This window comes from Macrobrachium rosenbergii, chromosome 20 (genome assembly GCF_040412425.1).
Source record: "Macrobrachium rosenbergii isolate ZJJX-2024 chromosome 20, ASM4041242v1, whole genome shotgun sequence".
In the NCBI taxonomy this organism is placed as follows: domain Eukaryota; kingdom Metazoa; phylum Arthropoda; class Malacostraca; order Decapoda; family Palaemonidae; genus Macrobrachium; species Macrobrachium rosenbergii.
In genome coordinates, this window is record NC_089760.1 from 4,984,099 (window position 1) to 5,054,810 (window position 70,712).

Below are 70,712 nucleotides of genomic sequence, written 5' to 3' on the forward strand. Positions count from 1 at the left end.
ATAAATTCTTTCAATACAACAATACTGATTAAACGTGGAGACAACCCTAGACATCCCTTCTGGATTAGGGGCTACAATTGCTCTTTAAAATGAGGCATTGTTACAGCTATATAATAGAGTGCCATGAGAGCGCTATGGCTCTAGTGGCTACCTGACCTACACTCCCTACTCCTTTTCCTCCTTGCTTTCCTTCGCACTTTGGGCTTAGGTCTCCTGGCTGGAACCTGGGCACATGGCTCCAGAGGAGGTTGAGAAGACCCTGGTGCCAGGTCTGAGCCTGCCACACCACTACCCTCTGAATTTAGACCTGGAGTGACAATGGATGTACTGTTATCTGGTGAAACAGGCACTGAGTCAGCCACTGTCTCAGCTGCTGCATCAACCTGTTCTGCTAGCCTTTGTTGTATGGCCGCGACATTGGTGTCCAGCTTCAACAGGACTTCTTGTGTGGATTCGTCCACCAGAGGCGTGTCTACTGGGGACTGGGTTGAAGCAGAAGAGGTGGGAGTAGGTGCGAGAGGCTCGCAGGTGACAATGACCAACTCAGACATGGGTTGCGAGGCCGTGCCTGGGGACGAGCTTCCGTTGAGGTCAAGGGAATCCAGTAGAGACCCTACGGAACCTCGGGCTGGCTCTCGGCCGGACACTGGTAGTGGTGCCAGACTGGTAGACGAGAGGGGGCTGGACTGGAATCTCTGAAAGGGAGATAGACAGCGTGCTCTGGCACTAACTCTAATGCAGACTCAGGCACAAGATTTGAAAGGGGGACGTCAGTGGCCTCGGTACTTAGAGTGCCGGGCACCCATGGTTGTATACTTTGAAAAGACCCAGAATCTGACTCTGTGGGGGACTCAACGACCAAACTGTGTATAAAACACAGAAATGTTTATCTTGCCCATGGTCACAGTGGTAACAGGAGCAGAGATGTGGTTCAGTGAGAACAGACTGATTAATAAAATTTGCAGCGTAGCAGTGGCACACGAATGAGCTGTGTGGAACACACACAAAATAAAAAAAATATAAAATTAGTACAATAAGCACATTGATAAGTACAGGCTACGAATGGGTTTGTAAAGTTCCTAATTGGATATATATATATATATATATATATATATATATATATATATATATATATATATATATATATATATATATATATGACTGGGAAATTCCAGTAAAATACTGCCTAGTACAATAAATGGGTTTGCTTATCCAGCAGAATTTCACTTATCCAAAGTGTAGTGGAAATCAACACGTCGTGGGGACAATAGCAATAATTACATTTGAGTGTCTAAATGCGTAGCGGAAACTCAACACTTACAGGGACTGATTTTTTATAAAAGGACGTGATTCCAAAAATTAATATCTGACATGTAAAATTAAGGTTGCTAATGACCTGTGTGGCTAAATTGGTAGCGCCCTGGCCTTTCAATTGAGAGACTGGAGTTTGATCCTGATGTGAGTGAGAAATTTATATATATAATATATGTATAACTGAATCACGAAAATATGGAACGTGATGAATATATAAATAAAAATAAAATCCACGAAGGAAACGGAAACACTGGAGTGCTGCGAGGCCTTTCGACGCTATGTCCTTTACTTAGCAGTCTGCTAAGTAAAGGACATAGCGTCGAAAGGCCTCGCAGCACTCCAAGACTGCTAAGTAAAGGACATAGCGTCGAAAGGCCTCGCAGCACGCCAGTGTTTCCGTTTCCTTCGTGGATTTTATCTTTATTTATATATAATATATATGTACTGTATATTGCAAGGATTCTATTTGCGTGTTTACGCCAGTTGTGTTATTTACTCTGTAAGGTTGTTTGGTTTTAAATTGGCTTTTGTTACTATTAAGACTCTTTCACTTTTATCATTATTTATATATTGTTTAGTTTGTGTTTTGCTGTCGTGTTGTATACGCGTTACCTAATAAAGGGATGCAATACTCGCATTTCATTCAAATATACCCTTGCGTTTGTATGAGTGTGGGTATGACGTGTTCGTGCAGTCGTGAATCCCTTGGCACTTTTTTTTTAAGCCTTATCTTCCAAAGTATAATACAGAGCTCATTACTCAAAATGAAAATATCTGCATCTCTATTGCTGCAGGTTCCCCTAGACTGTCCAAAAATCTTCTGTCGAAGGACCCGATGATCAATGAGGACTCGGTGAAAGACTGGATTAGGAATGGGGAAAGAGACGCGGTGCAGACTGCTGACGAAACTATCATGCGTGAGGCCGAAGCTGACATTAAGACCAGGAGAAGCAAACTTTCCCAACCGTCGCCTTTCGGGGATAGGCAGGTCCAGGGCATGACCCTTAACGTAGATGGAAGAGGGAAGAACTACAGCGTCGCGGGTCACTTCGACGTTCAAAATGACCCTATGTCTACATTCTCCGTCTGTTTCTGGATGAAACCATTTTGCTATGCAGAATATATAATCGTTCTCTCGTTTGATAACTTCTTCATACAGCGTGAGTAATACTCTTTCTTACGCAAAAACACAGACTTAAATGTAAGTCAACCCATCTATTGTGTATACTATGTGTATGAAATTGTTTTAGGTAATTTGTTTGTATTACATACACTCTTTTACACTAAACCCCTCACTCTTCTTTCAACATATTCTAGCACGTGCCTTGCTTTCATAATAGATAATTTTAATCACCCTCCGCCGATTACCATTCATCCTCAGCACCCTCCGCATTGAATCCCTGTCATAAGATAGAGATTTCATTGCTCAATAAGAAAATATCTGTTATAAGATTGTGTAGGTCCATGCATGCCACAAACAGCTTTTCCTGTTACTCTCTAGCTTTTTTCGCAGCAGTTACATAACAAACAGTTGGTGTACAGACAAACATTCCTCTGTGTCCAAACCTACTCTTCCCCTGTTCATTCTCCAGTCAACTGTCATACTTTCCTGAAGTACTACCGTATATCTTTCATGATATACTAAGTAATATTATGGCCCCCTATAATTTTTAATGCCACCTCTATCATCTTTACCCTTACTCAATGGAACAATGATTATTCCTCTCATCAATTCCTTTGAAACCCTCCCCTCCTCCACTGGTCTGCCACACATTAATGCTGTCACTACTGTATCTGTTGTATCCTAAGCCAGGCTGAAGAAAATCTGTGTTCTTTTTTTACTTATCAACATTTCCTGTACAGCTCTTATCTATCAGTATCACCTGGATAGCTTTTTACTTCGTCAGAACCATTTTTCTTGAAATTTTATATCAGGGAAATCTTCAGAAACACTATTTTCCGCATCATGTAGAAATCCAGACTACGACTCTTAGTCTTCCAAACGAGAAAATCTCGAGGATATCCATAACACTTCATGAAACGACAGATGTCCTGTTCAGCAGTCAGCCCAGTAAGCGCCGCAACTGCACTGGTCATTCGTATGGATTCTTACCAACATCAGTACTACTTGCAGACTCTTCATGTTCTATTAATTTCTCTTACAAAGAATCAAGATCAGAAACTGCCTGTCTAAAATCAGTTTTTGTATCCTGAAGACGTTTCTGCACATGGAATATAAATAATAAAAGATTTTCCAAAAATGTAAAAATACAGGAAAATCAAATGTACTGTATGTATGCGCTGCAAAGTACCATTCGTGCTACCATTGTCACTTAGTTGCTCTAACAGTCCAATAATTCATCCAGTTTTTCGTGTAAGGCTTTTACTGCCTCCTCTCCAGCATTCCGTCGTTCCTGATTCACGCTTAGTAGAAATCTGAAACTGCTGCCGCAGCTGCAGGTAATCCCTTGGGAGTGTTGAATGAGCAAAGCAAATTATGAATGGCTCCAAGCACACCAAAATATGGTCATTATTGTTGTTTTCAGACTTGCAACATGGAGACATGCCGAGCTCGAACTAAGGTTATCGCAGTCTATAAATACTGATTTCGGATTTTTCTAGATACTCGAAAAGTAACAGAGTCACCAAGCAGTCATTAGAGCCAGCATAGTAACTCACAGATAAATAGAAAACTCGGGATTGTCGCTGTAATATAGAAGTAAATTTGGAAAATAACGTCACTGGCAGTCCAACCACCTGCAGGCGCGCAGCACATTAAATTTGTCGTTAACAGTCTTTTAACTGAACTTTGGTTGGAGTTGGTGAGGACGAATAAGATGATCTCACACCAGATTGACTCGCCGCTCCCAACGCCTTCCTCTTGCTACGCCTCTGCATTTCCTTGAGAGAGTTTTTATTTTGTCAGAAATCAGCATGAGAATATAAAGTAAATTCACGTGGTCGTATATCTATTTTTGGCAACACTTACAAATACCTTGCATACTTCATAGATGAGGAATAATAATTAAAAAATGACGAATAGTTATGCGCTATCAGTTTAATTGCTTTAACATTGATTAGTAGTTTCATAAATTAAATTTGAACAAATGTCTGTTGCTATAATATTCAAGTTAAAGCAGTTATGAAAGGGCGTCGAAAATCTTATGGTTTCGGTTGCATGTCTGAATGCCTGCCATTTCCTCATTTCGTCCTGGCTATTCAATATAAGATAAGAATACATTAAAATAAGAGTGTGTCCGCCTAATCCTGTGACACTCGGCCGTGCATCTGAAGAGACCAGTACCTTGTAGTTTTTCATAGGCTAAATTATACAGGTCACTAGTCCTGAAAAAAAAACTGTCAAGTGCATTCTTCTTTTATTAGGCCTTTAGTAATCTGCAGCTATAATTTTCTGCTCATTTTCAATTTTTATACTTGTTTCCAGACCGATTATACTTTACTTTATGTTCTTTTTTATTCAATTTTCAGTGGATGAAGGTCACCTGGTGGCGGTGTTGTCGGGAATGTATTCTCCTTTTAATACAATACCAGAGTTGCAATCGTGGTCTCACTTTTGCGTTTCTGTTAAGAACTCAGAACTCGAGATGTATCACGATGGACAGCCTGTCGATTCTCTCGCTTGTACAACTTTTAGTGATATATCGTACTCTCCTTTGCTTAAATATGTGACCATCGGGTACAATTACAGTGGAAGTGCTTACTGCGGTTACTTGGCTGGTGTAACGCTCTTCCAGGGAGCACTGACTTTGGAGCAAGCGCAGTCTATTCGTTTAGGACAAGAGCCCGACGGAACCTTGCAATCATTTGACGTCATCATTAGTAAAGTCACTTCTGATGATGACGCAGATCTCATATCTTCCTTTCCGTACTCGGACCTAATGAAACCAAAACACAATTACTCCATTCTCACGTTTGAAGAACAGCTGAATTTCCTGCAGTCATTCGATGGATGTGTTGGTTATGGGGGAACTCTGCCAGTCTTAGAGAATGGGGAACACAGAGTGATAATTGCAGATTATTTGCTTGAGCATAATGTTAAGGAAGATTGGTGGGTTTTGATAACTAATAACAGGAGTCGTAAAGAATTTGACAACTTGTGTCCTGCAATGTACACTGAAACCGCTACCATTAGTTTGTTCTTATGGGGCTGCCGTAAGCGTGTTTCTAAATTGAAATGCGTAATACCCAAAGGACTTTTCCTTAAACTGAACGGCGACGATGTAACAGATGACAACCTGTTCGCTATTCTGCAAGACAATGACCTCAGTCAGATCTCCTTAGAATCGACAAAGGGGATGAAAGGTTCCTGGAATAACCAGGTTTTTCAGATCCAGAACGAAGATAAGGAGGTCAAGTTTGAGCTCACGCCTGAAAATGGTCTCATAATCGGTCGGCAAGAGTGGTTAAAGAAAGCAGTAGGGGCAAAGGTTAATCTCAGTCTCTCTACCTGTGAGCCTGAGGAGTTTTCTTGCAACAGTGGACAATGCATACCTATTGAGAAACGTTGTGATGCGCACGAAGGAGATTGCACCGATTTCACGGACGAGGATTCCAGCTGCGTCTTCTTTTATGGGCCTCCAAAAACTTACAACATCTTCCAGTCCCCATTGGATCCAAGGGTGGCTTTGAGATTTCTTTATATATTGGGCCAGGTAAGAGGAGACAAATGACTGAACTGTAAACATCTTATACCAGTCCCCATTGGATCCAAAAGACTCAGTCATTGTTTAGCATCTTAGATAATAAACTTTGGTCATTTGAGATTTTTTCGATTTTCATGATCAGATAAAATATAAAGGGAAGATTGATGGAAAATGACATCAATGGTGGTTATAGAAAGGTGAAAATATAGAACTGCCAGGTAGATGAAATGCCAGTGAGGAGAAAATGATTTTTAAATGACAGTTGAACTGTAAAAGATCATGTGGTAGTATGAAGCAATATAAAGAAGTCAAGAGTAAAGTGGATAAAGAAAGTGTAATGTACTGCGAAAATTTAGAAATAATCCTGAGCAAATACTTTGAGGGAAGAATGTATTTTTTAGGGAAGAAAATACAGAGATAGGTCAATGAACGAATGAATCTTGCAATATCAGATGGTAATGGAGATGGAGAGACAAATCTTTTTATATTTTGGCGTGATAGAAAGACTAATGATGCTGGGGTATCATGGACCAGACGACGATGTGAGAATTGCAACTGGGAATCTGAAGAGTGGAAAAGAACAAGGAGCTAATGTGATTCCAAGTGAGATGTTATGTTACACTGTGACAGAGAGGTTGACCAAGATGTGAAAGGTACATCTAAATGAAAGGTGAAAGGAATAACTGTTCCTTTATGATGTATATTGACATGTATGATTCTGGTTCTGCTTCGTAACTGAAAAGCAAAATGACCACTGGGTGGCATAGTCACCCATCATAAATATCCCACCACTTTATTACTGGCGTTATAAAGTAAATCTACAAAATGGTTTTCATATGTAGTATTGCAATGGACTTGAAATACTGGGAAATTTCAAAATGTATTCACCAGCTGATTCCATAACTGAAATTCTAAGTAAACTCAATCAGAATTGAAAAACACCCGTAACTTATAAATGTTCTGAGCAAAACTAATACAGAAACATGGCTATACGATAACAGTTACCATACAGTTACTACTTATTGACCATATTACTGCAGTCATATAGTGAAAGACAGTTGACATCACTTTATTCATCACATGAGTATTATACTAAATAAAAAATGTAATAAAATATTACTGTGTAATTGTATAGGTCATATTACAATTACTAAGAAATTTTTTCATCTATTGTCACCCTATGTAATCATGACTACTTACAATTCACTTTTAAGATTTATGGACTTTTTCTAGGACTTTTAAAGAAAAACCTCTGATGGAGATTTATAGTAATTAAAATTTCTAATCCTAATTATATGAAGGTAAGCGATAACAAATTTATTAATGCATTCATGAACGTAAATAATGGTTTTACAATGGGTCTTCCCCATCCACTTCTCTTCTGCTGAATGTCATTTTCTGTCCTTCCACTCTCTTCTTCTCTAAACTAACATCCCCCTTCCTTCGTTTATCAGGGCAGTTGTCCCTGCAGAGTCCTTGTATTAGTTAACTTCTGAGAAAAGGGTTTGTTGATATTTTCCATAAACTTCTGAGAGGCTGTGAACGTAACCATGAGTTTTGTTTTCTTCTTTCCCCTCTCAGAATACTGGTCACTGCCTCCTTCTCTGGAACGGACTCGGGCTAAACCATATCCCATATGGGGCGACCATTTTCGTCCTTCTAATTACTCTTTGCCAAGTTTCGTCATACCCTCTGAACACCACTGGTGAATCGTGCATCATTATATTGAATATCAGTAATCCTTTATAAATTGTCTAGCTGAAATTCCTTCACGTAACCTTTCCCAGTTCTAGGAATATTGCTTCCTTTACAAACAAATTTATGCTTTATATCTGACTTGGCAGTTTTATTTACATTACATAATATATAGTGCTTATTCGCTGTATAATGGTATCATATGGGTTTTGATGTCATTACAGAGGTTTCTGCTTTCGTGACGGATGATAGGAACTAAACTATACCTTTTTCTTAAAGTTTACTTGACAAAAATATATCATGTCTATTATTTGCTACATGTTCGTATACGCATCTGATACTTACAAATACTTGCCATACTAAACAGAAACATTTCCTTCAAATTTGGAAGCTTTTGTATAAGGATAACGAAAAAGACAAGTGAGTATTTTAGTTTCAAGAATTGTATTCGTATTCATTAGTTCTGCACATGTTGGATCTTTAGCTCAGTGGTCGAGTAACAAAATGATGCCGTCTATTAACAGGTATTCTTTCGCGTCTCACTTCAATGGCGCGACCACCGTCTCCTTTTCTACAATCTGAGGCGTTCTGGGAACACACCAAACCGCCTGCCGACGAGATACCTAGACGTTTTGTGGCATCCGGTTCTTAATGTTATCACTGCCGCCTATGAAGCTAACCAAAAGATGAACAGCTATGACATGGTTGATAACATTCAACTCACTCCTCTGAAGCGTGGGAAATTCACTTACATGGACAGTTACGAAGGTAAGGCAGCTCTTGCGAATGAACGATAAATTCGGAATGGGGAACAGATGAGACTTCTTTTCCCTCTGGTCGTATTTAGTCTTAGTCTCTCCCAGTTATAAACACAAGGAAGTTGCCTAATGCTTTTGACTGAGCTAGCCTCATGCTCAACTATTCTGTTCCCTGTTTATACAGCGCCTATTAACACAGTACAACAAAAGCACCACAAACAACGTTTTATAGTGTAATGCAAGTTTCTGTTTCTGTAAGATGGCGCCAGTGTCTAAAATGTATAGTGCTTTTAAAGGAATGGCTGAAACGCTGCCACATGTAGAATATTACCGCAACACGAACAACACAAAACGAAATAAATAATCTTTCAATAACTGAGACAAAATATATCTAATTATTACTGTGCTTCAGAACAAATGAAAAAAATGTTCCCGGGCCTTTATATTTGTTAATGAAAGATTGAACTATAGTATAAAAATGGAGGAAACTAAGTAAAAAACACAAAGAGAGTTTGTTTGACGATGAGTGATTAATTCAATATGAACCTGAAAATTACATTATCCCATTAATGGCATTTTCTTGCTAATAGGGTAAATGCTAACGGTATTTGCTGGAGAGGATCCCATTCTAATTTACAATGTAGAAGTTGATTAAATACCAGATAAGTGGGTGGCCAGATTACGACAGCCATTACAGTGCCTTCACTTGGGGACGCTTGGAGAGACCAAGGTCTAGAGAATAAGAGACGAAGGTTCTTTTCAGCGTCCCTTCGGCCCCTAGCTGCAACCCCTATCATTCCTTTTACTGCACCTCCGTTCATTTTATCTTTCTTCCATCTTACTTTCCACCCTCTTCTAACAATTGTTTCATAGTGCGACTGCGAGATTTTCCTCCTGTTACACCTTTCAAACCTTTTTACTTTCAACTTCCTGTTCAGTGGTGAATGACCTCATAGGTCCCGGTGCTTGGCCTTTGGCCTAAATTCTGTATCCTATTCTATTTTTCCATTTGTGAAGCACATATGGACTAAGATGTTTTTTGAACATTTTCTTTATCAAATTTTGTTTTGTCCCATATTCAGTATGAGTCAGATTTACCTAAACTAATCAGTTAGTCAGTATTTTTACCGAAAAATATAATACTTTGTGATACGCATTTTTGTCAGAGACCCATGTTGCTCTAAGAGCCTCCCATATCTAGATCAAGAAAAAGAGGAAACATATGGAATAGGAAGTAAGCCGCGGAAGACTGAAAGGGCTTCGCTTACGCTAAGACTTGAATTAAACCGGTATGAGAAAGTCAGGTAAAGGGTTTCATTTGTGCTGTTAAGAGTTACAGAATTAATATAAACAGCAGTTTATAATCATGGAAAAATTCACTTGATAATCTTGATTGCATGGCGCAAGTAGAGAATAAGCAGTATGTGTAAGACTTCCGCTGACTCGCAATACCTGCCCACAAGCAGCTCTCTCACTACTTGTGTCCTGTTTACTTGTTCAACTTCAGTAAAGAGCCTGTGAGACTCTTAAAGAATTGCCATGATTCCACATAAGCGCACATTAAAGATTTGTGTGAACCGGCAGTTGTGTGACGGAAACAAGAGATCTAAGCTCAAGGTGACTTACCACCTGAGATGCTCATGATGAATTAGGGTAAAGTTATACAATAACTTTCACATTAGCTGTAAACCTTAACAAGGAAAAAATTCATCTGTATAAATTTATACATTCCCTTCCTATCCATTTTCCGCTGCTCGAGGGTTCAAAATGCAGTTAATTATATCTGGGGAGTCACCAAACTCTTGCTTTTCCTGCAGTAAAGTGATTGACCTGTCCATGCCCCACTTATAACCTTTGTCTTAAATAGCTTACTGCAAGTCCTCACCACGTTACCCACTCAGTTCCATGAGAACTTGTGCATAGTTATTTGAGCTGTCTGAACCATGCAAATGGTAAAGTTCCCAAAACAAAAAAATGTTTCCGTACTCTGCTGGGAATACATTTTTATACAAAATTTACAAGGGATATTTTGATGCCATCCCGAATCTCTCAGTATGGTCAGCGTAAAATTACCGGCAAGAAACCTAGCGAAGTACATCATTATTTAGAGGCTAAGAGTTCTCTTGAGTACTTACTGCTCCCTTTCAGTCATTCAGTGTCTTAGTGAAAGAGGGGATAAAAAGATTTAATATTGCTCTACTGTTCATAAACAGAAGTGATATTTGCTGACCGTTTTGGTATGTGGTTCTGGAGTTGACTTTCAAATAAAATGTGTTTAATTCATTTTCACCGTCAGTAGCATGTTTGTTTATCATATTTTTTTTATTGTTCTTATGCTTCATAGATCTGTTTGTTCATGACCTTATCGATATATTGACAATAGTTATATCCGTGAATATATCCTGTTGTTTTTTCTGGATTTGGAAGACACGCCAACTCTCTACTGTTAGGCGAGTATGTTCCGCTGTTCCTGGTTCTTGGTTTATCTCAAGTGCCACATTTAGTGGCCCTAAGAAATGGATGGATTATCTTGGCATTATTCTTGGACGATGGGCTGTGCTTAGCGTTGCTACTATGACTTTCTACAGCCTTGGGTTTGAATAACCTTGATACATACGTTGTAAAAAAAAAACAGATCAGTTAACACTTACCTCGAAGCGTTGGTAGCTGGCCTTTCCCTTTTCTCTCTCTCTCTCTCTCTCTCTCTCTCTCTCTCTCTCTCTCTCTCTCTCTCTCTCTCTCTCTCTCTCTCTCTCATGAAACTATTTCCTATATCAAATGTGTGTGTAAATCAAACTTAGTTTACAAAAATCAAATTTATTTTGCAAATATTACAGCATGTCAGGTTAAATGAAAGATATGATAATAACAGATTACTGAACCACTTCCCCAAAAACATTAAAGAGATATAAAATTGTAATAAAGTGTGGAATTAATTCCCATTCCCCACCAAGTCTCTGAAATAGGTTCCACATTATTTTCATGTCTCTGAATGTCCCCCAAACAATCGTGTCTCTTTTGTCACCAGTTCATTTAAATGGCTATATGCCATGACTATTTATGACTCCACGAAACATCTGTAGGGAGAAGAACCAGCTCCCATTAAAATCCAAACTCGCTCAGTTCACATCAACACCACATCACATAGAAATAAAATGTTAAAAGAATGGCAAAGAAATAATCACTGAAAAGTTAATCGCAGTCTGTGTTAAAAACTTACCCTTTCAGCCAAAGGGAATCTGATCCCAAAGTGTTCCAGCAAGTCTTTCTGGCTCGGCTCCTCCAAAGCGAGTGTATCGTCTTTCACGGGAGCCCTAGACAGTTAGCCATTTTCACAGTATACCAACTCACTAACACATCCTTCGATAATCCCAGATTCCAATTCTGTCCGGACAGAAACTTCTAGAAGCTTCGATACAGAATACTGAAGCAAACTTCCGCCCGGGATTTGTCTCCAAGAGACTCAGAGTGACTTCTCGCGCGGACACACGATGCTGCGTTTGCGAATGACTACGGTTGCACATACCATCCACCTGCGAGATCGCTGATCACCGCGAGCATTCATATGTCGGTCACGTACGCGTGTACTCATTAAACATATATATATATATATATATATATATATATATATATATATATATATATATATATATATATATATATATATGTATAGTGTGTATGCGTGTATTAATGTGGCATTTCATAAATGAATAAGTATGAAGAGTAAATATGTATAATATATATATATTTATATATATATATATATATATATATATATATATATATACAGTATACATATATATAATATATATATATACATATATGAGTATATACAGTATATGCGTGTGTATGCATATAATGAGCAGAGGAAAATGATCAAGCTTGTGATTTCAGCTAGATTAACATTTAATTTTATTTTGTAGAGATTATCTTGAGGTATATACATTAAAAATTTGAGTAAAAAGCAAGAGAGGCAAGATACAGAATTCCTCTCTCTCTCTCTCTCTCTCTCTCTCTCTCTCTCTCTCTCTCTCTCTCTCTCTCTCTCTCTCTCTCTCTCTCTCTAAACAAATACAGTAACCAAATAGCGATTTGTGTAGCACGGAGTTTGGCTTCCAGTGTTTCAGAAGAGTTGACAAAGTCATAAAAATGTTCAAACTGAAGAATTTTATTTCTTTCAGCTTTAGAATATGGAGGAGATGATGTCCTAATTAAACTGACGAGGGCCGTAGAAATATCAGTTCAGTGCAATTTCCAGTTCACTACGTTCCCCTTTGACCTTCAGGTAAGTGTTGCGATGTTACAAACTTTCCTTTACCTGCAGCTGAGAAAATTAACGCCATTAAGATTCCAGTTTACATATATATATATATATATATATATATATATATATATATATATATATATATATATATATATATATATATATATGACTGCTGCTACGGTGGTAATTTGGACGTTAATGCATGAGGAAGTGTCAATAGCCGTGATACCAGTGCACCGTGTCCTCAGGCAGAAGAACGCCTTTGGAGGGTTGCACAGCGGGAGGAAATTCCCCTTTCAATGGCAAATGAACCTCTGATGCCAGAAAAAGGAGATGGTTTGAATCTCAGTTGCAAGGCGAATATGATCTAGCAGTAGCACCCGCATGGATGATGAAAAGGGGATGATAAATGAAAATCAGTGGTGAATTTGAGCAAATGCTCTGTGAAGAAGAATAATGTTCTTTGGAACAATAAACAGAACTGGATCTTAGGACAAAAAGATATGGAGAGAAGTTGTCTGAAGAAAATGCAAACGCTGTGCATTTAGAAAAGTGGCTGATTAGAGCGGACAGAAAAGAGGGAAATCGAGGAATCAGGAATAGAATGGGTTTATTTACATTTCAGAATTCTTGAAGGAGTGACTGCTAAGGATCAGAGGTGGGAAATTGAAAGGTTAAAGGAAGACGAGATGTGTACGGTAACTTCTGATGAGGAAAAGGTTCAGACGAATACGCAAGAAAAATATTTGTTTATTTTTAAAAAGTGATGGGTGATGGAGGTTGCTTTGAGAATGACTGTGCCACAGCAATACGTAGTGTAATCTGGAAGAGATATGGCAGGATTTAGTTATGAAAAAGTAAGAACGAAAGCCGAAAGATTGATAGCGGTTAGCATTATGGGTTTACAAAAGGAAGAGATTTGTGTCATAGGAGTCTTTATTCTTACGAAATAGTTACATGAGCGACTGGAAAGCTGAAGGAAAAGTTTTATGTGTCTGATGGAAAGGGTAATTTGTAGGTTTGGTTAAAAGTTCTTGTGATTAGAGTGAAGTGTGTTCAAAACAGAGTGACCATATTGGTTTAAGAGTGAGTATGAGCACAGTTTTGCTGTTTCTGTTTCATAGCTTGATGGAAAGAAGAATGTGAGGAGTCAGAGGAATGACAGGTAATTTAGGTACAAAGTTGTGGGATGGGTAGAGGTATCATAAAAGGATTACGGTGTCATTTATTTTAGTATATGATCCAGTTTTGATTTGGGATGCGAAGAGGACCTACGGAAAATAGCGAAAGTATTTGTAAGCATTGTATGAGAAAACGTGAATGTGGGAAAGAGAAAGGTTATGAAGGTGAACGAAACTGGCAGATAAAGCAATTACTGTCAAAATAGGTGGCAGAGGAATGGGGCAAATTATTTGCATAGATGTTTAGGAATAACTTCATGGATGATGGAATGGCGGGAGAAGAGGTAGATCACAGATAAATAATAAAAGAAAAGTAGTAATATCTATGCGCAAGTTTTGGAAGAAAAATTGACTGTCTCTAAAAACCAACGTTGAAATGTATGAAAGGATTGTTGAACTAACTTCCCTTCACAGAAGTGCAGTGTGGATGTTAAATGTTAATGAAACAAAACAAATTGAGGTTGTTGAGATAAAACGCATATATGAAGAAAGAGGGATTGAAAAGTCAAGAAATATGGTGATTCAAAAATAGAGGTACAAAATGCGGCGGCAGTGAAAAGATGGCTCAGACTGTTGTGGTGGTTGTTCCGAGAGAGAATGGAGGAAGATAAGTCGCTGAAAACGATGCAAAATATGGAAGCGTTTTAATGAATGAAGAAGATTTTAAACACGTACGAGAGATGGAAAGAAGAAGTCCAGGAAACAGAAGAGTGGTGGCGATTCGGCTCAGTTTATGTACAGTCATGCTTTTTACATATCAGGTAATGCTCAGCTTGACTGTCAAAACTCATTCTGATTTTGCAGCTTTGCTTGATACCAGTGGTTTTAAGTGGGCTTGGATATCCAGAAGTGGATAAGCAACAACTCAAGGTCTTCAGTGATCCCCAGCACCTTTCGATATACAACGTGGATCCCATACGATGCCGTACTCAATTGTTGAATGACTCGGTAAGTAGGAAAGGAATGATTTCTGAGCAGTTCTAAACGTATCTTAATATTGCTATTGATAAACCGTGGAATATAGTCATTTCTTTCTAAACTTAGAAGAGGTGAAGTACACAAAGTTTCTTTACAGTTTCATCTTACCAAAACCGTTTGATATTGATATAACAATTCAAGGGATCCACTCAATAATCTTGTACCCAAGCAACCTCAGCTCCTCTCTGAATAAGACTCCTGTAAGTCGCATGATATTTCCCTAACTCTTCATTGTACAATAACAATTTAATTTTTTATAAATTTCTCGGAACTCCTCACAGCTAGTAAGAAAAAGGATGAATGTAGTGTGTCATGGAAGTTGATGTCAGTAGTGCGGTCACCGTGTACACGTAATGTAACAACCTTAGGGATACAACAGTCTCTTCATAAATTATCCTGAAGCATGAAGTGATTATTTGTACCTTGTTTCCATTTGTCAGAAGTCAAAACTACTGCTCCACTTCGGTTACGCAGACAGTCCGCTTTTCGTATTTTTCCTCCTTGAACATGATTTCCGTGGGATGCGTAATTTCCATCTGGATGTTGTATTTATACATAGCATTACTCTACATGCGGTGTAAAAGGTTCTTATAGGCCGTCTAAAATTACAGATGTTTTATTCTAATATTATTTTGATTATTTTGAAGATACCCAAAGACCATTAACTTAGCACTATGTACACTCTAGATATTGTGTTATGGCCCTGTAGCATCACTAGCTACGCGAATCTTTCTGGCGCCTTCTTATGTTACGCCAGTGTTGCATATCAAAGTAAAGAACACAGGGCAAACATATTATGCATGAAGAAGCCGTAAGCACACTTGCAAAAATTAATCGGTGTTCTGCAAGCCCGAGAGAGATTAAGGTCTTCGTATAAGACGGGCGCAATGCCATTTCAGATGCTAATAAAGCAATGCTAGAAAACAGAGAGCATATGACGATATCACAAACTCAAGCAGCAGTCAAAGAGTATGCATAATGCCCTTGAATCAGGCAGAACATTTGCGGGGACGGGATTTATGCAACAGCCAAAAACGCCAACCCCATCAGACTTGGAATTGTTCAGACATGACAGGACAAGACAAAAACTTACGGAATGCTTGTGGATAAATCTTGAAATATTGTTATAAATCGACCAAATGTTTTAGCAACAATGAATGCCTTGTAAAATGCAATTTTTTACAGAGATTCACATATCTTTACATGCCGATAACTGCCTTTACCTGGCCCAATCGGGCAAGGAAAGACTTACGTAATTGCGATAGTTAAATGCTACTCATAACTAAAGACTCACAGATTAAAGTAATGTTGGAAAGAGCATATTTTGATACATGCTTCATATTAAGTGATTGTGGTACATTATTACTGAAGGACCATCATGACTAAAAATCTTTAATCATGGAATTCAGTGGAGGTCAGTGCAAAACTTTTAACCGTATGAATTGTATAACTAGTACATTTTCTGTTCTTGAGTGACCTGTGTGGAGAATTCATGACAATTTTCCTGTTCGTTTCACCACCTGGACTGTTATATCCCTTATCCGGCACACTGTTTAGCCCAAAGCATTGAATGGTTTCTTCATTTTAATCATTTTTATCCCTTGTTAAGGATGTCTGTCCCGAGGAGTGCTGCTAAGATACTGATCTCTGTTGCCGATGTTAGCTTGAAATTTAGATTCTTGTGCTCTGATATATCTTAGCATTATAATGTCTTTTTATGACCGAGAAGCACAAAATCTGAATAACATGCTGGAAACTACTTTGGTCCCCACAGATTGTAAGAGATACAGTTGTGATAGCGGTGATGATTCGGAGGCGAAGCGAAGGCTTCTTTCTGACAACTCTGGGCCCTTGCTTAGTGTTGGAGATTCTGGGACATATCTCGCTCGTAGCCTTTCCAGTAGATGAGTTCTATCAGAGAGCTTCGACGGCTCTTTCACTTTTGATTGTCATGGCCTCTCTCTTTTCACAGGTTCGTATCAGTTGCTTTTGTATAGTTAATCATATTATTTTTAGCATGATCGAGGCATAACAGCAAGTTCATTCTCTCTAGATTTGCTTTTTTTCAGGTAACAGTTGGTGTAAGTGCTTGTAATGTTAACACTCTTCTTTGAAGCCCGGTCTTTCGTGTAACAATATGAAAAATCCTTCTCAGTGACAGTAAATTTCCGTATTATTTGTTACCAATATAAATTTTTTTTTATTCCAGTCAGTCACCATTTTACCGAAGTCTGCCTCGCCAAAAGCTGTTGACGTCTGGTTCTTCTTCTTTACTCTGAGATTCTTCCTTTTCTTCGTAGCTCATTGCATGGTAGAATTACACCGGACTCGGGTAGCAAGTTCCTCCAAGAAGGAGGACAGAAATAGCAAACGGCAATTAGATTCCCAGGAAGGTAAAAGCAAAGTCAGAGTGCTGAAAAATCTTCACAGTCACAAGGAGTACTTGGGCCAGTCACTTGCTATGAGGATCCGGCATGGTGCCGAAAATAGTAAGAATGTTCACAGTTTTAACGTAGAAAACCCGTGGATGCTGAAGAGTGCTAGCAATAAGACTTTCATTTCGCCTGCAACTGTTAATCTTTGGTGCCTTGCTATCGGAATAGCCATTGACTTCATTTTCGTTGGATTATTTGTGTACTCAATTAAATTGTTAAACTATAAACACATTGATGAATTTATGAAATACAATGATTGTTCTTAAGTTCATTGTTAGACTGAGTACTAATGCTTATAATCTAATAAATTTACACAATCGATGATGAATAGTTTCCAATTTCTGAGGAATCTGGTAAGGAAATGCATTTGGGCGCCAGTGCGTTTTACTGATTACGAGATGGTGAAACTTTTTTGCTTCGACAAGAAATATATCTTAAAACCACCTTAGGTCATCGTTAGAATCTTTGCACTCGAGATTGCTTTGGCTGTTTTTCGTTACTAAATGGATATACTGCACTGTTAACCCACCATGTTTGTGCATATTAATCACTAGTAAAAAACGAGATTAGAGGAAAAAAGTTGGAGGGCGAGTGAAATTTAGCCGTCATTTTCTTGGAAAGGCCATAACTCCTCGAGAGAGCCTTGAAAGCTTCACTGCCCGGACGGGTGACCCTTCCCCGGGGTTGCCATCACAGGGATCCCAGGAGCGGCAAGAGGCTTTGTCCAGCCGAGACACCCTACTATGGGAGTACCCTCCCTGGGAGAGCAACGGGGTCCTCTTCCAAGGCAAGAGCTTTCTCCAGAGGTTACCTTTCTCAGAGGAGCCTGGGGCCTCTGCATGGGCGCCGTGCCTTACCCATGGTGTTCGTGACTTCTGATATTACAGCAGTCATTCATTCAACACGTGATTCTTCTCTCCTTTCATATGTTTTCAGAGTGCCCAGTCCATGAAAACTACACTGGCTTCTCCTTAGATATCTATCCATTTGCATTTTTTATTCTAGGATCTATATTGCAATAGCTTTACCTAATTCAATTTAATTGAATCTCCACTTAGACTTTTATCTAAGATAATTAATTCACCTGAGTATGTGAATAAAATTGTTGTTAGTTTTCAATGAAAAAAAAAGGTGTTTAGAAGCAAATCAGTATCAGGCTAGGTGAGCACACACAAATACAGAGAGAGAGAGAGAGAGAGAGAGAGAGAGAGAGAGAGAGAGAGAGAGAATTCAGTATTTTCCTCTTCCCCGACCTTTGTGACGTTTGTCCTTGGTCGACTGAGTCAGCTTGAAAGGAATTGCAATTATTTTTACATACCACATGCTTTAAATATCACTTTTTTTCGGACAATTCGTCCCCCAAATATGACCATTCACTGTATGCTTTCCCATTTCATTATAATATTTAAAGCTACTGAATATATGTGAAGTTATCGTCATAACCCGTTTTCACCAGTACAACCGTTCCACATTAGTGTCAAGGTTCATAGAAACGTCTTAAGTTAATCTTTCATAAATATGAGAACAACAGCCATTGAAATAATCTTTCATAAATATAAGAACAACAACTATAAAACAATCTTTCATAAATATAAGCACAACAGCTATTAAAGCAAACCGAAATTGGATGCTAAGGCCTTGTCGAACAGGAATAGCGGTGAAGGACGTGACCAATAAGTCGGGGCACGCTCCCAAGAGAAGTAAATGTCCCTAATGAATTCATAGCCGGCTTTCCCTCAAGGATCGATGTTCTCACCAGTTAGTTGTGGCAACGTTCATGAATTATTATTATTATTATTATTATTATTATTATTATTATTATTATTCCCAAATCGCGACTCATCGATCTCGTACTTGGTAATCTTTCGGTAAAATAGTTTTATATGGATTATAAGATATGATACAAAATTTGTGTTTGAAAATTCAGATCATTAGTATCCATCTAGGAATAATTTGTCCCCCCTGGAAAGTTTAACTGTAAGAAATTTAATCAACTGATCGTTCTGCCTTTTTAATTTTTTTTATTAAATGCTTATTTTGCGCATCAGTCTCACTTTGCGTACTAAAATCTCATGGGTGTCATTTCTCATAGTCCAATGGTAAAGGAAAGAACGTTAGCAGGCTTGTTTTGGCTTCGTAAAAATCATTATGCTTGTACTCACTCAACAAGACACCTCTTTTGTAGATGAGGAACGAAAATTGAAGGACGTCTCTCTTTTTGTGATGTTACCATTCAAGAAATATATTGTGTGTGTATATATGGTTATATATGTATGTATATATATATATATATATATATATATATATATATATATATATATATATATATATATATATATATATATATATATATATATATATATATATATATATATATATATATATATATATATATATATTATATATATATATATATATATATATAGTTGTCATTCAATTCCCAATGTTATCTCCATTGATGTTTTATTGATACTTCCCATGGCAAAAAATGTTCACTATTAAGGTTATAAACATAAACATACTTACACAAATATAGACATGCAATATATATGTGTATGTATGTATGTATACTGTATATATCTATACATTACATATATTTTGCTTATATACATACATATACAATATAAATACATACATAATATAAATACATACATATATATATATATATATATGTGTGTGTGTGTGTGTGTGTGTGTGTGTGTGTTACACACACATATATACACATATATATTGCATGTATATGTTTGTGTAAGTATGTTTATGTTCATAACCTTAATGGTGAAACTTTTTGCCATGCGAAGTATCAATAAAAGAGCAATGGAGATAACATTGGGAATTGAATGACAACTATTTTCCACGTACAAGCTTACCCCACTGTGAAACTCGGCGCACATAGTACGAAGGTCATCTAAATACATTCACTTCCCTGGCCCCGCCATGAGGGCCCAATGTAACTCTGTCAGCCAGTTACCGGTGATCTTTGGCAGCTGAACCATGTCAAGATTTCAGTTCCTGGTGTTGTCGTGCTCCTTCGCTCTCCTGTTAGCTAAAGCTGACATTCGAGGCACCCCTCGTCTCGCCAGTGCTTACGGTGTCCCTTCGTGTCCCTCGCCTGTTCAGACAAAAACGAAAGTACTGGTTATCACGATTCCCATCACGGAAAGTCCCTGCACTGCGGTTCCCATCAGTCCCTCGACCGTGACCGTAACGGAAACAGTCACGACGGACGGCGGCTGTCCTGATGTTTTTCCAGATTTTCCTTTCCTAGGAGGAGGCGTGGCTTTTGGTGGACCTTGTGGTCCGTGTGCGACGAGAGATCCTCGCACTGACATTTGTGATTTTGATCCACTGAAGTGCCCCGAATAAAAAGACGTCAGCATTTGGGTCTAAGAATTTGTTATCGCTTACATCTTTTCAAGGGTTCGTTAGACATGGAAGTCGTGGGTTCTTCGAAATTTGTTGAGAACATATTCAGACCCGGAGACCTTCACTAAATGTTGCGAAGTTGATGAGGATAGATTTCATAACCGTCCATCTGTCAACAAGCAAAGGTACTGGTCGAGGATTGTGATTCCTCGGAGGTAAAGTTTTTCATAAGCGAAAATATGTGTAGCTACTAAACGATCATATGCTCTTATAAAACATAGAAAGAATTAATTTCATGACAGAAGCCATCATGTCTAAACGTCGTGCAAATTGTGAAAAATAAAGTAACAGACTGAGGTCTATTTACCGCCCTTCGTGTTTAGTTGTCTGTTAATTTGGTATGTGAATACGGAAGACATTAAAAGGGTATCACTAAAATGGTAGCATTAAAAGGATATCTATACGTATTGGCTTGGGAAATCGAATGGCAGCTAATTTCCATACGTAAGTCAACCCCGCTGCGAAATTCACCGTAGATAGTACAAAGGTCACCTCTATACTTTCACTTCACTGCTCCTCCCATAGAATCCCCTTAAGAGACTGAACCAGTTACCGGTGACCTTCCGTGGCCTGGCAATGTCAAGATTACTGCTCCTGGTGGTAACGTGCTCCTTCGCTCTCCTGTCGGCCGAAGCAGACATTCCAGGAACCCTTCGTTTCACCCGTGTTTACAGTGGCCCTTCGTGTCCCTCGTCGGTTCAGGACAAAACAAAAGTGCTTATTATCACGATTCCCATCAAAGAAAGCCCCTGCACTGCAGTTCATATCAGTCCGTCGACGGTGACACTAACAGAAACAGTTACCACTGACAACGGCTGCCCTGAATTTCCAATTTCAGAAAATGACGACGACGGTGTGTTCAGGGTAGTTTCGGGCGGACCTTGCGGGGTATGTTTTAACAGGAACCCTCGCACAGATTTCTGTGAATTTAATCCTTTTCAATGCCCAGAATCCTAAGAGGTCGAGAAATCAGGACTTGTTGGCTAGTTTCCATATTTTTAAATCTACAATTACGTGAATTTTATATTCACTCCTGGGAGTGCTAGAAAATTTCACTTCAGCAAATTTTTCCCCCTGAGATGAATACAAGTGTGCAGAAATGTGCTGTCTCTCTTATAGTTAGACAGGGCAGTGGCGACGAAATTTCTTTGTAAGTGATATTGTTTTAGAGAGGCTCATTAATACATATTTAAAGATGGCATGTTATCATAAAACATTTAAAGAAATGATGTCATGACAGGTGCCACAGTGCTTGGCACTTCGTGTCCCTTTCATAAAAAAGAAAATAGGGTACTGGAGATTATGTATCGACCCAAAGATATTCTGTGGATCTGAAAACAAAGATGTAGTGATTCCACTCTCCTATTCGATTCTTCTTTGGAATTACCGCGCTCTCTCACTCAACATATATATCTCCTCAACACTGGTCTTAGCACACTCCTTTTTGCAGATTTATTACTTAATGCGAACAGAGTGAATGAGCAGGGAGAGTTGTGTATAAAAACCCTCGAGTGTGAATTTGGGCCCCAACCGTCACTCCTCAACTCAAGGTCTTCTTTGGAAATGTGGGTTTTTTCACACATGCTTTTACGGTCACTTTAGTAACTTGTTTTCATCGCCTTGAATCAAGATTAGGAAGATTTCACAAGGGGGAGACATTTATGGCGTTGTCTATAATAATAAAAATTTTGGAGTGAATAGTCTTTAATACAAATAGTTTGCTTCTGTGCGAAGAGTGTTAAGCCTTTCTGTATTAGTCATTTTTTTAGTATAACACGAGCATGTGCTGATTTATAAATCTCCCCTTCAGGTAAATAGATGTATTTATGAAAATCCTTATAACTATACTTATTTTAATAGGAAAATAAATCGGGAAGAGTAGCAAAAACGAGCAACCCCAGTAAAACAGCATAACAACAAAGTAAGAGTAGGAAACGTCTCCAGAAGCCTCTTTCAGCACACGAATGCATTTAATCATAACGATAATTGAAAAGCTGTAAAAAAAAAAATCACGTAGTTTAAGGGCATGTAATAAAGACTCGTGTACTGTCAGGAAAACTTGTAGTAAAGAACTTCAGAACACTGACCCATAATATTATGTGTATGCTGTTACGTCATCACGGAGATTTCTTTTGACTGTGTTTTAACGGAATCTTTGTGTCAATTTACCCTGACTAGGTATAATAAACACGAAAATTCTAAGCTAACACTTTTTTTCCTTGCTCTATCACTGACCTTCGGAAGGAAAAATCAGCTGAGGCAGACGCTATTGCTGAATGGTGCAATCGCTTAGCTACTGGTCAACCCAAGTGTAAATGATCACTAACGTCGGCTACTGGGGTCAAGTAAAATGGATTTGCTAAGCAGCTGGAAGTCTGTACCCTTTAAAAAGGAGAAAAAGCGGTTGGTGATATATATATATATATATATATATATATATATATATATATATATATATATATATATATATATATATATATATATATATATATACATATATATATATATATATATATATATATATATATATATATATATATATATATATAATGAAGTGATATGCAAGATAATTTTATAAACAAAGTAGTACCGCTTTGGTGCTAGTGATGTCATACCCCCACAGTACTCTTTTCTAGATAGAAAGTCATAATGAATACCAAGTTTGGTGAAATTGTTCAATGCATTTCAGATTTATGCTGGAACTCTAGCTGACCCTGCCCTGGAAAACCATGAATGATAACTTATAAACTCTCGCTCTCCAAGTCTCCCTCACTCTTTCCCTCTTTCTCCTCCCTAACACCCCCTCTACTCACTCTCTCTCTCACTTCCTCTCCCTCTTACTCTCTCTCCAACTCTCCCTCACTCTTTCCCTCTTTCTCCTCCCTAACACCCTCTCTACTCTCTCTCTCTCTCTCTCTCACTTTCTCTCCCTTCCCTGTTAAGATAGTTGCTTCAGTTACATTACCCAGCATTTTTCACGTTTTATACTTCACCCCTCCTCACCTCCCATTCCCGCCGGGCCTGAACTTGAACTTAAAGAGCATCGGGAGTGTCACTATTCATCTCAGTGACCTCAGAACTTATGGGTTAGACACTAATATCTGTCATGTTTGACATTTTATTTTTCACCTTTTCTCACCCCGCCTTCCTATCGGGGCTGAACTCGGACTTAAAGGGCATCGGAGTGTCACTATTCATCTCAGCGACCTCGAAAACTGTAGATTGGACACTAATATCTGTCGTTTTCAGTTATTTTTACGTCACCTCTTCCCATCCCCGCCCCTATGGTGCCAGTTATGTCTTACCCCCAGTATTCTTTTCCAGACAGTAAGTCATATGTATACCGAAATAAGGTATGATAAACGTATATAGTTTGTTTAGTTACTAAGTTTACGGGCAGAACCAGCCCCGTTTCTTGGAAGCCCTTCCCATCCCCAAACCCTTTTGTGCTAGTGATGTCGTACCCCCACAGTGCTCTTTTCGAGATAGAAAGTCGAAATGTATACCAAGTTTGGTGAAATTGCTCAATGCATTTCAGTTATGCTGGAACACATACATGCATAAATACATACATCCATTTATATATATATATATATATATATATATATATATATATATATATATATATATATATATATATATATATATTATATATATATATATATATATATATATATATATATATATATATATATAAAGATTATGAGAAAACTGATATAATTCCATGATAATACCCTCAATGTCTTAACTACACCGCGTATAGTGACCCAAACAATGACAGTCACAATAATGACTGTGAAGTGAGGGACACCAAATGAATACGCGAGGGAATGGAACTGTGTTTGAGACCTGAAGCCCGAAGGGTATCGCAAAGAAATGTGGCTAGAAAGCAGTAGTAAACTGCAGGTTTCTTAACCCAGGTAAGCATACGTAAACCTTACCCATTACCTCCCAACCTAAAAACTGGGCTTAATTACCATTACTTACCCAGACCTAAATCACTGGATAGAATGATAAGAAGGTAATGTGACCGATGCTTGGTTCGAGAAGTCATAATGAGACAGTAAGTAACCAGGATGATTGATCCCACAACGCATCCATATTAGGTCGAAGTGAAAGTGGGAATGGAAGTAGCTGGACAGATAGAATAGGTCATGTCAACAATGAATAGGTGGAAATCTGTCAGATGAGAGTCTTCCTAAATAATGTCGGTCAGTGTGGTAACCAGAGAACTAAAAACATTAGACCAAAGAGATCTAATAAGGCTCATGCAGGGATAATGTTGCTCAGGTTTCTTTTATAACTGTACCCCCAACGGCTGTTATCATCATATCACCCATGGAAGATGAGCCCAAGTAACGGAACAATAAAGCTAGAGTTAAAATTATTATTGTATCAAAATGAGGAATAAAATAGTAAAATTTGCCAAGCTAAATATTACTGGCTTAGTGGTAAAAATCAGAAGTTACTTAAGCCTTTTTATGAAGAAGAATAAGAAGAAGAAGATTGCAAAGTAGGAAATATAACGTTCTTACTGATGAACATAATATCCAGATCATCGACTTCAGCAATATATTTTGACATTTAACCTAATACACCAGTTTTGCTGAAAGGAAGAACTGACATATGGGACAGGTACATTATCAAACAAGGCAATGCTATGCAGTATCCAGTAGGAAGAGAGGAGAAAGTGCGCTGAAGGTAAAATGCTCTCCACGGGGAAGCATCGGTCTGTGTATATTACATTTTATTAGTGTGTCCCGCTTAACATAAAAAAACTGAAGGAGGTTTTTTCCTAACATGACTTGTGTTATTACCTTAAAGGTAATAAGGATTTGCCTTTCTGTAAAATGATATAAGCGAAGATAGAGGTAGCCAGGATGTAAACACCTGTTTAAAACCCCCATTAACTTCGAAATGAATATGCACTCAGTAGATATAAATACCTAATATTAATGTTTTCGTCCTCAGTGCCACCTTGCGAGGAGTTTTCTATCCTTGTACTTAATTTTCTTTGATCTAAAGTTGATGATATCAGAGAAGGTAAATTCCTGGTTAATTTCATTTATTTTTCGGTGAAATCCGTTTCAGATTATATTCCACTTTTTTATCTTTACAATGAGCATTTTTAGTTTAACTGACTGTTGCCTCGCCATCATTTGCTCAGTTTTCAGATGGTGATTTACCCTTGAGTAAAAAATGAAACTCCCATCAGATTATGAAGACCCTGGGTCAATATAGGCTCATTCAGACAAGGAATGTAAAAGCAATTTTATTGTGTGCGGAAGGAAATGCACAAGGAATATATCTCTGAAATATCTGATGAACCAGAGATGTTACAACATTCTTTTTTAACATACAAAATATTATTCAACTGAGACTTAACATTCATCATCACTGGGGAGACGACAAGAAAGACGTAATCTGGAAGTGATATCGTCGTTGTCTCGACAGCTTCAAGGAAGTTCTAAACTAGCTGTTTTCCTTGACACTAGCGAGATTTCTCTCCTGTTATATGTGCCCATGGTTTTTCTTTCGTTTATATATAAACTCTCTCATATTTTGTTTATCTTTATGCAGATTTCTGCTTATGTTCGCCTTCGTTACTGTATACACGATTATCAGTCAGAGGAAGGTCTAAATAGTCATCCGGAGGGCACAACATATTAAGGGGCGTCTGATATATTAAGGCGAAGCTTTTGCCGGAAAACTAAGACAGCATTTGTTATCAAGAGGCGGCCAAGCAACGGCTCGTGAATAAATTCGGATTCTGTTAATATGTGCACCATTTCAGGACCCTCGCCTTGCATCTTAATGCAAATTGGAAGATGATATCCTGCCTCTGATGAACTGCAGCCTTCTTCAGCTCAGTCTATCCCAACGATATCGCTGACGTAAAGTATGGCATTGGTCCTTTTCAGACGTTTATATCATCATGTTCTAGAAAGTTACTTCTTGTAATTGCCAACAGAGCTAATTAACTTACTTGTGAAGATTGCTCCCCAATGCGACAATGTTTTGCCGTCGGTATAACAGCTAATATTTTTACTGAATTGAAAAACTTGATATCTGAATGGATAAGTCCCTCTCATCTCTGTTTAAAAGCCAAAGGGCATGAGTTTGCGAAGTGTCTCAATTTAATGATTGCAAATGTATAGTCTGTTCTCTGTAAGGGTAAGGCAGGACTTCAGTTTTTATGTATACCTTACGTATGGTTTAGGAAAAGACGAGTGCTTGAAAAGAGAAAACTTTCTTCTTCTTTGTTTTCAGCCTTTACCCATCTCTATATGGGGTCACTGTTCCGTGTGAGCCTTCTCCATCTTCTTCTGTCTTGCGTATCCTGTTCTCTTAACCCTTTTTCCCGCATGTCATTTGCTACGTTATCTTTCCATCTGAATCTTGGCCTTCCCCTCCTCCTCCTCCCAACCACCTCCATGTCCATGGCCCTTCTACACACATGATCCTCCTCTCTCCGCAAGACATGACCAAACCACTGCAATCTTCTTTGACACTTCTGTCACTTTGATTGTCCCTCTAATATAATCGTTTCTGATCCTGTCCTTTCTCGTGACTCCACACATCCATCTCAACATCCTCATCTCTGCCACTTCCAACTTCCTTTCTTGAGCCTTCTTTATTGACCACGAGAAAACACTGATTTGAAATTCAGCGGCATAACTGCCATGGGCATGACGTAATAAAGACGTCGTTATAAAACAGAAAATGGGATTGATTATAAGGTAAACTAAACTAATGTAACATATAACAATTTGAATACTGTTCGGGTTTTGGTGGCCATATGGCATTCACTAGACAGAGGCTCCTGTGCAGGGGCTTGCGTCTGTCTTCTGTTAATATGAGGAATTTCCTGCTAGAGACAAAGTCGACAGGTAGAACCTACTGGAGTGGAAATCTTTCAGAACTGAGGCGCCCACTGTAACTCTCTTATCTTTCCTTACCTGTTATTTCTCCAGTTGCAGCTGGGGGCGCAGTACTTGGTAGCTTTTATGAACCTCTGGTAGTATGCGCATAATGGCTGTGTTTGGACCACCCCTTTCTGGCGTGGCCTGAGCAACAAGCCGATGTGTGATCTTGAGGAAAATAAAGTCTGGGATTGCCTCTGGTGCGTAGCCTGCCTTCTTTGTGGAACTTATTATGTTGCAGAGACTGAGTCGTATGTTCACCCTTCGGAACCAGACGGATGGTTCTGTTGTTGAGAACAGAGGCAGGCAGAGGTTGATGGCACGTGATGTCCACAGACATCCTGTGTACTTTTTCCTTGCAAAGATTTTACCCTAACAGTTAATCTTTGTCCTTGGGTGACGAAGCCAAAATTGGGGTACCATAATTAGTTCGTTAATGGTTTCATTAGAGGCTGAATCTGTTAGTGGCTTTTTGTAATGGTAGGGTATTTCCGTATTGAGTCCGTTAATCACTTAGATTTTGTACAAATACCATGCTGGGTCTATTGGATTAGTGGAGGACGGTCTTGAACTCTAGAGGGGGAGCGAAGACAGAACTTGAGCCCCATATTAAGACGCTAGTGGTTTCTTTCAGTGGCAGGGCATAGCTATATTGAATCCATTCCCTTCCAGGGGAAAATCTATGGTGGTCTACAGGTCGCTCCGAGAGGTCATCAGTATAAAGGAAAGAGGCACATACGAGTCTGGAAGGAGACTTATTTATTCTCAGAAATTGTTCTCCTTTTACAGGTAATTCCCCGACATACGAACACAAAACTATCAATGGGTAAATCCGTAACTGCAGGTGCTTGATTAGCTGTCAAAACTGATGGCTGCCCCATATTTTGGCAGCTAAGCTTAAGCAGGTTTACACAGGTTTTAGTCCATCTGAACCTGACGCAATATTAGTTTTTTTTTTTTTTTTTTTTTGGCTGATCAGTGACATCTTCCTTGATATTTTCATTATGGTTTCTGTTTGTAGTTGGTTTCAATTGCATTTTATGCCTAAATGCTCGTGTTTACTCCTGTGGAACATATACGCTGCCTTTGTTTGTTAGGCATTTCCTGATATCGTTTTTTCGTTTTGTATTTCTCTGTTGATTTGTCATTCCATACCTCTTTCATTCTGTTTTCTTTCCATTGGTACATTGTCTTGAAATATACCTTTATCCCTAAATGCAGTTCTTAGGCATGGATTTATTTTCTAGTTTGTTTTTGCTAAAAAAAATTAAACTTCTTGTACTGCATGATTTAAACTTCCTCCGTTGCGTAGTCTCTCCGAGTTATTGATTTAATTGTTAAAGTTTGTATCACGTTTAGCTGTTCCCATCACCGTAATCTAAGCTACCGAAAGTTGTGCTTTCTTTTCACGTATTTTTTTTTTTTTTACTGTTATACAATTATTCTTTGTTTTTATATTTTTTCCTGTATTTCTGACCTTAATGTTTTATCCCTCTTCCTCACCTTCGTAGTCATGTTTGGTACAACTGATATTTTTTCCATAAATTTCTATTTTTGTATTCTTTAGATATTAAATTTCCCCATTTCATAACGTAATTTTACCAACAATGGTCTAAGTTTTGGGCTCCCGGGTATTTCGGTGATTTGTAATTATTTAGACTTGCCATACGTATCGTAATTTCTGACTTTATTTTCCATTCTTTTTTTATTCAGGCTTAATTCATTTGCATAAGTTTCCATGCCTGTTTCCCCGCCGTTCGTTAAGTTCTTTACGTCATTTTCCCCTGGGTCTCTCTGGCAAATTGAATATTATCAGTTTTCTTTTCCTCGTGTGATTCTTGTACTTCCTTCTGCGTTGTTTATTTTAGATGGCTATACAACTCCTCTTTGATCTCTTTAACAATACTCTCCTTGATGTCTTTTGTTGTTATTTCCATCTCTAATCTGTCTTTTAGTATCTTGTTTTCCTCCCTACGTTCTTTGCTTTTCTTATTGCGGTATAGAAATCGTTTTCAATTGTCTACACACACATTCCGTGGAGCCATTCAATACAGAGGTCACATTCTGCAGCTCCTTGTTGCCTACCTACTTCCGTCCTTCATTGGTTATATATATATATATATATATATATATATATATATATATATATATATATATATATATATATATATATATATATATATATATATATATATATATGTGTGTGTGTGTGTGTGTGTGTGTGTGTGTGTGTATGTATATATATAAATATATATATACATATATATATATATATATATATATATATATATATATATATATATATATATATATATATATATATATATATTATTTACCGAACTCGGAAAGATAAACCACGGACGACTTAAGCACAGAACAAAGGGAATGGTCCGTACAGTCGTTTCCTTCCCTAGTTAAGAAAAGTAAGATTGAAATTAGCTCGTTTACAGCAGCCTTATGAAGTGGACACGAATGGAATAGTTGGAAAGTTTGTATTCTGTGAAAGTAATGTTGAAAAGCAAAACTAAATCTTACAATATGTGTAGAGAAAAGAGCAGAGAAAATAAAAGAAGACAATATCCAAGCGTAAGAAAACACCACCGCAGTAAATAAGAGGAGCCGTTGCAAAGGCTAATCCTGAATTTCAACACTGAACCTGAGCTGAGCGCTTCTGAGATCTCTGTGCGCTTTTGTTGTTGTTTTGATCTCGACGCAGTGCTTGATAGGAATTTTTCATTTGTGCGACGGAAAGTACAACTGCTTCAAAATGGATTTGCTAGATTCCATTATGAGCAAGATGGACAAGCCTCCCGCTGTCAATGATAAACATAAACAAATGATGAGAGGTAGGCTCGGCTAGTCTTTTAAATTACCTTGTTCTGCCAGGCTCAGCTCATTTGCCAAGCCATGCCAACTAGAATTAGGCGTGTAGTGCGCTTTCCGTTCAGGCAGACAGTTCCTACCCTACCCTAAATGTAGACTTGTAACTCTTAGACGTTCAGTCGCTAACCTAGGCTCTTGAGATCAGTGGCACGGAGTACAATAGGCCGGGATAAGAAGTTAATTTCGTAGGTCACCCGAGCGTGCTGGCGTAAGCCCACTTTCCTTGTGATGTTTCCGATGTTGCAACTAGGATAGCTAACTGTAGTCCGTGTTGCAACTAGGATAGCTAACTGTAGTCCGTGTTGCAACCAGGATAGCTAACTGTAGTCCGTGTTGCAACTAGGATAGCAACTGGTCCGTGTTGCAACTAGGATAGCTAACTGTAGTCCGTGTTGCAACTAGGATAGCTAACTGTAGTCCGTGTTGCAACTAGGATAGCTAACTGTAGTCCGTGTTGCAACTAGGATAGCTAACTGTAGTCCGTGTTGCAACTAGGATAGCTAACTGTAGTCCGTGTTGCAACTAGGATAGCTAACTGTAGTCCGTGTTGCAACTAGGATAGCTAACTGTAGTCCGATGTTGCAACTAGGATAGCTAGCTGTATTCCGTGTTGCAACTAGGATAGCTAACTGTAGTCCGTGTTGCAACTAGGATAGCTAACTGTAGTCCGTGTTGCAACTAGGATAGCTAACTGTAGTCCGTGTTGCAACTAGGATAGCTAACTGTAGTCCGTGTTGCAACTAGGATAGCTAACTGTAGTCCTTGTTGCAACTAGGATAGCTAACTGTAGTCCGTGTTGCAACTTAGCTAACTGTAGTCCGTGTTGCAACTAGGATAGCTAACTGTAGTCCGATGTTGCAACTAGGATAGCTAACTGTAGTCCGTGTTGCAACTAGGATAGCTAACTGTAGTCCGTGTTGCAACTAGGATAGCTAACTGTAGTCTGATGTTGCAACTAGGATAGCTAACTGTAGTCCGTGTTGCAACTAGGATAGCTAACTGTAGTCCGATGTTGCAACTAGGATAGCTAACTGTAGTCCGTGTTGCAACTAGGATAGCTAACTGTAGTCCTTGTTGCAACTAGGATAGCTAACTGTAGTCCGTGTTGCAACTAGGATAGCTAACTGTAGTCCGTGTTGCAACTAGGATAGCTAACTGTAGTCCGATGTTGCAACTAGGATAGCTAACTGTAGTCCGTGTTGCAACTAGGATAGCTAACTGTAGTCCGTGTTGCAACTAGGATAGCTAACTGTAGTCCGATGTTGCAACTAGGATAACTAACTGTAGTCCGTGTTGCAACTAGGATAGCTAACTGTAGTCGATGTTGCAACTAGGATAGCTAACTGTAGTCCGTGTTGCAACTAGGATCTAACTGTAGTCCGTGTTGCAACTAGGATAGCTAACTGTAGTCTGTGTTGCAACTAGGATAGCTAACTGTAGTCCTTGTTGCAACTAGGATAGCTAACTGTAGTCCGTGTTGCAACTAGGATAGCTAACTGTAGTCCGTGTTGCAACTTGGATAGCTAACTGTAGTCCGTGTTGCAACTAGGATAGCTAACTGTAGTCCGTGTTGCAACTAGGATAGCTAACTGTAGTCCGTGTTGCAACTAGGATAGCTAACTGTAGTCCGTGTTGCAACTAGGATAGCTAACTGTAGTCCGTGTTGCAACTGGATAGCTAACTGTAGTCCGTGTTGCAACTAGGATAGCTAACTGTAGTCCGTGTTGCAACTAGGATAGCTAACTGTAGTCCTTGTTGTAACTAGGATAGCTAACTGTAGTCCGTGTTGCAACTAGGATAGCTAACTGTAGTCCTTGTTGCAACTAGGATAGCTAACAGTCCGTGTTGCAACTAGGATAGCTAACTGTAGTCCGTGTTGCAACTTGGATAGCTAACTGTAGTCCGTGTTGCAACTAGGATAGCTAACTGTAGTCCGTGTTGCAACTAGGATAGCTAATTGTAGTCCGTGTTGCAACTAGGATAGCTAACTGTAGTCCGTGTTGCAACTAGGATAGCTAACTGGGTAGAACTAAGTTATAGGTACGCGGCGGGTATTTAGCGAGAAATGGTAGTTTCTTATAGTATTTTGGATGCTTATTAACAATTTAACGTTAATTTTTGGCGGTCGGCTGTAATTAACTTACAATTTACCTTTGAACTCTACCCTACGGTAATGGGGACCCCGATGGGAATCCGGGGTTTCCATACGCGATCTTCACGAGACAGAGCACCGCACGTCTGTTTGACGCTTCATATCCCGTCTGGCAAGTGCAATAACTTGTTAACGTATGGGTAGCTCCCCCCTCCCCGGGCCAGTAATAAACACGGCGAAGGGACATTCCATTTGGCCAACAACAAACAAATGCACTGCCAGTGTCAGAAGCCCAAAAGTGTGGAAAAACCAGTTTCAAGGTACTGCACTCGCCGGACGGGATATGGACCATTCGAAACAGAAACCCTCTGTCTTGTTGTTAGATGGACTTCAGGGGACAATTACAGGTTAATTACAGCCGACCGCCAAAAATAACGTTGAATTGTAAATAAGCAACCAAAATACTATAAGAAACTGCCATTTCTCGCTAAATACCCGTGGTGTCTCTATTACTTAGAAATACCACTAACTGTAGTCCGTGTTAGCAGATATGTCATCAGAATAATGCTTTTAATAAAATTTTGGTTCAACTGCAGACTACTACTACGGCCTGATTCCCAGTAGTTGTTGACCAACATAGCCTAGCCTATTTACTGTTCTTTTTTTTTTATTAATTCAGTCTATGTCTTTGCTCTTACACAGATACAAACCCTCTGTGTTCAAATGTGGGTTTAACAGTATTTCTAAGTAATAGCTCCGCACAGACTATATGGAACGGTTCCGCAAATACGAAAGTCATTAGGGAGTCATATGTTCAAGAAGGGATTGGCAAAGGAAATCTATTATAAAAGGAATCTTACTAAACTAACCTAAAGTATCCTAACTTAACCCAACCTAGTAGGCCATGTTACTTAGTTGGCCTGGACCCCTTATAGTACTACGCATGTGCGATAGCATTCCAGGATGGCCAGCATACAAAAACGTAATCAGTTCTGAAGTTAATTACAGTTGACCGACAGTAAATAATGGTAAATTCTTGATAAGCAACCAAAATAGTACAGGAAAAGTCAGTTTGTTCCGACACAACATACAGACCGTTGGTCCTTTACATTAGGAATTTAGCACGCTGTTGGCCCAGCATTCGACTCTCCGAGCGGCCAATGAAGAATTAGAGGAATTTATTTCTGGTGATAGAAATTCATTTCTTGCTATAATGTGGTTCGGATTCCACAATAAGCTGTAGGTCCCGTTGCTAGGTAACCAGTTGGTTCTTTGCCACGTAAAATAAATCTAATCCTTTGGGCCAGCCCTAGGAGAGCTGTTAATCAGCTCAGTGGTCTGGTTAAACTAAGATATACTTAACTTTTACTACAGTTTGATATTCATCAGTGTCAACTAAAATAAGGTTAAACTTATTTTTAATTTGGGCGCAGTTTTCACTGGCTTACCACTGAAGCATATGAAATGTACAGTCAACCCCCAGGATTCATGGGGGATAGGGACCACAATGAATAGCTAAAATTCATGAATACTTGACACCCCTCTAAAAACACTTTTAACTGCCTAGTTCGATAGTTCAAACACCAAAAACTCCCCTCTAAAAATGCTTATACCTGCCTATTTTAATAGTTTTATCATGAAAAATGTATTTAGTCACAAAAATATGAAAATATAGTAATTAGTGAATATTTTTCGATGAAAAATTCTGCAAATAGGCGTCGACTGTAGATGTAAATGTGGGGCAAGTTACAAAACATTGAGGTGAATTGGAAAATTAATTAGTGAAACGAAATCTGATGTCAGTAGTGATAAAATATTCTCCTGTGTACTGTAAATATATAATTATGATACCCAGTTAAAACTAAAAAAAAACAAAAGATAAATGGTATGTATGTCTTTGCATAGGACATCATGCTTGATTTAAACACTGGGTGAGTTACAGACACAAAGTTTCTGTGATATTTACAAGGCAAAATGAGAAATTGATGATTACAGTAAAACAGAAGATTTATAATACCTATTTAATACATTTCTTAAAAACAACATAATAAGAGTCTAATCTACAGCGCAATATGAATGATGTAATACGTACTTGCTAAGTATAATTCATGATAAAGGAATACAACAATGTAAAAAGGCAAATTTACTGAATTCTAAGCAAAATTAATAATTATGGTAAAGAATAAGAAAGTTATTGTATAAAAATATACTCATGGTAATAAAACCGTGGTAGGCTGTAGGTAAAAGGAGTTAGGCTGTGGGGTAGCATATATATACATGTAGACTGAATTGCAAACTGATTTACATCAAAATTTGACATCCAACCTGCATGCAAGAACCTAACCACGTCGTAACTCAACACCTACCTGTACCATTTATTTTGTTTGTGCATCATTAAAATTTCACTTGATTTTCATTTTATGTTTCTTTTCTCCTTATTAACCAATTTGCACTGATTTAAGGGATATTTTAAAGGTAGGATGAGGTGGTTAATTGTTGGGTTAAGTGTAATATAACCCAACCATTCCGTAATCTGGCAAAATCACTAATCCGGCACCCTGAAGGTCCCAGTGATGCCGGATTAATGATCGTTGACCTATACTGTATTTCCAGTTGTATGTGCAGATGTTGAAATGTTATAGAATTAATTTCTTTTCCATATTTGCAGAACAAATGAAGGCAGCTGAGGAAGCTAAAAATAAGGAAAGAAAAAGGCTAGCTCAGTTCAGAAAACATGTAAGTTACTTCAGTTTTAAATTCTATGTATTTAAGTTCTGCCATGGTATACAGTTTGTTATTCTTTATGTGACTCTCATATTGAACCTTTATTTTTTATTGTATAAGAATAGTGTAGCCTGTGAGGGAAGTGTTGAGCAATGTCCTACCATTATAACTAGCCTGCTTTCGCTTATATAGCCTAAGTGCCAAACCATTAAAAGGCAAACCCTAGTTTCTATTGTTCTCTGGTTAGGGGATATTTCTGGGTGCATTTAGATTATCAGCCTAGCTAATTTTCATTACCTTGTTACAGTTCCTTGCTCATTCTCGCTTAGTTGCACATGTTAATTGAATATCAGTAAGGTGTTTGAACTTATAGTATATTATTTAAACTGTTTCTCTGTGCTTGAAGGAAGCTGATGTTAACTATCTGTGTTCTTACTGAGGGGAAATACAGTAAACCTCCGTGTTCGTGGGCGATGCATACCGCACCTCCCCCCCTTCCCCCCTCCGCAAATAGCTAAAGCCCACGAATACTGAAAAACCCTCTAAAAACACTTAGAACTGCCTATTTTGGTAGTTAAAACACAAGAAAAACCCTCTAAAAATGCTTATACCTGAGCATTTTAATAGTTTTATCACAAAAAGTGCTTTTAGTCTTGAAAATGATGTGAAAGTACAGCAATTAGTGAATATTTCTCAGTGAAAAATACCGCGAATGGACGAATTTTCCGTGAATAATGGGTAGATACTTTCCACAGATAAATCCGCGAACACGTGAGTCCATGAATCATGAGAATGGGAATACTGGGGGTTTACTGTACAGTAATTGTAAATTAATATTTTATACATTATTGTACTATTATTTTATGGATAAGACCCATTGGTCATGTTGCTTTACATCATACTGTGGACATGTACATGTGGCCATGTCAGCCTGTTTTAATTTGAAGTGTTTGCTGCTTATACAATGATATAGGTAGCTAAGATTTGGTAGGTATTGATAAACATTTGTTCCTTTTATCACTACTGGGATGTTATTACGCAGGAGCCACAGATGACCTACACCGCAGCAGATTGCTCAGTCTGCTTTTTCATATAAGTAACTTACCAAGTAATTACATAGCTATGCCTTTCCAGTCACGCTGCAGCTCAAAATTTGAAAAATCGCACTAGTGCTACTGTCGTTTTCATGTAGATGACTACCTCGCCCTCTGTTGGGGAACAATAGAAACAACAAAACAAAGGCGCTCACTTCTTTTCTGCCAGCCTTCGGTGTAACCTCGAAGTTTTGCAGCAGCTTGGTTTAAATTGTTCATCGCTTTTTCAGGAATATCATTCCAGGATTCGTTGATGTATTGACTCCTCTGGTAGCCTACAGCTCATTTTTTATAGTTCATTTCGATTTGTGACGATAATGATGTCGAACTCTATATCCTCCAGCATTAGATAATGTAGGGAGGGTTGTAAAACCCGCTTGACAAAGGCAAGTTACGACTCCCATACTATTTCCTGTAACTGTAGAGGGCAAGTATGTTCAGAGAACTTGATGCATGTCGAATGTAAGGATTGGGACGAAAGGCAGTGGAAGGTATTGAAATCTCATTTAGAAAAACTAGATAGAGATAGGAAAAGGAAGGCGACCTCTAGAGCCAAGATTAGGGCTCATAGTCTAGAACCGTCTCCTATCCTGAGTGTGGATGATCGACTTATATTCAGTAATTAATACTAATTTGGTCCTGGTTATTTGTGTTATTATTGTTAGTGTTTCCTTGCACTACAGCAGAGTGGGAATTTAGTCTTGAAATTCCACTTCGTCTAATTGTCGACAGTCTTAAATCGTAATGTGAATGTCTAACAGTGTTCAGTAATTCGTCAAACACTTGTTGCATGTCCACACACGAAAAAAAAAATTATTCAATCAGAGTACATCAATCATAAAAAATTTTTGTTATATTGTACCAAAATTAAAACAATTTGGCAAATTGTCACAAAAAAATTATTCTCTGTTGAGTTCAAGTGCACAAGTAAAACCTTTTTTAATACACAAAAGAAATTCTTATATGAAATTGGGCATCATATCATAAAAATTCATCACAATAAGTACAGAGAATATATATATATATAACTTCTCAAATAATCATCACCAACCGAGTGAAGAAAAAAAAATAACTAATTCCATATCTAAATTATTTACTAAATAATTAATTATCATGGAGAGAGTAAAGCTGGTATTTATGCAAAAGGAATTTTATTCACTAGAGAGAGAGTTTTCTTAAATTTCAATCTTATTAAAAGATGCAAAAAAAATACATATCTTCACTTATTTACTTATTAATAGAGAGAACGGACAGTATTTTCATTTCTTGCCAACTTACTGTGGTTGTTTTGCTGATATCGTGATATTGCTAAATGTTGTGCCTTCACTGCGATTCTTCGCCGCCGTATCCTCGTAAAAAAATTTCACTACATCTGCGTTGTTTTTCGCTGTGGTTTTCCGCCTTCGGAATCTTGTAAGTTCTGTGCGCAGTTTTTCAATCACTTCGATGAAATGTCACAAACACTGGGCTTATTATCGCTGTCGGCGTCTTGCTCAATTTTTTGACGGTAACAGTTCTAAATGTTTTTGCTTCGGAACGCACTAATACTGTTTTTATTCACACTCGACCTTTTCTTGTAAGCTGGTATTTCTTCACATAACTTTTGTTCGCTGGAGTGTTTTATTCCTTCAGATATATTTTGCTCGTCGTCGTAAAAAATCAAGTTCGTTTTGTAGAATTTCGTTTCACGGTAACTTAAATAATTGCACTAATAATTTCATTAATGTTCGTTTGTTTTGTCTCGCCTTCTGGATCCAATTACGGCTGCCACAATTTATGTTAAGGGGATCTTCTTTCTCCTCTTTCTGTTTTGTATAATTTTTTAGTTTCTCTCACTTCTTACCTTGGTTTCTTTTAGATGTGTCCCTCAGCATCGCTTTGCTGATGATGTGCTATCTTCTTGATATTAATTAAATTAAATATTGATATCTCTCAGAAAGGCATATAGAGACGAGATCGGTAATTTCCTCACTTTAATTAGTACTTAGTATTATAAGGATCAGTACAAAATTAACAAGTTACAGTGATAGAAAGAATCACTCTGGAGCTATAAACTTAGACTCAGTCTCTATGGGGAACACTGAAGCGAGGGGAGACGTACTCTCCCTTGAAGGACACAGTTCTGATCTTTCTCTCCTGGCGTTCTCCAGCCTGTTGAACCCCTAGAATTCTTGTTATCTGCAATCTCCACCTCCTTCTAGCCTTATTGGAAGGATTAATCAGCAAGGCCTCCCCCTTCAAGTAGCTGATTGGAAGGACTGTAGTGGGTGTGATTCAAATCTCTCCTTAGAGGACTTGATTGGAGGTGATCTTAGGAGGGTGTGTGAAAGACCCCTCCCTAGTATGTTTGATTGGAGGTTGTAGAAGTACATCACTTTGTCCAGCCCCAAATTTCCTGGAGTTTCCATGAAAACGCCTCCCTGAGAAGGCGGGATTATAGAACCAGCTGCTGTAAGCATTTAGGCTGTGCTGACTCATGAATTGGTTAGCTTAATCGCGAGGCCATTATTTCTCACATTTACGACTGTTTTTATGGCGTCAACACGATATACTGCTTATGGTTCATGCAGACATCCTGCCTCAATCAGCGTATTGGAATCACAATAACAACAACAGCTTTTGGGCGTTATCACTGTGTTCTTCGCCTCTCTTTTTATTCATACTTCTCTCTCCTTCTCTCTCCTAACTTTTTGTCTTTTCTATATTTCTCTCTCTCTCTTTTCTTTTTCTCTTTTCTATCTAATTTCCCTATATATTGTACACCACAACACATAAGCTTAAATGTAAGTAATACCTCACCTGTTATTCTCTCTTTCTCTCTCTCTCTATACAGGCAGTCCCTGGTTATCAGCAGGGCTTCCGTTCCGACAGCATGACGATAACCGAAAATTGGTGATTTTCGGTGCTTATCAGTGCCGATAAACACTGAAAACCACTAATTTTCGTTTATCGGCACCTCTGTTAGGTATTTATCGGTGCCAATACACAATTATCAGTGCCAATACGTGGAAATCGGCACCAAAAATCGCAGTTTTTCGTTGCTAGACTACTGCCAAAAAACTGCAACATCACAATAATTATGGTTTTAAATCACTTACCGATGCAGATAAACTACGGACATTGGTAAACTGTTTACTGGTGCCGAAAATTGCTTAGTTGTGCCAAAAATCTGGTGAACGACATTGTAAAACTGAAACGCTGTTAACCGATGCCGCCAATAAGTGGAGTCTGCCTTTATCTCAGTACAAGTTATGTGCAGTATTGTACATATCCATCAATAAAAATTAATTATCATAAACATAAAAGCAGGAAACAAAACAAGCTCATGCAAGTCAGTGTCTTCCTAGCCCTCTTCACCCATCCAACACTGAAACCACACCCTTTCTCAGCCAGGGGAGACTGCTCCCCATCTCCACCCACCTTCCAAAACAACCCCTTCTCTGAGTGAGTTCCTCTACAGAGCCTTACTGCCCCTCCTCTCCCATGGCACCTCCTCCACTCCCAAAGACATTCTCTTAGTCTGTTTATGAGTGTAAGCAGTGTTACCAACATTTTCCCGAGGCTGCGCTGCATTACCAACCATCGGAGATCAGTTTTTCAAATTTTTAAAATTTATATCATATATTCGGGGCCTTGGTATGTCAGATAGTGTTGAGTTCTGAATAATGGTGATCTGGATAATTGAAGGATTACTGTATATTGCATTTACCAGTCTGTAATTTATTATTTAATATTTAAGATACAGTATTGTTCTTCCTTGATTTATTTCTTCTTTTCCAGGTGCTTGCAGCAGGCTTTCACTCTTTCTTCCTTTTCTTAGGAGACTTGTGATCTTTGTACCCATTCAGAGTAAGTAATACTTTTTCCTCTCCATTTCAGATTGAAGAACGAATCAACAGATTTATTCAGAATGTAAGTCTAACAAAGAAGGAATTTGAGCCAATGGACAGAGTGGCTCGGAGCATTGTGTAAGTAAACAGTAGTTTTTACTCCTGTTTCCAGTACAGTACTCTATTTAATTACAGTAAACCCCCGTATTCACTGGGGATGCATACCACACCCCCCCCTCGTGAATAACTAAAATCCGTGAATACTTAAAACCCTTCTAAAAACACTTAGAACTGCCTATTTTCGTAGTTCAAACACAAAAAAAAAATCTAAAAATGCTTATACCTGAGTATTTTAATAGTTTTATTACAAAAAGTGCATTTAGTCAAGAAAATGATATGAAAATACAGTAATTAGTGAATATTTCTCAGTGAAAAATACAGCGAATGGGCAAATTTTCCCTGAATGTCTATATATGCTTCATAGAGAAATCCGCGAATAGGTGAGTCCGTGAATCATGAGACTGCGAATACAGGGGGGTTTACTGTACATTGCTTTATGAATTTTGTATCGTTCTTGTTCAGTAGTTTGTATAGCGGGAAGCAAAATGCAAGTATGGCAATAGACTGGTCAGTTTATCATGGCTTTTAATTTTTGAAGTACTGTAGTGGTTAGTCCATGCAATAGTTATCAGTAATAACACAGTACAGTACAGGCAGTCCCTGGTTATCGGCGGGCTCGGTTATTGGCGATCCGGGTCTACGGGCTTGCCTAGCAACGAAAATCAGCAATTTTCGCTGCCAAAATTCGCTGATTTCCACTTGTTAGCACCGATAATTGGGTATTGGCACTGATACATACCTAATAGAGGCACCGATAACTGAAAATAAGCAATTTTTGGTGTTGATAAGCACCAAAAATTGCCAATTTTCAGGTATTGGCAATTTTCAGTTATTGGCGATTTTCGGTCATCATCACACTGTCAGAACGGAACCCCCACCGATAACTGGGGACTGCCTGTAGTGTGATATATGCAGCGTTGTTTTCCCCAAAACCATTTCCCAGTCTGTTCAAGTGTCAGCAGTGTTACCAATGTTGTCTTGAGGCTGCGCAGCACTGCCAACCATCAGAGGGCAGGTTTTTAAAATTTTTTGAAATTTTTGTCTGGGACCTTGATCCCTGGTCCAGGTGTTCAAATAATGTTGAGTTCTGGATAATGGGGATACAGATAATTGAAGGATTACTGCATTTGTATACTTACAGGTAATTGAAGGATTACTGCATTTGTATACCTTTTACCAAAATAAATTGCTGAATTTATGTACTTAACAGTATGTTGTAATTTTAGGAGAGATGTCGCAGATGTTGCAGGACTCACTACATATGTTTTTGGTGTGGAGGATGTTGACCGCCATGTGATGGTCTTCAAGAAAGAGTATCCATTAACAGAAGAGGAATTGGAAGCATATAAAAATGGAGAAGAATGGGATCCTGAAAAATTTAAAGAAGAAGCAAGACTGGTTAGTAATTAACAGAGCTTTTTAAATTCAGGAATTTAATGGAAGTAACAGAATAAGAAGCAACAAGTGATAGATTATTTTTCCATTTCCCAATGGAGCTGTTTAACCACAAACCCATTAATTATACAGTAATTGGCTTTTTATAATGTTCCACAAGTAGTCCTAGGCACATTACTGTAGTCCCCTGATTAAAATAAAGACTTGCAGACAGCTGGTACTGCCAGTGCACAGATGTAACCACAGAGTTTCCAGCAGGAGTCAAAATCATTCTTTGTGTGCTGCTTTAGTGATCGGATGTTATTTGCTTCTGTGACCCATATTTCTGAGGTTATTTGCATTTATTTTCCATATTATGTTTTCTCTTACAATGTAGTACAGCAGATATAATTAAGAGGTGGCTAATTGATTGGTCTTTATCTTCAGTCTTTGAAGATGTAAAGGATAGAATAACTGACAGTTGGTTTGGTTATGGTCATTTATTTTAAGAATTTCATGTTAGTACAGTGTGCCTTTTTTGTTGGTGTGGAAATATGAGCAACTAGTATTGCTTTAGGGTTGCATTTGTTGCTTTCCATGTACAGTACACTAATTTTATTTTGGTAATATAAGTTGTTCATAGTTACTTATTTGCCAGCCAACTAGAAAACAACAGCTAGTTAGTACTGGAACTGAAAGTAGCTTTCATTTTGTTTCTTCAAACTTAAGGCGTGCTTATTTCTGTATTTTTGCATGGAGTAAATATTTTTTTATTATATCTTATTCTGTTTATCTTTGTTTTATAGTATCATTATGGATATCCACTGAATACAGTAATGACATTTTAACTTATAAGTATTTTATATTATGACTTTCATCCAAAAGTATAATTAAAAATAATTTCATCAACAAAAACAAAATATTTAAGTGAGTTTCATTAGCAAGAGAAAATTCTGCTCAACTCAGGTAAGCAAGCAGGTAGCACTGCTCATCACCCCTCCTCCTAGTGTCTGGAGGTGAAACAAAAGTAATTACAGTCCAACCTCTTAAAACCGGCACCCTTGGGACCAGGCCACTGCTAGACCGTAGAAAGTGCCGGGTGACAGAATTCACCCCTAAAAACCCCCTCTTGTAAACAAAGTCTTGCCAGCTCATTCCACATTTATATTGCTGTGTTATCAAAAGTAGAACAAAGCTTATGAGTCATTGTCATTCATTAGGTTTACAGAAGTTCCTTATGAAAATTCTGGCCTGCTCCGGAAATGCGTACACCTTCGCTTAGTCAGAGCATAAACCACTTGATAAGTGCACTGTCAAATTCTGATCTCCTGGCACCTATCATTGTTTTATGGCACTTCAAGCTTTTGTGATTTGTTTTCAGCGAAAACCCAAATCTCTGCTGCTTTTGTTTCTTTAAACCTGAGAGAGAGAGAGAGTGAGAGAGAGAGAGAGAGAGAGAGAAGAGAGAGAGAAGATTGATATACATTACTGCATATTCATTTCAAAGAAATAATACAGGTGTAATATTTAGAATAATGATAATTTTAATAAAACTGTTATTTTACTTACTGTATGCAATTATACTTCATGCATTATTGTCATATTATTATCTTATTATTATAATTTATGAACATAGCGATCAGGCGCCACTTGCATTTTTATAATGTTCCTATTCCTAAAGTCATCAGCTGATTGCATTTTACTGACATCATCACAGCCATTAGTTACTAAATCAAACGCCTTTTGGTGATGTGTTTTCTGTAAATTAAAAGAGCTGGGTTTAAAAATGCAACTCACTTTATTTATGAATGCAGTAAATATGTCGGTACAGTACGGTACTTGCTGTTGTTTATTCCAGTGTCTTGCACACTACGTAGTAAGTGGTTGTTAATTATAATAAATAGTAATGAATTCTTAGACAATTCACAAGGTTGGTAAGACTAATTTAATGTATGAAGATTTTCATTTAACCTAATGAACTTTTCCTTTTAGGCTTAGTCATTAGTTAAAAGCTAACTCAGATATAATATGCATTATCAGTGGCATCTACCAAAACTGAGATATGTATAGAAATCATAGCATAGTGTAGTCTCCTGAAAATGCATCTTGCACTATACATACACAATGTACAGTGCACCCTTTTTTTACGCGTTTCACATTTCCATGTTTCATTTTGTTGTGGAACAAATTATTGACTTGTCCGCGGAGGAATTTTCACTAATTTGCAAATTTTTTCAAAGAGCAGTATTCACTAATTACTGTATTTTCATTTTATTTTCATGACTAAATACATTTTTATAAGAACAAATGATATTGTAATTTTCAAATGTAAATATTAATTTAAACACAGCAAAATATCTATAAAATGTTTAGTACAAATCAAATAAATCTGTAATACAAATTGTAAACTTTTAAGCTCATTCTGGGGCCCACCCTGGAATGACAGGTGGCCCCCAGAATGAGCTTAACAAGTTTACGATTCTCTCTCTCTCTCTCTCTCTCTCTCTCTCTCTCTCTCTCTCTCTCTCTCTCTCTCTCTCTCTCTCTCTCTCTCTCTCTCTCTCTCTCTCATTAAGGGTAATGTAAAATGTATTTTAATTTTTTTACTGTACTGTAAAGTGTTTTTGGATGATAGAGCCTACAGTGTAGTATCTGAAATATTCTCTAATTATTTTAATTTTATTTTCCGGTCTGCTTTTATTGAAATGAAAAAACTTATACAGTAATTATGCATGGAAAATATGAAAAAATGAATGACAAAGTAGTATCATGTTTATTTATAAAATTATACTGTATAAAACAAATAAACATACTGTATATGCATAAAAAATCAATCTCTCTTATCTCAGAGAGAGAGAGAGAGAGAGAACTTTAGTGTTAACATCAGATCACAGTAACTTGCTGGTGACGAGACTTCACAATCGCTGGGAGAAGAGTAAGAATGTTAAGTGTTGCCTACGTATGAAATTCAGATTTTAAATATTTTTATGGTGATTAGAGATGAAATTTCAACAGTGATAAAATATTCTCTTGTGTACTGTTGTAATGTGTGATAATCATAGTCAACTAAACTCGTAATGAAATACGGTACAATAAATCAGATAAAGCAGAAATTATGGCAACACAACACTACCTTCGTCAATCTGTCATGAACTTGCTGGATTTGCTTATTTTCGTGTTTTTTGCCTATTTATAAAATTCAGATTTTAAATATTTTATGATGATTACATCAATATAGTATAAATGGATTCTGTAAGTAAAATAACATGTCATAGATATTTTGCAGTTTTCTCATTAAATATGTATACTGAAAGAGAGAGAGAGAGAGAGAGAGAGAGAGATGACGGACAAGAATTTTTTCATAAATTTATGGGAGCTGGTGAGTACTAACCCAAGAACTGACTGTAGTAAATCATTTTTTTATCATAAATGTACATTTGTACGTAATCATGAAAATACTAACATGACGTAACAAACGTGTCCTGTCTTTCTATACTACCCACGTATTTTAGATATGCTCTGTACAGTAGTACTATCCTATAATATATACCTATACAGTAAATATTATTTCAAAATCATCTTACAACACAGGAAAAAATCAGTATATGTAAAATGTACACCCAGACGATGTGTAAAGTTACGTAGGACAAAGAAACGTGCGTGTCTGAATGATAGGGGATACTTAAGAGTAACAGTTGTAGGCTGATTAGACTACTGAGTCACTGTGAGAGACCCTCATTACATTGATATTAAGTGAGAATCAGAAATGGAACAAGGTAAAGAAATTGCAAGCAGAGTTCAAAAAGATCAAGGGAAATGGAAGAAAAATGCAGGATAGAAAGCACTATAGCTGGGGTCAAAGGGATGTTGCAAAGAACAAATGGTGTACCATGAGCGATTTTGAGAGAAATGAATGGTTCAACAAGATCACTAAGGGTCATATGTTTGGGCTCATAGGATTCATCAAAATGAATTGTTCATAAATGAAAAATAAGAATTGTAGCAAGGTATAATAAAGAGCTTGCAAAGCTAAGCAGGAAGAGCCCAGTGAGAATGAATGAAAAGGCAGAAGTCAGCACATCTGGTTCCAAAGCATCATAACACTGAAGCTTGTACCATCCAAACGTGCCTTGACGTGCCACTTGAGACAAACTACAACTAATATCCATCCACAAAGGTATTTTTGTATGAAAATTTACATATTTGTGAAGTTCATAGATTACATAAGATATGTGAAGTAGAATAAAAATTAATTATTATTTTTACAATTTTTCAACAGAAAGAACAGCAACGACTGGAAGATGAGATCAGAACTCAAAAGCTGAAAAATGATCCAGGTTCCAATAAGTTTATTGAAAAATATGAGAGATTGGTTGGTAAAGAAACCGGAAAAGAAGCAGCCAGAATTTTAGAAGTTAATAAACAGTTTGGGTTCGGTAAGTTTGCATCAGCATACTTTTGTCTCATTTGTAGTCTTTTAAGAGTTATATTTAGAATAAAATGATAATAGAGCATATTATAAAAAAAAATTGTTTTCACTTTGTTTTTATATATTGAGCTTGACTATTTTTGATAGTAGTATGTTTTGGAAAACTTAAATTATTGTTGTTTGCATTTTGAGTGTGTAATAATTAATCATGCAAAAAGAATGAGTAGTAAGCATTTGCTGTTAATTGTTTGTAAAATGTATTTTTCTAGAGATTCATCTAGTTAGTGTTTTCACAACTGTTTCTTCCATGTGTTGATTAGTTAATAGAATGAAGGCTACAAAAGAAAGATGCAAGTCAGTTTGCTCATGAGAGCTAATTGTGGTACAATGTATTTCATGCAGAGGTAACGAGAAAATGTTGCTTAATGCCAGTGTTTAGTCCAACTATGAAAAAATTTTGCATAGGACTGACAGTATGCCCTGATTACAAAGTTAGCAATATACTTGATGGACCAAGTTTAATTCCACCATCTTTGGATCTGTTTTATCTACAGGATTACAGGCAGTGCCCGGTTATCAGCGCGCTCGGTTATCGTGATAAGGTTTTATGGTGCTTGTCTAGTGACGAAAATTGCCAGCTTTTGGCGCTGGTATGCACCGATTCCCGCTTATCAGCACCGATAATTGGGTATTGGCGCTGATACATACCTAACAGAGTTGCCGATCTCCAGTTAAAAAATTGCCGATTTTTGGTTACTGGCAATTTTCGCTTATCATCGCGCTGTCAGAACGGAACCCCCGCCAGTAACTGGGGACTGCCTTTATCCGTTGTATATTAGGTGATGATATGAGGGAAAAACAAAGCTGAGTCAAAGGACCTTTAAGCCAAAGCATCTTGAGTAAATATCTTTTACTGTACCTGATATGTATCCTTATTGCAGAACCATTTTCCAGCTTTGCCTATTATTTAAGGAACAATGAAAAGATCCAATTGGTGTTTCCCATTGCTTTCAAGTATGTTTGGTATTTAAACATTTTACTGTTTTTCTATTGACATATTTTTTTCGTAATACAGTATGAGGAAATTTATGTAACGCTGCCTGTTTCAAGGCTTGCGTAAGTGTTGATTCAACAATTACATTGTTGAATTCCATTCTTTCGGTGCTTCTTAAGGATGATGAAAATTGATCTTGTAGCTTTTATTTAAATAGAGAGTGCCTTGATTGTCTGTGTTATCTTGTGATGTTGGTATAATTAGTTAGGATCCAGAAACTATAAAAATTCAAACTGGGAAATAGAACAAGAATTTTGGAAGATGAATGGAAATTTTCAGATTATACTACCAGTATCATCAGAGCTCTGGTGACATTGTCAGTAAATACTGTATTTCACCCAAGCTCCTTATCAACCCCAAAAACTGCTTACCAACGGCGATAAACCGCTTACCAACAGTGATAAAGCACTTATCGACGCCCATAAACCGCTTACCAACGGCGATAAACCACTTACCGACGCCGAAAATCGCTTAACATCGCCGAAAATCAGGTTAACAACATCGTTAGCCAAGCACCATAAAACCAGATTGCTGTTAACCGATGCTGCCGATAAACGAGGACTGCCTGTATTGTTAACATTGTTCCTGAAATGCATATATATGTTCCTACTGTCTTCCATGCACCATTGCACATCACTAGTCTTTGTTTCTATCCCATGCACATGAAATTTTTATTGATACTTCTGTCCCTCCTAAGAAAATGACAGTCAATTATAGTAATGTTCATGCACGGCCAGATCTCTATGTATCAAGGATCTATTAATCTTGTAATCTTGCAGTGCTACCATATATGTCAAAGTATATCTGCATTCTAAAGTCGTGATGTGATGGTTACCAAGACTTGATTTAAGTTGTACAGTTTTTAAAAGAATAAATCCTTAATTGTATAACCTTTTTTGTTTTGGCCAGTGGTAAGGCAATTAAGTCTGTTCCTGCATCTGAGACAGATGTTAGTGTTTACTGAGTTACTTTGTTTTACAGTAAATGCATTTCTAATAATTTAGCTTTTGTCTATGAAATTGTCAATTCTACCAGTGGCTCTTACTATCTCAAATGGCCAAATGTTTGTTCTTCTCATGTTTGGCTAGCAGTGCACAGCTGGCACTAGTTTCCCTGACTTTAACTTTTTGATTTGTAAAGATTGCTTATTTTTCATTTTATTCAGCCTAATCATTCATTTGTTCCTATGAGGATACAAATCTGAAGTCGCATAGTTGGATATACTTTTAGTGGAAGCTGGTCCGGTCATTGAAGTTTGGTAATAAAGTTAACCAGCAGCTGGTGAGTTAGGGAGTGGAGAATTCACACACACTCACTTGGTTGTCTGTCACTTTTTCTTCAGCTGAACTTTTGTTACAAGTCCGTGTTTTTTATGTTGATGACTTTAGATTATATGTTGAGTTTTGTTCTGATTACTGTAAGAATGGCAGTGCCTTACTTCTGTACAAATGCAGAACACCATAGGTGCCTGGGCCATAATGCAGAACAGCGTAGGTGCCTGGGCCATGACTCTGTGTGTGAGAGAGGTTTATGTCACCCTTGAATGTTAACCCTCATTCCGCTTGCTCTTTATACAAAGGACATTAGTGTATGCCATCTTTCATCTGCATAGAGTACTTGGTCACCTTCCTTGTGGAAGAAGTACAACTCCAACAGGAAAGACACTGATGTTCTCTCCTTTTTTGCCTTCAACAATGACTCCATACTTTCACTGCCATGATGACGTCTGCACTCTCTCCCTTTACTTGAAGTAGGGAATATGCTGACTGGAGACTTTAGACAATGCAGTGACTGTACCTACTATAGATATCTACTCCTCTTTTGTTCCTGCCTCTCCTATTACTTTATTGACTACTCTGAAGCATCTTAACTGGTCTCAAGATCACATTGAGCATGACAGTACTCGTGCTAAGTACTGTACCTGGCCAAACTGCACTGTGTCTGGGGTCTGGCCCTGACCATCTATAGTAAGTACTGCTTCACATGAGACAGGTAGTATGTATGTGTGTGTGTTTGCTCACCTTGATTATCAGATAGAGGCAGCCTCTATTTGCCAATCAAGGTGAGCAAACACACACACATACATACTACCTGTCTCATGTGAAGCACAGAGATACACAGAGTTCTGGCCGTGCATGAACATTACTATAATTTGGCTGTCATTTTCTTAGGAGGGACAGAAGTATCAATAAAAATTTCATGTGCATGGGATAGAAACAAAGCAGACTATTGATGTGCAATGCTGCATGGAAGACAGTAGGAACATCTATATGCATTTCAGGAACAATGTTAACAATACAGGCAGTCCTCGTTTATCGGCGGCATTGGTTAACAGCAATTGGCTTTATGGTGCTTGGCTAACGATGTTGTTAACCAGATTTTCGGCGATGTTAAGCGATTTTCGGCGTTGGTAAGTGGTTTATTGCCGTATTAGATGGCCTTTGCATCATTCAAGAGGTTTTTGCAGGCAGGTCTGCATTGTAGTTTTCTATTGCTCTTTATGATGTCATTCTCATTCCCAGTCTGATTGGTCCAAAGTAACATGGGTAGAATTATTGTTTGTATGCAGTGAAATACTGTTTTGAGGTTAATTTGCAAATGTAAAATTTTTTTAAGTTATTAGTGGCAGGAATGTGTATTCCTTAAGAAATATATATTACAAGTAATTGCTATTACAAATTTTTCAAATAAAAATAATTTTTTATTATTGCCATCTCTAGTTCGCAGTGAATTGAAGAAGGATAAGCGAACCATTGAAGAAACTCTTGCCGACATACGAGCCAAGAAGCTGAAACGTGACCATAGTGAAGCAGCTGATGAGGAGAAAGATGATAATGGCCAGGATGCAAGTACAAATCAGCCGTAACCATTCTACTCTTTTTAAAAAGGTTGCAGTCATATTGATTATTAAAATCACCTTGAATTCATTTGCTAAAGTTTACTTAAAAATACCTTGTACCTCTCCCCTTGATAGATATTTTGCTGTGTCAAAGACCAAAGAAACTTAAGAAGCATAGAAGGGTTTATTGTCAGTTACATGGATGAATCCTCATATACAGTAAAGACATGCTAATTCATCATAGAAGCAATTTTGTTTTTGCCCAGTGGGTATGAAACCTCATTATGTATTAAGTTTTAGCCTCTAAATTCAAATGGTCATTATTTTGACAAGAAATTTGATTGTTTGGGAACATTTGTTATTGCCTGTTTTGCAAGATGGAAATTCAGATTTGGCAGGTTTTGATAAAGTCATTTCCTGTTACCTACCTCTTATGATTCAGAATTTTCAAAGATAAAAAGTGAGTTTATGTAGAGATTCTGTTATATTAGTCTGAAAATATTTCTTTGACTTGTGTATGCATGCATATACTAATGCAACCATTCGTAGTACAGGTTAACTTAGTATCTTTGCTTGTTACATAGACAGACCAAAGAATTTAGACTTATGCTACAGTAACAAAGCCCTATTTCACTGTAAACTCCAACGGAAATTTATTTTTATTGTCATGTGTATGTGTATTGTATGTAGCCACTTATGCATTTCAGTATTTAAGAAGTGTATAAGTGCTTCATGTTTGTTGGTCCCTGGGAGGCCAGTTCCCCAGAGATATTGAGTTCCAAGATGAACTTAAATAAATAAAACATACTTTGTGGATATACTACATACTGATTTGGTGATTGGCTACTGTAAAATACACAGGGACAAAAACAATTGGGAAGGCTTAGAAAATCATGAAGAAAAGGCATAGCTGAAAACCTTGACTATATAGAAATTTAGGCAGTATTTGTACAACCTGAGGAGAATGGAGAGAATTTAGTACATGTTAACTCTGTAAAGGTAACTTCTGACAAAAGTACTGATAATGACAGAAACACATTTATTGAAGCCATGTGAAATGTTGATTTTTGAAATTTGTGCAGCATTTTACAGAACTTTTGTCTGCCAGGTCCATTTTCATAGCTCTTATGAGATAAATTTGTACTCTGTGAGTGGCTGAAGATGCCAGTTCCGAAATCATCTTGTGGTGTCATTAAGTACATTTACTGCTAATATGATTTGTTTTTAGTGAAGGCATATTGCTGAATATCTATCTTGAACTTATTGTTGTTCCATTCACTTTGTACAAATAGATGTGTGCCACCCTCAATTGCCAGCCTCAGCATTTTATAAGAAAAATATGTATGTATAGCAGAAGAATATGGCTAATTTAATATATTTTGTTTCTCATAAAATTCTCATGATTTTAAATATTTTCATTATTACTTAAGTACAGACTAATACATGGGCTACCTACTATATTACTTAAATACAGAAAAATACATGTGCTACCTACTAATGGGCAAGAACTCATGATGCAAAAAATGTTTATTGTACCAGAAAACACTTTACAGACATTATCAGAACAAAAAATTTCTTCAAGATTCAAAAGGATACTGCTTAACACACTGCTATACCCCTGTGCAGTGAATCAGCCCATTGGGAAAAAACATACAGTATTTGAAATTATTAACCCTTAAAGGACGGGTCCCCTCAATAGAGGATCTAAAACAGGTTTTGGGTGGTGGATGGATCCCCTCTGAGGAAGATTAATATTACGCGCCATATGATTTTGTCTGTATCGAGTGGGAAAGAGTTTCCAATACTTCAATGGCCCATAAATGATTTGTGGCAACTAAAGAATTCAGCTCAGCTCGATCATGGGCGTCTTGGAAACTTCAGTATTGTTCTTGACTTGGAGGGGGGAATGTCTTTCTCCTCTCTCTGCCATGACGTCATTTTATTTATTTGCTCATAAATATACCCAGGGATTACTGTTGGTTTTAGTTCTTATCTTTTATGATATGATGTCAGTTATAGTTGTAAACTTGCAAAGAAATAATAGAAACATGTATAAATAAAAAAAAAGTTACTGTACTGCATTTCCTGATCTCGTAAACTTACATAAATATTTTACAACAAATATACTCAGAATTTGTTACTGCTTTTAGTTCTTATCTGTTATGATAATGTGTGAGATGTAATTATAATTTTACAAAATAAAATAAATTACTAGAAAAAACATGTATAACTTGGTAAAATTTACGAGTGTTTTGTAAAAGAGGCCCCACACAGTGTTGTAAGTAGTCACTTTCAACTTCCCGTGGAAGGTAGGGAAAATTTTTTAGAATTTTTTTTCTTACACCATGTGCATTTGCATATCTTCCTCTTTCCATTGATATGGTTTTTTTTTTTTAAATTGGCCAACCTTAAAGTTTGCCCAGTCTGGGGGTGTGCATTATATTAGCCCGTCCCTTAAGGGTTAAACAACCAAAACCATTGGCTAAATTGTATTCATTATGTTATGATCAACATTGGCAAAAGAATGTGTATTTCAAAACAAGAGTACAGTGCCATAGTTAAACCTGGTGAAGACCTAATCACTTTTAGGTTAAAGACCAATATCATTAGCTGTTTGTTTATGAGTTAATGGAAGAAATAGAAAATGCGTGGCTTGCATGGTGCATCCAGACTTGCAGTACCCTCACTCCAATGCAGTTTTGATCTCAGTGTAACACAAAGAACCATCACTTTTGCTACGAACCAAAGGGTTAGTGTTGATGTGTGGCCAGCAGCAAATAAAAAAGAGAAATTTAGTGCCAACAAGTTACACAATGAGTTTGTCATGCATCCAATATTCTTTCGTGGTTTATTCGATTTTTCTGTTGATATACCAATTTTGATACATATTTTCAGATACCATACTTTGTTGTGCTGTCTGACAAGTGGCAAAACCCTTAATCATGAGTTTCCTTAACTCTGTTGTAACAAAGATAGATACCTGGGCTTTAACAGTGGCAATCCAATTCTCTGTAAAAATAAAAAATTGTGATTTTTTATAAAATTACTAGAATAAAGAAAGATGAAACTAAATCGAGGGCTTATATTGCACATATAAAAAAAATATGCCCCAAGTTAATAAATAAATGTTTTCATACGACATTGTCTGCTAACAGGATAAGTAATGTTATTGCATAAGTGAGCGCTCTACCAGTGGAGACCAAAAATTTGTATCTGCAGCAAACTTTAGATTCAGTTTTTAATGAATGACTCAGAACATGAGCAGATTTTAAGTCTTCTCTAAGCAAATCCGTGTACAGTAGATTTAAAATGGTTAGCCACCCACATCCTTAATCCATAATCCAATAACTATTCAGAGTGCTATGAAGATGAAAATAAGCGTCTTTGATTTCAAGATAATTATTTTAGGATAATTATTTTCATAGATAATTATTCACCACCATCTCATTAGAGCTAGTCAACTCATTGAGGCTCTGAAGCCAAAATATCAGCCTTTCATTGAGAACATATGTACTCTTTCATATTATATGTAAAACAAAAATTACATTTACACATCAGAACATAATAAGAATAATACAGAAAAGATTAAAGGAAATGAAACCAGGTAAATCATCCAAGTCTGTAGCATTTATGACTAGATCTCACAAGAATTTCCATAAATGATTGCAATATTGCTGAAGTTTTTTTGTAATGAATAAATGGCAGGATTTTTAGAATTATGAAATGTCTAATGAAATTAGATTAAACCCACAGTGGGGTTGCAGCATGGTTACCTAAAGGCCATCGGTAATGACTTGGTTCCAGTGTGTAGAGAATGTAATTAAACATTTTCTGTGAGTATCTAGATTTCAGTCGAGCAAATGGCAAGTTACAGACTCAGATATCATAAGGGAATTATGTCAATCTTCAACATTTTCTGTTCGTACAAAGCTGTAATTGGTTACATGAATTATAATTTTATACAGAGCAGTTCTCCTTTTACAACTGTACAAAGCTGTAATTGATTACATGAATTATAATTTTATACAGAGCAGTTCTCCCTTTGCAACTGTATAGTAGTTTTATAAGTACAGATTGTGTAGCTGGACAAGGTTTGGTTAGATATTAACTAAGTAGGTATGTCCTCAATTACTTTATGACCTGGAAATAAACTCTGTTAAGTGTAGTATGGAAATAAGGAAATGTCTTGTAAATAGAACTGAAACAGGCCTCAGTAAAACATACAAGAAGGATTATGATGGGATTGTTTTTTTCATTTTTAGTATTTTAGACTAGATAATCTAAGTCCATTGATAAGAGAAGGATACAAGTCCCCGTCAAAAATAAGGAAAAGGATAAGTAATTCCAGTAGCTGGTATGCCCATGACATAAATCAGTCACTCTGAAAATTATCAACACATCTCCAGAATGTTAAATATCAACAACACTTTTCCAAAATATTCTAAGGTGATATGACAGAAGGAATAATTTTTGAAACAGTGAATTTATTGCAAGAGCATTCTTGAATTTCACATGATAGGTAACTTAGCTTTAAATATATTATGTTTCTCTGAAGGATGTCCAGAAGCTTCCAAATATACTCTTTAGTATATAATGTGCTTCATCCATGGGTTTGTGAATTTACTGAAGAAGAAATTCAGATGTGCAGAGTATAAGCAAGGCACTTGTGTTTTACATGTTGCTAGCATATTTTTTATTTAAAGACTAGTTCATTTCTAACTTAAATGATGCCAGATGTAAGCCAAATTCCTGTATGGGAAGGGTTGCTGACTAGACTTTCACCTCATCACACACATATTTTGTGGAAAAATTTTTAAATGAAAATGAAAACATTTCTAATGGTCAAACTATGTTAGAAGAGCAGTTGTAATTGTCAAAATGCCAACTGTATTAGCATATCATACAGCTTAGCTCCTAGAAATGTATTTTTTATAACTGATAATTTAAAGCTTCCCTGCAGTAAAAAAGTATTTGTGGAAGAGACTTCTTGATAACTAGTAATTGTTCATGTATATGTCCTTTTAATTCAGTTTTTCAGTTTAGAATATTCTTTGATATTTTTGTATTAACCTAGGTTTGGTAAGTGCTGTATGCTAATGGTGCATTAGCTTATCACATGGCACACGGTTGAAAAAACTTGATGCACTGTATGAGCAGTGCAGGCACTTAAACCCCACTGAACAGATTTAGTGCATACAGTATTTTGCTTTTTTGAGAACATGGCTCCCTGAAGAATTAAGCTTACATTTTTTTCCATGCATTTTCTTTTTAAGATTTTGCCCTTAGTGAAAAACAACATTGCAGTGAATTCCCTGTAATTTTGTGTCCAAAAGCCTTGAATGCTATTTGTAAATGATTTTTAGTTGTGTGATCACAACCCTGTTAATCATACATATCCCAGTAGTCTTGTCTTTAGGTATCCTCAGACAAAACAGTTTGTACTAAGAGACAGACCATGAGGTACCCATCAATCAACCTTCCTCATTTTTTATGTTTGTGCAGCACTATTAATAGCTTTATTCAAAATTCCCTCTGCTCGTGTCTTTGGTGCAGGATAGCCATTGTTTTGGGGCTGATTCTAACCATATCTCATTTTTCATTGGCTAATTAATCATGCTTTTCCTGCCTTTTTCAGATTTTTCCTCTCGGTACATAAAGTTTGATTTTTACACCATAGCCTGTACTTTTCAGTTGCTAGTGTTTTCCTGACTTGCTGTTTTCATAATTCACGTAACTGGAAGTTACACATTTATTTATGTATCCTAAGAGTTATGCTTCTTTATTGTAGTTAGTGATCTTCTCCATTGTGTTTTTTGTGTTATCTAGGTTTTGAGTTTAATGTATTTTCTTAAACTTTTGGTGTTGATTTTTAGTGGAAAGTTCTCAGTACAAACTATCTAATGAATATTTAACTTGTGCTACTCAGAGGTAGGCTTTCATTCCCTCTAACCTCTTTTGAACAGTGAACAAAGGGTAAGTTGACTGTCATTGTCTTTACTTCTGCACATCACATTTTTGGTATTTTGTATTAGTTTTTAAAATGTTTTAGCTACCTTTGAATTTTGTATATTTCTGGGTGCAACCTTCCTAGCATTAATAATTGTTTAGTTTTCATTAGGTAAGTTGCTTCTTGGATTTTGTATTAATTTTGTTGATTTTATTAAGTGTATCTGTACCTAATGAATAATCCACATAAACCTGCTCCTGAATGCTCTGAGTGTAAAGTAATGATAACAAACATATGTTGTGCGAATGTTCAAAGTATAATCTGCAGTAGCTATCAAGTTTTGGAAATTAAGGGATTGGTGAAATTTTGTCAGAAACTTCAGTAATCCAATTATAAACTTTCTGAAAAATTGTAATTGACAAAATATAAAAAAACTTAAGTAAAAACAAATCCTTTGGGCCAGCCCTGTGAGAAGTGATAATCAGTTCAGTGGTCTGGTAAAACTATATCAGTAATAACTACCCATACTATTTATCTGATTCTTTTATTTTCCAGTGGGTTTAGCAGTATGTACTAATACAACCAGTTACACAACCAATGGTCATACTTTTCCAGGAAGATGACTTGTAAGTCTCAATGATCGAGGAGTGCTGCTGAAGATGTGACTGCTTCATTTATGTCAGTGTCTTCGGTTCTCGTGTCTGCAGTGGAGTCGTCGTCTTCTCTTGTAGCTGTGAAGGAGGGCAACCCTTCAGATAATATTCCAGCAGCTCTGTCCAGTTGCAACCTGCCTGCTTGACTCCAGCTCTGGCTTCCAACCATCCAACTGGTATATCCATTGCCAATGTAGACCCTTACCTGATATGCCAAAAGAAGACTGTTTCCTTTGATATCAGGTCTGATTCGCCTGCTGTTTATACAGGTGATTGGTATGGCATCTCCACCATACCACCCCCTGAATTGTCCATACTTGCAGAGACTTGGCCATCAATGTTTGCCTTTTTATGTCAGCCTGACTCCAGTCATGTTTTATTCAGTTGTCCCTAGTCCGTTGATACGTTGGATTTTGAGCAATCTACATGCTTTTCCCCAGAGATCACCCAGATGATATTTTCAGGGAAGATAAGTGGCTGCCAAGATGCCAGCTGTAATTGCTTCCATGGTGTGGAGTTCTCCTCAGAAATGACGATGACCTTGCTGTGAGCAGGACAGTAACTACAACAGGGTCAGTGACTACAACTGTCTTTCTTCACATAGGCAGAGGAGCAGAAATTTATTTGAGTGGTGGTGCATGTGACTGCAAGTTCCAATTTTTACAGCCATTGACCTAATGTGCATCCCAGGAAGGATGGCAGGAGGAGGGACAATACTGGCCATGACCTTTCAGATACCCACCCAAAGGAAACTATTGTCAATAAATTCCTATTAATTTCTTTGTCTTTTGAGAGGCACTGGAGGAACCCACTCAGTAGCAGTCAGACACGACTTCATGCCTGAGAGTGATTAAATTTATAGATTCTATTTGTCTGCTCACATACACCTGCCCAGGTGAAGCATACAATTTCTTTCTTTCAAAGATGGCATGAACTCTAGCTGAGGATAAGCTTTCAAGCACCATTTCTCCTTTATTGGTGTCTCCCATTGACATCTTGTCAGCAGCTGTTACAGGAGTATCAAGGTGGACAGTGAGGAGGTGCTCGCTGTTACCAGAGTTTGTTTAGCACCTGTGACCCCAGACAGTAAGGCCAATGAGTTTCCAACCTCTCTCAGCAAAGATCCCTTAACCCTGGCAAAGAGGACATGGTTCATTAGGACATGGGACCATGTGATGTTCCTTGAGCAGATAGACACAAGTGAAGTGGATGAGGCCTACTTCTCGAAAGTCCACAACTAAGTGTGCAACCTCTGGATTTCAGAGAGAGCAGAACCCATTAAGGAGATGTCACCTGCAGAATTTCAAGCTTTTTCTACACAGGATTACCCAGCCAGCCATATATTTTTATTTGCCACTGGTTAGTGCTACCTCAGACATGCAGATGTTAGACAGAGGATGGAGGGAAGAGGAACAAGCAAGGGATTCAACTTAACTATGGCTCCTCTAAACTATTTTTCACTGTCTTTCCAGAGAACAAGAGTTTTCATCATATCCAGGGCTGTCTGCATAAGAACTTTACTCTTCTGCAGTGGAGGCAGTAGCAAAGAAAGGTCCAGCTTTGTTTATCCAATCAATGGGCACATTCTGCTGATCACCAAGGTGGACTGGTTTCTCCTTATCTTCCTTATCTTTTCCATATCACAGGAATGGGTAGTCATAGCCATCAGTACATTGCTAGGAGAGGTTAGCCAGGTCACCGCAGAAATTTACCAATGCCATTAAGGTAGTGATGTGGGATGCAATAAAGAAGCTCTCCTACATCCTGTCTCCCTCAGACATCAAGGCCACAATAGTTTTGGATTTAATGGACTCATTCCTGTTCCCAATGGTTGTACATGATCAAGAACCTAGCAGATAAACTTATTTCTATGGCTACCCGAGTGATGACCTTCATACGTATTGTGAACCAGGGTTATCTTCCAAGCATTCATATCTACTGTACACTCAACTGGTTGACTTGTGTGAAGGGGCGCAGTCAACATTTCAGTCCAGGAAGGGCAGACATCTTACAGTAAAGTCTTATGGTAAGGAGAGCAAAAAGAATGGGAGGCTTATCTACAGAAATTCTAGAGATTTCAGCAGACAGAAGCAGAGCTGTGGGTATCAGAAGTTATAAGAGTAGGCATTTGACTTCCATGTATAAAGACAGATCCTCCCAACAACCTCCATCATAGCTGGTGGACTTGGGTATGTACAGATCTAACCCAGAGAGGTTCCAGCAATGTAGGGTCAACATTTCATAAGCATTCAGTTGAGAAAATATAGGATGGAACTTCTGTGTTCTACAGAAGCCTACTTTTTTGGTGCTGAAGGCCATAGGGAGATGGCATCTGATAATCAGCCTCAGCTTACCGAAAAAGTTTATGTAGCAAATGCGGTGCAGGCTGGAAACATTGAAGTCTGGAAGGGGTCCATCAGAGTGATCAGTAAACCACAGATCTGCAAGATTTTTTGTTGCTTTAGAGCAGGCCAGTAGTGATTCTGTCACTGATGAACCTGAACCACAAGCATCTGATTTACTGATCAGCCCAGCCTTGCCTTACCAAAACAGCCTTTAAGATTAACGTGATGAAGTATCCTTGGGATGACCTTGACATGAATGCTTTCTCACCATTTGGACTTGTCAAGCAGGTCACTGTCTGTCTTCAAGTTCCAAAAATCCCAAGATGAATCTGATTGTGCCAATTTGAATACTGCCGGGCAGCTTCCAGCCAAGAGAAGCTACTCCAGCAGCTGTACATCTTCAGATTCTCTAGCAAATTGTGAAATGCAGCCAGTCCATGAATCAGAGCCTTCTCTACTAATGTGGCTTTTAACCATATTTCTTCTAAGTGGCTGTACTTGGCATTGCCAGTCCGCATTTGCCAAGTTTTGTTCCTCTGAAGAAGACATTAGGAATCATCATCATCTTCATCTCCATGACAACATATTTATTCATATTAGCTTCTTAGAGACACTTCAAGGGCTAATGTCTGTATCTTACCTGAATGGTGTGTTCATAATCAAATCCAGAGGATACAGTACTTAGCAAGTACAATCACTCTTTTTAACACTAATGCATTTATACTTTCCTTTAATCATTTAGTCTTTTGATCCCTAACAGTTCCTAAGTGCACTCTTAGATCCTTCAGGTATTGTATATATAAATGCTCAGGAAATTTTTAACAACTCAGACCTCTCACATTAAGGATGAGTCCATGAGGAACATGATCTTGTACTGGATAGGCAGGTCATCGAGAGTCTACAGTAATGAGACAAATTGTGAAATGCAGCCAGTCTATGAATCAGAGCCTTCTCTACTAATGTGGCTTTTAACCACATTTTCCAGTCCACATTTGCTAAGTTTTGTTCCTCTGAATGAAAAGATGTTAGGAATCATCATCATCTGTATCTCCATGACAACAGATTTCCTTTATTCATATTAGCATCGTAAAGACACCTCCAGGTTTAACATCTGTACCTTACCTGAATGATGTGTTGGTGATCAAATCCAGAGGATACTTATCAAGTACAATCACTCTTTTTAACATTAATGCATTTATCCTTTCCTTTAATCAGTTTATTGAGCTCCCATAGCCTTGGTCTTTTGATCCCTAACAGTCCCCAAGTGCACTCTTGGATCCTTCAGTTACTGTATATATACATAAATGCTCAGGAAATATTCAACAACTCAGCCCTCCCACCATATTATTAATATGAAATAATTTAACCAGACCACTGAGTTCAAATACTTATTCTCATAGGGCTGGCATGAAGGGTTTGTCCATCACAATAGAATTTAAGTTTTGTCTAATAACAAACAATTTCACTGTTAGTTGAAGCTCGGACATTCAAGGGAATCCCACATAAATTGCTATCTGAACAGATATATGAATGAAGGGGTTGTGATGAAACTGAGTTTTCACAACACAAAATTAGTTTTTTATAAAAAAAAAATCTGCCAAATAGTAAGCTCCCTCCTCCCAGCCCCACTGAGGAATTAGGAAGGTAATATATGGATACTTGAGAGCCCAGATGGCAATTGCTTCTTTTTGAGACCACCATTCTTCTTCCATCTGTTAGATAAGACTGTTGTGATCTCCCTAATGCATGGCACATACAGCACACACACAAAAATAAGACATTAATGCCTACCCAGTTTTAGTCACAGAACAATGGACCTACTATACTGTAGATTCACTATCACTTCTGTAAAGGACTGAAATAACTATAGCTACTTTCTTTCATGTACAGAAAGTCTGATACACATGGAGATATTCATTATTAAAATCATTATACATAATAAAGTCAGCAAAGCAGCCAAAGCCTCAATTACTATAACAAGATCACATGTAGATGTGTTCCAAATAATGATTAATTAACATAATACCTATTACAGTCCACCCCCGGTATTTGTGGGGGATACATACCATTACCCCCCGCAAATAGCTCAAATCATCTGATACTTAAAACCCCTTGAAAAATGCTTATGACTGCCTATTTTGATAGTTCAAAACACCAAAAAACCCTCTAAAAATGCTCATACCTGAATATTTTAATAGTTATATCACAAAAAATGCATTTACTCACGAAAATTATATGAAAATACAATAATTGTTCCTACACGAATACAAACCCTTGGTCTTTACACATGGATAACTTTTGGCTAAGCTGGAAAGTCCGGCCGTTAAACTTTTGCAAGGCGGTTATGGTAACAGTTACCTATGGTAGAGGCGGAAGTACCACCCACCCAACCAGTATATATTCAGTCGCTTCAGCTTACTTTTGGCGGCACTCTTGATAAGACGTGTTTTTCTTCTCTGTCCTGCCTTTTGGCCTTTTTCCTCCTGTTGTATATTGTACATTTTGTAATTGGCAATATTAAATTGGATATATTGAAACTTTTATGTATTTTGATATATTAAGACGTGTCATTGTGTTCTGTGTCTATGTCTGCAATGATACATTTACTTACTCATACTGTGTAGTATAGGGTTAGTTGTGGAGTTTTTCTCCCTTTATATTATTGTTTCTCTAATGCCTCCATCTAGGTGTGTGTTTAATTATTTTCTTTTTTAGACAATGTTTTGATTCAAACTACATAATTTCTGGGAACATGGTAATGTTTTAGTGTTTCAGTTGTTGTGTATAGTAGATCGAGACAATCGATATGTTACTGGTTCGAGTTGCTGCTGAGGGTTTCGTGTGAGGATTCATCTTATTTGACATAGCAAGTTTTCCTCCACTCATTCAACACGAATGTTAATGGCCCAAGTCCTACGGTTGAGTTGGTCCTGTTTACATGCTCAGGACCAGTCAGAATTTACCGTCATCTCTTTACCGTATGTGGGGGCGGGAGGGGGTTGTGAGTCGTACGTCTCACTCCCTTCCCTTAGATACAGATATATTTCTTTTCCTTTCTCTCAGGGTGGTTTATTCCTTTCATGAGGGGGGAAAGGCATATTATTTGTTTCTTTTCAGGCCCTACAGTTCAGATCTTTTTTTGCCTTTGGACTTCCCTGTCTTCTTCTTGTGTGACTGTTGTCAGCCCTGCTGCTTGCCTTGAAGTTGGACGGTGGCATGTTCTGCTTAGATCCTGGAAGCCCCTCTACATTCTCTTTGCTCTCCCAGTGTTGCCGCTTCACGTATTGTTGTACCTTGTCTGCCCATTAGTCTTATAGTGGAAGCTTGGAACCGCGCCAGATCTGTCGGCGGTGTGTTCCTTTCAAAGCCTTGGGAGCCCCATCTGCATGGCTTAAAGGGGATGATCCCCTCCTGGGATGGTGGGGGCAACGCCATATTGATGTGCAATTTTCGTTGTCATTCAGGGGTACCAATCTTAGATGGACTGCTACTCTGAAGTAGCCTTCGTCTGCTTCGTGGCTTCTCGTCTCCCTTCTGATGTTTCATCATCCAGTGCCCTTCACTTTGGTTGCCCTTTTGTCATATATATGAAATAAACTTATATTATCACACAATTTTTTTAGAATATATGATTATTCTCGCTCATACATGTAGTAATTTCTGCTTTGGTAAAAGTTGTCTGCTCCTGTGACGTCATGGCTAGTCCTTATGTTGTCATCAGCCGATTCCCCCAACATAGTTTCGATTGATCAACTCTGCAGACGGGGTTTTTGGGAATTCTTCAGTTTCTTCACGTACGTGTACTGTAGTGAAGCCCTCCAGTTGCAGTAGAAGTCAAAGAAGAGAATTCTTTTGCCATCGTTATCTTCGCCTTCTTCTATTGGTGCTCTCCCTTGTCAACGACGGGGATTTCTTCGTGCCGTGGGTCTCTCTCTGGGACCCTGCTATTCTGAGCACCAGGTGCACAATTTCCTCTTATTCGACAAGTTGAAGAGGTAACTTGTGTCACTTATACTAGTTCCTGGAATATTTCCCAAACTAGTACCTCTTCCACCCATGTTTCTATGGATACTTGGGTAGTGGGAGCAACCGATGTTTTTCCTGTATGTGACTCTGCAGCCCCTTCTGAGTTCTTAGGTTTCCTCAGAAATCCAAGACTCAGAGGATGCTTGTCTCGAGCATTCAGCTTTGGCTGGGGGTTCGGCTCGAGCAGGACACTCTGTTTCTTCGGAACTCCAGACCAACGATTCTCACCAGGTGGTTCAAGATAGAAGCAGCAGAGGAGATTCTAGCAGATGTTCCAGCCAAAAAGTTGATGCACTTTCTTCGCTGGATGTGAGATTCTGGATGTTTGGGGACATGTTTCCAGTATAGGCTTTGTGGCCTCGACCCTCGCATGTTCGTGACTTTGTTCCTGTAATTCCAGATATTCACAGACCTGACCAGGTTCGACGTTCGTCTCCTGTGTTCAAGGACGTCCAGCCAAGAAATGATGCACTTTCCTTTGATGTATGTGAGGGATTCTGCATGGCCATGGACATGTTTCCACCCGAGGACTGTTGTCGACTCGATGTTCGAACGTCCGTGACATTAGTCACCGACTTTCTACGCTCTTCCAGAAGTCCCTCTGATCTTCATTCAAGCTTTCTCGACCATGTCCTGTTGGTTCATACCAGTCAGTTGTCTCATAAGTTCAGACGTGACAGCACAGATGTACAGCCGTATATTGGCACACGGCTGCTGCAAGGGTTGGTTGGGGGGGGGGAGTTGTCTCAAGATAACGTGTCCAGGAACGGACATTGACCTAGCTCAAGTGAAAGGTTGAGAAAAGAATGGGATGGCCTGTGGCCATGCCATGTTGAAGCGCCGCTTCCCATCCGTTCATCACCTTGTTCATTCTGTCGAGCGAAGAGCATTGATATAACATCAGTGGACATCTAGAATGGAGCCGAATCACGTCCACAACCATCCGATTTCATAGCCATGGCTGTACACTTTCTGTCCACAGTCATGCCAGTCACGACCACACCTGTCGGCGACAACCAGCCAACGTTTGAGGTCTGAGGCATGTCCATTTGCTCTCGTCTGTGGTCGTGACTTTATCAAGTCCATCCGCAGATGTGACTCTTAACAGGTCCGTGGACGTGACTCTTAACACATCTGCGGATGTGACCCTTAACACGTCCGCGGATGTGACTCTTAACACTTCCGTGGACGTGACTCTCAGCGCATCCAAGGACATGACTCGTAACATGTTCGCGAACGTGACTCTTAATATGCTCGCGGACATAACTCCTCACGATTCTGAGGATGTGACTCATCAAGAGCGGGGGATGATGGAAGCCCTTCGTGTGAGAAGAGCCTTCTGTTTCCAATCATATGAGGAAAGAAAAGGTAAACTGAACAGATTGAATGCACACCAGTTGGGTGGGCGGTACTTTGCCCCTACCATAGGTAACCGTAACCATAACCACTTTGGAAAAGTTTAACGGCCGGACTTTCCAGCTTTGCCAAAAGTTATCCGTATGTAAAGACCTCAGGTTTGTATGTTAGGAAAAATACAAATTAATTAAAAATTTGTCATTTTGTGAATATTTCTCTATGAAACATACCGCAAATAGGCAAATTTTCTGCAAATAGTATATATATGTCCCACAGAGAAATCCGCGAATAGGCGGGGGTCCACTGTATACTCAATAAATGGCAAAATATATGGATTAGTGGACTTGATAGTAACAGATTAAAATAAATCAAGCCCAGTGTTGGAATATGGACTTCATCATGTTGAATGGAGTGACACACAGGTACTTTTGACTTGTCACAGAATTGGTCACCCTAGTTAACCCCCAGGTATTTGATGCATAGCCCACATGATCCTGTCCCTTTCAAGTACAGACTAGGGTAACACTAATAGTTAAACATATTTAGTGTGAATCTTAAAAACATAATCAACAACAAATGTTAAGTTTTAGAAACAAATTGGTTAAAAAAATTTTGTCGTTCTCAATCATTTTCAGTTATCCCAATTATAAAAGTTTAAGAGGCCGTAGTTTGACAAATAAAATCTGAACATTATCAATAAAGACAAATCCTTTGACCCAGCCCTGTGAGAGCTAAATAAATGAGCTCAGTGGTGTGGTCAAACTACTGAATAATAATGAAAATAATAATAATTTGTTCCAGGTTGAATAAAATTTGAGTGTTCTGATAGCTCAGATTCTTACTGAGTGTTTCACATTTTTGGGAAGATGTATATTTTGACGTTATCCGTAAATAGCCGAGACACTATAACTTAATTTTACGTTATCCGTGAATAGCTGGGACACTATAACTAAAAATTGCCTAATAGCATGTTTGCTTGAAGCAGTTTCATCACTTCAAAAGCAGTATAAGAATGCAATGTAACTACAGCACTGTATTTTCTATTTTAAAAAGTAGTTGCTAGACCTTGCAAACTCCAGTTCTCAGATGGTGATTAGACAGGGTTGAACACTTTTGATGATTCATCCTGTACCTGTTATATGCAAATGACTTGTGTTAACTGAAGAATCAGTGGAAGAGGTTTAGAGCATAAGAATTTTAAATGCTGGTGTTGGGTAGAAAAAGAATTTGAAATAAGTGTAAGGAAACAAGTTGATGGTGGCTGAAAATAAAACAAGAAAGTGGAGTCTGGAAAGTGACAATGCAGGTATTGTGCAAGAGGTGGAGGGATTGAAGGTAGTGTTTATCAAAGTTAGGTAACATAATGTCAGAGGAGATCCTCTGGATTGCAGAATGTAAAGGAAGCAAGAATTTTGGATGTCAAAAATGTATAAGAAGACCAAAAGGAGAGAATGGGAGGATGACCGTGTTATAGTGTGATCAAGCCTTAAAAGATGGAACATTTCATTATAGACATATTGGATTGTGAATGATGAAAGCAGTAGCAGCATGATGTATGAAGTGGAAAAAGATTACTGGACAACATGATGCATGTCCAAGTCCACTACTACTCTGCTTAGCAGAGCATAGGAACATAAAAGGAAAATGGTGTATATGTCATTGACTTATCATCTCCCTTAAGTGCTAAAGTTATATTTGAGGTGTTTAAAGTACAGAAATCATTGTTCTACTGATATTGACCACTCTCAATACCTTGCATTGTTTTTGTGACCAGTTAATGAATGCACGTTGCCAGATTCACTCACAGCCAGATGCTTACTGAAACTAAGAATTAGGTGTCTGAGTCATTAACAAATAGTTTTATTTCTTAAGCACCATGCTCAACCTTGAGCAGCTGGAAGTGAAGGCATATGTACTGGAACTATGCTACAAATAGTTTCATAAATAATTTTAATGGTCCATACAGTTAACATACACTGTCAGTTCTAGATTTCTTTCGCCAGTTCGTGTGTACTGTACTCTTTAAGTTTGAAAGATATTCATTTTTTTATTTTGTTTGCAAAACATTAAAATTGAAAGTTGCTGGTAAAGAAATCAAGCATTTGAATTATGTTTCATGCTAAAACACCAGCTGAGGATAAAACTGATAATTCCAAATTCTTCAAGAAAAAGGGAAAAGCTTGGGGTAATGATTTCTGAATTAGGATTATGTTTACTGTACATGATTACAGGTTTGAAGTAGCTTATTATCTGTTATATATACTCCATGAAATTTCGTGATAATGTAATTTGACTGGAAGTGTGTATTTGCTTTAACCTTAATTATGAACTTTCTATGATAACTGTATATTACTGTTGGTGGAGGACATAAGCCAAATATTACTGATGAGTGGGGATTCATTCATATGAAAGTTAGCCATATGGAATTGGAATGACTAAAGTTAGTGTATTCTAATAAGAATAAAGCAAATGTTTCACCCTTTTATCTGCAATTTCAGCACATATTTTAGGGCACATTCACTAATAAAGCTCCATACACATATGTGAAAGCTTTGAAATTCATATTTTAAGATGATTTCGTAGAGCATAGAAATTAGTAACATTTTAATATACTTGTCTGTTATATACAGTAAATAGAAAAACTCCAGTGCAATAGGATCATGCATCACATAAATATGTTTCATAAGATTATATGCATTGGACGGTTTAAGAATTACAGCACTAGGTTAGAACTTTCACTTGTTGACATAGTTTTGAGGTTGCACTGTCCCAGTAAAGTTAGTTATTGCTGAAGCATTTGAAATCAAGAGAATACCTTAATCGAAGGAGAAACCCTTGTACTTAATCATTGTTTTTTATGATGTGAACCAGTATACTGTAATAAGTTTTTGTCACCACCCTATTAAGGATTTATTTTGCTCCTAAGTATATTCTGTGAGTGAACCAGTTATGTTGTTGCTGTTGTGACATCTTAATAAGAGAGCTGTGAGTTGCATAATAACTGATTTCTTGAAAGTATGTTGATAGTAATTATTTTGCAAAGAGGAACTGCCAAATTATATCAGATTATAGATAGTCATTGCCATCCATTTTGTATATACTGTATAGTAACTTTGATCATTTTGACATCACACTAGCTAGGGTTCATATCACTGTTGCCTCATCTCTCCATTCTATTTGATGTGGAGGTACACACATGTGCTTTTACTGTAAGTTCCTTTTCTTTTGAAGCAGCTACAACGATAACTCTCCCTGTATATTTTAGTATGAGGAAGCATGTAAACTTTTAATGGTACCATATTCTGTATTGATCAGTTTGTGATTTCATACAGTATTCCCCTTTATCATTGTAGAATAGGTTCCAAGCCCACTGTAGATGCCTTAAACCACGTATAAATTTCCAGTCCTTTATAATTCTGTATACATTTTAACATACAAATGTACCTGTGATACTATTTTTAAAAATACACATTAAGAAGCCAAAGAAAATGAACAAAATAGAATAGTTATAACAATACTGTACAGGATTATATACAGTATAAGATTTTATGGCAAAACAATTACTGGTTGGTGTTCCTCTTCCTGACAGCTATCTTTTTGAGCTTTTGCCTTTAGGTCAGTCCTCCTGAAACCAGAAGGGTATCAGTTTCTGGACTTACCCAGAAAAGGTATATATCTATCTGTCTATCTATATACATTAACTAATACATCCACACACATACATAATATAATAATTAAATGCTCTCTCTCTCTCTCTCTCTCTCTCTCTCTCTCTCTCTCTCTCTCTCTCTCTCTCTCTCTCTCTCTCTCTCTCTCTCTCTCTCTCTCATGAAATACCTTATTGTGCTATGCCTGCCTTTCTTCATTCTTCTAATGATGAAGGTTTATGGTTATTATATAATGCAGAAATTTACAGTTCTTGTATAAGGAGATGAAATGTTGTGAATAATGAAAGGGCTATGATGGCTAGTGTTAGGCTATAGATTTCCTGATGATATGTAGGTAGTGTTACCTACTTCTTCTCACAAAAGATTCTTGAATGAAGGTAAGAGCGGATAGATTTTGTCGATACCTTTACGAAAGTCATTGTTGAAGGAAGCTGTTTTCTTTATTTTTTTAATTCATGAAATTTTGAGGCTTGGGTTTTAATCCCTTGAAAATCATGCTTATGACACTACATCCCATTCAGGAATAATATTCCTTAAGTATTTCCTTTAGATTCTGCACACTGAAATTTTATTATAATTTATGCAATATTTTTCTATTTCTTTCTGCTGTTGTTCCTTTCCTGATGACGTAGCAAGTTTTTCCAGTTCCCCACTTGCTGAAGCATCCTTATGGTACTCAGTATGTTCTTCCATTTTTTCATCAGTTTCTCAACAAATCCTTCTTCTTATTCTCTGAAGTGTTTTATATTGTTCTGTATAAATTGTTAGGCTTTCAGTTCATTCACAACACTCAGTGGAGGCTCCAATTTCTTGTTTCAATGTATCCATTGCTGTCTCTATAAATGTTATTACACCTGCAGTAGTGAGTGATTCCCATCATTCCATAGTGTTAAGAAAGGGTTGGAATCAGTGGCTATGAATGCATTAAAGTGCCACAGATCTCCAAATCATACCTTGGTCAAGGGGCTGCAGAGCTGAGATAGTGTCTGAATAGAAAAATAAAACCTAGTTTTGTTCATCTTGATAGCAAATAGATTCAAGATGATCAAGTGCATTATCTAATAATTGGTAGGACTTCGCATTCCAACATTTACTTCAGGGCTGAATCATTGGTGAAGCCATTCTGAAAACAGTGGCCCTAACCCACGCTTTCTTATTGTGTTGCCAGAACATGGATAGATGATTATTTACTTGGTATCAACTTTGTTCAGTCTTTCCATGATTGAAACCCTTTTGCGTAGCTTTCACTTTTGTAAATTCATGTTTGAATTGTCATCTGTTAGAACAATCCGATTTTATTACAATTTAAATCCTATCCTGTAAATATCCTTTCCTTCAGTCAGTTTTCCTCAGTTAATCAGTTTGGTAGAAATCTGGTAGCCACCTCTTCAGTGATAAATGTATCTTCTCCAGCTATTTATATAATTTTAAGTTGATGTTGATTTCTGAATTTATGTAACCATCCTTTATATGCCACATGTGGTTCTGCTTCACTTGTTTCAGTGTATCTATCAATAAAATCACAATGTAGGTTTGATACTTTCTGACACATGTTATTGTCACCTAAACACGTTTCTTGTTCAGGTCTCCATGCCAAAGATTTAATGCTTTTTTCTTTACTCCAATAAATACTTATTATACACTACAGACATAACTTTTACAGTTTTCCAAAGATAAGGAAACCAGCACAAATTTTTTTCTCAACTTCTTTGATAATTCATTCCTTTTCTTTATTTTTGTGACTGGCCATCACTACAAAAAAGGACTTTATGGATTTTATTAGGCTTGGTAAAATTGTCAGCATCACTGATGTTACTCTTAATGCCATTTTAGTTAAAACGCATATAGAATGTACACACTAACAATATGCATGAGAGGTTTGGGAGAATAATGGGCAAAAGGATTCTTGGCCAGAGGGGTGCAGGTGCAATTGAAATTTTTACAAAATATCTAAAATTGGTATTTTTGAACATTTCTCTTGTTTAATGCTGTATTTTTAAAATTCAGGTATCTGGAACCACAGATAAGGGGGAATATTGTACTGTATACTTAATACCTTTGAATTGTCTAATAAGCACCAGGATATAATCCTTACAGTTCAGATAAAAATTAACCTTTTGTAGGTAAATCTGATTCTTTTCCTAAAATGGTTTTTCATTCTGTTTGGTATGCAATTCAAAGGCTATTCATATTTTAGTACTAAGTGAAGATTTTTATTCTTACTGCTGTGGAATTATTGTAGAGTAGCTCCTTCTCCATTATTGCAAAGCATACAAATGTTTCAGTTTTTCACATGTAGATTTTAGTGAGAATTTGTTGTAAATTTTTACAAGCTTGATTGATAAATTTGTGTCTGTCTGTTGGATATGTTAAAAAGAAATCCACTTGACTGTTTTTTCATTGGTCCCAGTAGATTACGTCATGTGAATTTTAGAGGACAAGCTACTAAAGTGATTTATGAAAACACATGGACAGTAAGTCTCTCTCTCTCTCTCTCTCTCTCTCTCTCTCTCTCTCTCTCTCTCTCTCTCTCTCTCTCTCTCTCTCTCTCTCTCTAGTTGATATGTCATTCTAATGCAAGGATGGCAGGTGTGCAGTTAGCTATTAACAGACATTTGATGACTGTGACTTCAAATATTT

At 37.6% G+C, this 70,712-nt stretch overlaps 2 protein-coding genes across 3 annotated transcripts in view; both read left to right on the forward strand.

Annotated features, from left to right (window-relative positions):
• The window catches only part of LOC136849005 (uncharacterized), a 189,808-nt gene extending 171,290 nt beyond the window's left edge, over positions 1 to 18,518 (forward strand). The window contains exons 2-8 of one of the 2 annotated variants that reach the window (XM_067121832.1): positions 2,109 to 2,474; positions 4,804 to 5,987; positions 8,158 to 8,441; positions 12,613 to 12,716; positions 14,681 to 14,824; positions 16,629 to 16,826; positions 17,064 to 18,518. In XM_067121832.1, coding sequence (XP_066977933.1) covers positions 8,360 to 8,441; positions 12,613 to 12,716; positions 14,681 to 14,824; positions 16,629 to 16,826; positions 17,064 to 17,555 — 1,020 coding nt within the window. In that variant the 5' untranslated portion in view covers positions 2,109 to 2,474; positions 4,804 to 5,987; positions 8,158 to 8,359 and the 3' untranslated portion in view covers positions 17,556 to 18,518. The remainder of the gene's footprint in view (positions 1 to 2,108; positions 2,475 to 4,803; positions 5,988 to 8,157; positions 8,442 to 12,612; positions 12,717 to 14,680; positions 14,825 to 16,628; positions 16,827 to 17,063) is intronic. The other variant, XR_010856193.1, reaches the window with a different exon arrangement.
• Positions 18,519 to 30,089: 11,571 nt separating this feature from the next.
• LOC136849006 (sperm-associated antigen 7 homolog) lies at positions 30,090 to 52,298 on the forward strand. The gene is made up of 6 exons (XM_067121833.1): positions 30,090 to 30,484; positions 35,282 to 35,349; positions 40,311 to 40,399; positions 41,608 to 41,779; positions 46,035 to 46,191; positions 49,959 to 52,298. The coding sequence occupies exons 1-6, from the start codon at positions 30,406 to 30,408 to the stop codon at positions 50,102 to 50,104; spliced, it is 711 nt and encodes a 236-aa protein (XP_066977934.1). The 5' UTR covers positions 30,090 to 30,405; the 3' UTR covers positions 50,105 to 52,298.
• Positions 52,299 to 70,712: the final 18,414 nt, after the last annotated feature.

What these genes read in the sequence shown, in the direction of transcription:
- LOC136849006 (XM_067121833.1), top strand. Translation starts at nt 30,406, where the DNA reads ATGGATTTGCTAGATTCCATTATGAGCAAGATGGACAAGCCTCCCGCT. An exon ending in ACATAAACAAATGATGAGAG is followed by an intron (nt 30,485 to 35,281) that starts GTAGGCTCGGCT and finishes CCATATTTGCAG; the next exon opens with AACAAATGAAGGCAGCTGAG. An exon ending in TAATAAACAGTTTGGGTTCG is followed by an intron (nt 46,192 to 49,958) that starts GTAAGTTTGCAT and finishes TGCCATCTCTAG; the next exon opens with TTCGCAGTGAATTGAAGAAG.